Genomic DNA, 72,089 nt, shown 5'->3' with positions numbered 1-72,089 from the left:
TCATATCAAGGACAGATTATGGTCCAGCGAGGCCCCCAGGACACCAGCCTCTTTGTAGATTCTCTCTAACAAAAATAAGAAATAAATCAGTGTTTGCAAAATCTAAAGTTGCAATTACAAGAATAAACACACCATGTACATAATACATTACATCAAAAACAACAATAATATGACTAATATATAACATCAAAGCTTCAAAAAAGATGTGGTCACATTTACAATTGTTGGACAAATTTTCACAGGCAAAATCCAGTCATTTCAATAGCAATCCACACAATCAAGAATTTCGTGTGACATTTCGCAGGTTCAGGTTCAAGTTAGTCATCCAAATTCGTTGCACTGACCAACAGAAAGTTACTTGGTTTGAAAGTAACTTCTGTTAGAACAGCGCTTTATGAATCACCACTTTATTGACAATAGACTTTTTTTTGTCCACATAATTTGGATGAAATTTAGTTAACATCAACAAACCTTAAGGTCCATAATTTATCCTTGCATGTGTTGGCCAGTGTGGTTGTTTGCAAAGTCCAAAAAAAAATAAATGTACATGTGCTGGTTTATTTTGTGACTCAGAGGGTCTTTGGAAGTACAGCATGTTGTGCAACTCTTGTGGGCTCCATGCAAAAAGATAAAATAAACCAGACTTAAGGCCTGAAGCATAAATGCTGCAGACACAGATTTATGAAGTGCTAACTACATTGCAAGTTCGTAAAAGTAACTAACCACATTGAATTGTGTGTGTGTACAAACCAAGCTACCAAGCTAATATTGCTCATCTGCTAATGGAAAGACACTTTAGAATGGTTATGTGGGTGTTTAAAATTGCCTCTACTAATTTGCATTGCTATCTTTTTACAGCCCCCATGGCGTATTTAAAAAGACATATTGTAAACGTTTACCTCACTGTAGACTCAGTGTAGCAGCAGAACCTCCAACCTCAACACCCACGGCAGTACCAAACACATTATTATTCCAGAATAAATAAAGCCACAGTTACAGACATGGAACATTAGAAACCATTATGCATATGCTGAATGGTAAAACATTTTGTTTCTGTTTGGCCTTTGTTCCGGCCATCTCCAAGTAGAAAGCTGGGCCCTGGCATTAAAAATGTATTGGACAGGAAATGGGTGTTTTCTTTTCACTCTTTTTTTTTTTTTTTTTTGTCTGTCCAATGTAAAATAGAGTGCCTCCTCTGAGATTATTTAGACGGGCTATTATTCATAGATTTGTAAAGCACATGTATTGACAGCCAATCCAATATTTAAAAAAATATGTCAAAACAAATCTAAATGAATTCAAATACAATTCACACATACTGCAGAAGATGAGTTGACAGGATGTCTTTATTGTTTAAAAGCATTGTTTGCTTACTTTTAACACAATTTTTTTCAAGATTGGCATAACCCATGTGGCACGTAAACAACGTTTAGCCCAGTTCCTGTTAGTAGATTGTTACATGCTCAAGTACAAAATCCCAACTGCTTGAGCCAAGAAGATTGACATGATAGGACACATTTACAGCTTAGTGGAGTAAAACGTACTTAAGTACCTAAGATCCAAGCTCCCATGAGTTCCATAAATGAATTTAACAGTGAATAGAACAGTTGAGGTAAGCTAAGTTTCAGCAGGGCACACACCCTCATATGGCTCAAAGGGCAAAACTTAAAATACATAGTTTCTCAGTCAAAATCAGTTTCAAATACCAATTACATATCACAGTCGTGCATGCCTACTTACAAACTCCAACCTCACTCATTCACAATACTGAACAGCACAAAAAGGTGAAAAAAAAAAAAAAAAAAAAAAAAATGAAGATAATCATCAGCTCCAGCATTTAACACTTTCCTCAGCTTTATGTATGCTGTAAAGATGTGTTTTTCTGCCAATTAAGCAATGTTAAAAAAAATTACAGTAATGTACGTTGGTCCTTCTACAACCGCATGCTAAGATAATTTGAAACTTCCATCCAGGAATTTAATTTCACTGAACATAAATGATAAGTCTTTCTGCATTGTTACACATCAGCCTTGATTGAAAATTCCTAAAAACCCTATTTTGTGAGGTTAAGTTTGAGTTTGGGGGATAAATTAAATAATCCTTAGACTCAAAACTTGTCCTTGATAAAATTGTGTCCTTAGCCTTTTTTTTAATACTGATAAAGGCACTCATTGGCTTAAAGTGTGAAAATATGGTAATGGTAATTTTTTGATACTCAAATGAGGGCACACATTTCCTTTGCTATCAGGGCAAACCGGTCAAGAACACTCCAAGGTCACAGTTCACCCCAAAATGTAAAGAAAAAAGGCATTTATTATGACCATTAACACTTCTGGAATTAAGCATTGAAGTATTTATGCAGCATTATTTGTCATACAACCTTTCATTTGTATTCCCCCCCTCCCCAAACACATTAAGATAATAAGAATATAGGGGAAAATGTTTTTTTTTTCTTTTTCTTTTCATTGGGGTCAAACATGAGCTGGTTGTTTCTGTCAACCATTAAATAGCCTCCAGTAGGTCTTGCCACTGGAGTGTGGCATAAATGTGATACATTAATGCACAAAACAGTCTACGCAAGTATGTGTACACAACCACTTGTAGCTAAAAATCTGTCAACGCATTTCATAATCAGTCCCAAACACATATTATCAGTGTTGCAACAGAAGTCACCATAGCGCAAGTTATTTAATTCTACATTCAGAAAACTGACTGTAGAATTAGATAATGGAACAGTTTGAGTTAAACTATCGACATGTTTATAGCTAGCTATCTGAATACGAACACACCTGCTTTAGATGGCAGAAACATTTAAAGGCAACTCCACTTTCCCCTTAAAGAGAGAAAAATGTAAATTCTGTCATCATTTACATACCCTCATGTCATTCCAAACCCATAAGACAAGCCTGAGAGATTTCTGTCCCTTCATTAAAAGTTCAAAACTTGGACTACTAAGGTAAACCAAAACTTGTTTCAAAAAGTTCAAGCGCAAACCAATAAGGTTTGTTCTCGGCTGTCAAGAAAGTACCACTGAGCTTCAGTTTATTATATTTGCCGTGTTTGAAGCGTTAATGGTTGAATGGAATTTCAGTGGAGGGAATCTCCCAGGTTTTTTTTAGAAATCAAGAAATTTTCAAAAGATAAGTTTCAAAGATAAACAAAAGTAATCATAACTGATGAAAGAATTTTCATTTTTTGGGCAAATAATCCCTTTAAGTACTGAGGTTTCTGGCTTAAGTCAACATTATAGTGCATCTTTCCTACCACTCATACCTATTAAAACTGTCAGTGATGCTATATTAAAACTAAGCTGGAGTGCATGTGGTATAGCTAGCACCTACAAGATTTAAACCTAATTTCCTGTGTGCATTTTAACACACACACACACGCACACACGCACACACGCACGCACACGCACGCACACGCACGCACACACCTAATAATAAGTCAAGGAAACCAGTTACTGGGCAGACCACAAAATGGCTGCCACTACATTCAAAGAACCCAAGATTCTTGTGGAAACAGTAACGAAACTGGTGACTGAGTATTTACACGTTCCAAACCAGGTGTCCAGCACCTTAGCAGGCAAAAAAAAATGTTTATCGTATGATTGGTGCCCCATTCCACCACTGTGTACCATCAAATGACTGATTCTCAAACACATACAAAATAACACAAATGATAATTAAAGATGCTGCCACAGGAGTCACCCAGAACACTATCGCACTACTTTCGTTGGCACACAAACCATTCACTCCCTCTTCTACGGAATTTGGTCCTCAAGAGTCTATCATCCGTTTTTGTGGAAGTCTTCAAACTGGACATGGTCACTCAACGCAAGACTTCCCAATCCAAACATGACAAAACACTGCATGTGCGACATTTTGTTTCTCGGTAGAGGCCCCGTTTCATTGAACATTAATAATAAATAAAAGTAAAAACATACTCACAATAATACATGAACTGCAGCCTTCACTTTAAACCGGTCTCAAATTTATGAAACGAGTTTTTAAACGGTGGCTGTAAAAGCATTTACATTCAATGCCTTTTTCCCTTTTACAGGCTAAACCTGTTTGTACACTGATTTTTATATGTTCAAACACTGCAAGAACGATTTTCACATTATTCCTTTTTCTACTTCCTCAAAACTCCCCAAAAAAATCAGTATTCAAGACAAAATGAATAAAAATATGCCAAATGATCAAAACTTTGCTCTCGTTTTCTGATTTCCCATTTAAAAGTTCTTAAGACATTGATTGAAGCAGCCTCTTCCCCTATTTTTACATGAAGTGAACAAATAGCTCCTCTAGGTTCAAGGGTCCAACTGCTGGCAGATGCAGTTTATATAGGTCACATGACACCTGAGCCGCCCCATCACCCCCGGTACTTCTACAGAAAGTCAAAACAAGCTTCCAGTGAGTGCATACATGAGGATGGGTACACATGCAAGTCTTTTTCAACAGTCCCTTGGCAACAAAAGGGTAGGGTCTTGGTAGCAGTTGAGGGTCAAGCATATAGACACCAAAGAGAGGCCCAGCTTTGGGGGTGGGGCATCACCTCACAACCCACAGTATTATCATGCTAATCACAGGATTGCCGTCCTGTTCCTGTGGGGATAAGATGAGTTGCCCCTGGCAACACTTCCACTTAGTTTTCCCTCTTCGGCTCCTGCCCCTCTTTCGCACAATAGCCAACCCGCATGCGCAGCGTGCCGCTCTTGTGCAAGTGCCAGAGTTGCAGGAACTCCTCAGGCATGGCGTGAAATCTCGAGGATGGGAGAATGTTGTCATAATAGTGGTGGCTGACCGGTCGCTCATCCAGCCCCACCGCAAATGGCCAAAAACCGTAAGTGGTTACCTCTTCACACAAGCCAAGGGCAAGGCTCACCAGGAACAACCCCGTGGATAGCCGTTTACCATGGACGCCGTGGTTCTTCCAGAATCGACCGACATTTTTAAGAAAGTCTGGGTTAGCAAAGAGGACAGTCTGGTTGGAGGCAGAGTCTGCAAGGGCATGGTATGCCCGCAGGGAGGGGTCAGTGCCGGGCTTCATAGAGAATGCTGGTATGTAGATGTAGCTGGAACCATATGCCTTCATGCTCTCTACGAAGGATTTGCGGGACCAAAGGAGGTTCTGAAAGCTGAAGGGGAAAAAAGAGGAATGATAAGATAAGTCAAAATATTCATAGGATATTGGATAACAACAAGATAAAATGATCCTAAATAATAATTAATAATAAAATAAATAATAATAAATACAAACCCGATTCCAAAAAAGTTGGGACACCGTACAAATTGTGAATAAAAAAGGAATGCAATAGTTACAAATCTCATAAACTTATATTTTATTCACAATAGAATATAGATAACATATCAAATGTTAAAAGTGAGACATTTTGAAATGTCATGCCAAATATTGGCTCATTTTGGATTTCATGAGAGCTACACATTCCAAAAAAGTTGGGACAGGTAGCAATAAGAGGCCGGAAAAGTTAAATGTACATATAAGAAACAGCTGATGGACCAATTTGCAACTTATTAGGTCAATTGGCAACATGATTGGGTATAAAAAAGAGCCTCTCAGAGTGGCAGTGTCTCTCAGAAGTCAAGATGGGCAGAGGATCACCAATTCCCCCAATGCTGTGGCAAAAAATAGTGGAGCAATATCAGAAAGGAGTTTCTCAGAGAAAAATTGTCATCATCTACAGTGCATAATATCATCCAAAGATTCAGAGAATCTGGAAAAATCTCTGTGCGTAAGGGTCAAGGCCGGAAAACCATACTGGATGCCTGTGATCTTCGGGCCCTTAGACGGCACTGCATCACATACAGGAATGCTACTGTAATGGAAATCACAACATGGGCTCAGGAATACTTCCAGAAAACATTGTCGGTGAACACAATCCACCGTGCCATTCGCCGTTGCCGGCTAAAACTCTATAGGTCAAAAAAGAAGCCATATCTAAACATGATCCAGAAGCGCAGGCGTTTTCTCTGGGCCAAGGCTCATTTAAAATGGACTATGGCAAAGTGGAAAACTGTTCTGTGGTCAGACGAATCAAAATTTGAAGTTCTTTTTGGAAAACTGGGACGCCATGTCATCCGGACTAAAGTGGACAAGGACAACCCAAGTTGTTATCAGTGCTCAGTTCAGAAGCCTGCATCTCTGATGGTATGGTTTTGCATGAGTGCGTGTGGCATGGGCAGCTTACACATCTGGAAAGGCACCATCAATGCTGAAAGGTATATCCAAGTTCTAGAACAACATATGCTCTCATCCAGACGTCGTCTCTTTCAGGGAAGACCTTGCATTTTCCAACATGACAATGCCAGACCACATACTGCATCAATTACAACATCATGGCTGCGTAGAAGAAGGATCCGGGTACTGAAATGGCCAGCCTGCAGTCCAGATCTTTCACCCATAGAAAACATTTGGCACATCATAAAGAGGAAGATGCGACAAAGAAGACCTAAGACAGTTGAGCAACTAGAAGCCTGTATTAGACAAGAATGGGACAACATTCCTATTCCTAAACTTGAGCAACTTGTCTCCTCAGTCCCCAGACGTTTGCAGACTGTTATAAAAAGAAGAGGGGATGCCACACAGTGGTAAACATGGCCTTGTCCCAACTTTTTTGAGATGTGTTGATGCCATGAAATTTAAAATCAACTTATTTTTCCCTTAAAATGATACATTTTCTCAGTTTAAACATTTGATATGTCATCTATGTTGTATTCTGAATAAAATATTGAAATTTGAAACTTCCACATCATTGCATTCCTTTTTTATTCACAATCTGTACAGTGTCCCAACTTTTTTGGAATCGGGTTTGTAAATAATTTCACTACTTTGGTTCATGTGGATGCCATTTTTAATTTTTTTTGATGCCCCTGCCAGGGTTTCATGTTTGAAAACAATCCTTTCTGAAACAGAATAGTTTCATTTAAAGATTTTTTTTTTTTTTTTTTACTACTGTGGCCACAATGGATGTTATGAATTCTGTGATGTCATACAGAAAAAAAAAGTTGACCCCTTGATATAATCTAATGGCTCATTACCACAAAGTGGTACGCTTCAGCACTAGGGCTGCATAATTAATTGGACGATTAGAAAAAAACCATTGAAATCTAATGCTAATCCATCTGAAATCTAATACTAATCCATCTGAAAGCACTGCAAGTTTGAATCGCTTATAATGTGCATTTGAAAAAGCAACACGCGTCAAACATCTTTCCAGACATGAGAAGCATTTATTAACATCTTGTCCAACAAAAGACAACATGTTTTTACTCCAAACTCACTTCATAACGACAGTTGAGCATCCTTCTGTGAGATGTGGCTTCTTACACAGAATAAGGCAGTCGTCATGTTTAATCAATCAAAACGTTTCAATCTTCTGTTTATTTAGCTACAGCGATAGTATGGGATTTCCTGAAATGATGCGTGTTCTACTTCGGCAGCAGGGCATATTTGCAGTTTCTGCGTGAGAGCACCCTTTGGCTTTCAGATGGAGAAGCATTTACTACTGATCACAGAGCCGTACAGCTCTGACAAGCTGCGCATAAAATAATCGCAGCCTTTGCCAAATCGCGTGTGATAAAATTGCGATAAATCGTGCAGCCCTATTCAGTACAGTACAGTACAGTACAGTACAGTACGATTCAGGGTGGCAAACCCTGATCCGGCTTGCATTTCCACTGTCAACAGTACCCTAACTTGATAGGTGTGGTGTATGCCGGAAAGTAGCGATCAACGTCATGGTCATGTGAAGGAGAAAGTGAAAGTTAACAACAATGGAGGACATACAGCATCTTTGTTTGAGTAAAGGCTGAAGGCTGCAAAAGGAAAAACAGCCGAAAAATACACATTGTGTTGAAACTGTATTGTGTTGTCATTCCACTTGCATGTGCTACAAGGGATGATTTTCTGTCAGCCAGTCAACAACTCTTGAGGTCCACCCTTTTGGTACCGGTACTATTGGTACTATTATGCTAGGTACCCCAATGGAAGGGTCCCAAAAAAGTGGTACGGTACAGTTCGGAATTAGGGTACCATTCACAACTTCTGACAATGGAAGCGGCAAAAATTGCGTACTGTACTGAACCGTACCACTCAGTTGAAACGAGCCATAACTATCAGTCCATGAGCTCTTTATTTATACTGTAGCTTGTTAAACATCCGGTGATTTCCTTGGCATTGAGTGAATAATAAAGTTGTAATAAATAAAGTGCCTGAGCTTGAGCTTGTTTCTGAATGTCCAATATACCTTACGGATCCTTGCAATACAACTAGGGCCGCGCGATTATGGCAAAAATCATGATGATGATTATTTTTGGCCAATATTGAAATCACAATTATTGGTGGGCGATATGATCTTATTTCACGATATGAGTAATTTTAAATATCATCGAAGTTTCATAATTATCGATACTTCAGCAAAAACTAATACTAGGTTAGCTAATGTAAGAAAAAGGTCCTAAATTACATAGGACAAGTAAGCAATTGGCAGTAACAGTCAGCAATACAATAAAAACAAAGAAATTAATTACAAACAAAACAGACAAATAAATAGGTACCACAGAACGAAAATAGAAATTAAACAGTGTGTTAAATTTTTTCAGGAAGATGCACTAACAGTGGTATTCAGATATTTATTACCGTACAATATAAAAAACTGAATAATCAAATGTAAAATAACTGCAAACATTTACTGTAAACATTAAATGTAAATTAATCCTTATTAAAGCTACTTAAGTTATTCAGTCAAGATCAGTAATTGATTTTCCTTTGACATTTGTTGTTTGATTATCATTAATGACAGACTGCAGGAGGTTTATTAGGCTGCTATCACTTACTTAAGAGCTAATGCACAGATCCAATATACTGTTACACACGTTTTCTTTCTCAACTGTGTACGTTTACTTACGACATAACCCACTGTGTTTACATGAATACTCTCCAAAAAGGCATTTTGACATTTTTGTGTGTATGCGTTTAGGCATGTATCTGCTCATTTGCTTATCCGCGTTCAGCTCCGACTCAGAGCGCCCACACAGAAAACTGCCTAGGAAAGTGTCTCTTTTGCAGCTTAATGCACTTTTAATAACACTGATTAATATCAAAGATGTCTCGCAGTTTAGCAACAGTTGACTGCATTTCACAGCACTCACTTATTTGGCTGATTTGGATGTTAAGTTTGGGCTTTTAGGGAGGAACGAAAGCACACTGCTGTGAAGGAAAGGAAGGTGCGCTGGACAGAACTGTTTTACCTCGATTATCTTGTTTTCTGTTGGAAGCCAAAATTGAAATTGAAAATCAATTACGATTAATCGCACAGCCCTAATTTCAACAAGCATATTAATAAAAATATATAAATAATACATTTAAAATGTATGACCATGGTACTAACACCAATGCACTTGAGACTAGAGATCTCCTGCCCGCTAATGCAAGAAGTAAAAGGGATAATCCACTAAGAAAGGTCAATATCCATCCCTCAAGACGTAATCAGCTGTCTGGAGAACTGTGTCCTTTTTGGACCATTCTGTCATGGTTTCCATGCTGTTTCGCATGCTGCTAACTACACCAGAAATCAAAAACAGCTACAGGCTATTTCAAATCTAAGGATTATGAACTCTGTCAGACAACAGAATGAAGTTGACCAAGACATGGAAAAGTTAGAAAGGAAAAACATGGTATGGTAGAGTGAGAGATGCATTATTTTACTGAAAAAACTACAGAATTGCAGGTGGACAAAGACAAAAATAAAGTACAAAGTCAAAACAACAACGCAATTTATCCGACGTTTGACTTTAAAGATGAATAAATGGATTTCTGTGTGCCCATTAGTGATGTCAAAAGTATCAATACAATGGGATTTTGTGGTTAAAAACCTGGCAACCCCGTTTGTATCATTCTTTTGCGCTTGCAGGTCAGTTCAGAACCATGATCTGTTCACACTGGAAATCTGAAGTTGGCCACATTTAAAGCAACAATGTGAACAGCTACACACAAAAAAAAAAAAAAATCAGATCTGAGCAAAAATCGGAATTGAGCATTAAGCCTCGCAGTGTGAACAAAGCCAAAAAGATTGGTGTGTACCTATTACAAAAACTATGGTCATCTCCAGGAAGCGCAGAAAGTTGCTGCTTTGGAATCTAAATCAGTGTTACCATTTACTATTGTTATTGGTATCCAGTATTGAATTGGTGGTATTGTGATTTAAAAAAGTATGATCAGTGAATTCATATCAACCCCAAAAAAGACACATAAATAAAGCGAGGAGAAGACTACATACCTCTTTTCAATAATGCTGGGATTTGCGCTCACAAGGTGTGTTCTAGTACCAACATCAGCGGTGTACTCTTTGGACAGAGGAGGAAGATTACATCTAGAGGTAAAGGAGACGGAGAGAGATTGAAGAAAAAGTGCTGCTGGCAGTGATATTACTCAGTCTATGTCATGAGCAAGCATCGTTGTTAAAAACAACAAAGTCTTAAATTTCTTAATTAAATACATTAATAAAAGTCCCTGGTCTTACTGTATGTCACTTGTCAATGTATGTTATTTGTTAGATTCTTACATTCCTGCTGTTGTGTTCCACAAAAGAAAATATGGGTCTGGAAGGACATGAGCATCTAAATAATGAAAGAATTTACATTTTTTTGGATAAATTTAATTTCAAAATAACTAAATAAACAGCCAGACCTTGCTTTCACAATGTCTGTTTTATCACAGGTAAATGTCCAATCCTGCACCTGGAGGGCCACCTTCCAGCAGAATTTAGCTTTAGTCCTAGGCCACATCCACATGAAGCCAGAGCTTTCCCTATCTGATCTTTTTTTCCCCTCATCCTAAAAAATACCTGCATACATACGAAACCACTGAAACCGACTCAAAACGATATAGTATGCATGCCAGACCAGTATGTGGCACTGTAATTCTGCCACAGAGATACACTAAAAATGGAGAAGAAGACTTGGAGAATGCGAGTCGAGGGGTCAAGACGTGGGGTGATGACAAGGGTGTCGTTTTCAGATTTATCCACTCTGGGACACGGTTTCAAAAAATAGCCAGTTTCAGGCTCTCAAAATGCCAGATCTGTCTGGGCGAAACACCGATACGATACAAAATGTTTACGTATACAGCTAAACGCGCCTCTGTGTGGACGGGCTCCTAATTAACCACACCTGAACCAGCTAATCAAGGTCTTCAGAATCTAGACACTGCAAGAAAAGTGGCTCTCCAGGAGCAGTATTGGACACTCCTGACAGCATTTTTGGAAGATTAATGTCAGATTTTGTTGCGGATTTGAAATATGTAATTTAATTGGGAGTTCGCCAAGCAGTCTTTGAGATTTCAGGATTCCCCCATTCAAATAGATAGAACTTGGTCTTGGATGCCAAAAAAGACTGCCCAGAGGCGTTGCAAACATGGCCGCCGAGTGAACAGACTTTCCTTGAAAGGGACTTTGATCAGCTCAGAGCTGCTGAGAAAAAAAAAGAAAAAAAAAAAAAAGCCCAAATCAAAAGAAACAGATGACCTAAGCAAATATCAATCTTTCTTGTGCCCTTCCTCTGTGTTTCTTCCAGCAACAATCAGTGACCACTTTTCTATGCCACACACCCACAACCAACCACTGCCTACATGCACTCCTCTATTCTTTTCTTTCCTTCTTCCATCCCTTAGACCAGATTTTCTTCAATCTCCTGCATAAGACTCCAATGCTGTTACTAGATCCCGCTCATGCAGGGAAAGTTGCAGGTCATGAGAGATGTGATTATGACATAATTAAGCAGACTTAGGTAACCAACTGCTCAAAAAAAAAAAAAAAAAGGTCAACACTTAACATTACAGCAGTCAATAATTACAGACTAGTCTCTCTCCTTCTTCTGTCAAAACTCCTAGGTGTTTAATCAGTTATTTCTCCCTCTCTCTCTCTCTCTCTCTCTCTCTCTCACACACACAGAACAAGCTATTTGATAACCAATCTGGCTTCAAAAGCAGACATTTCAGCAAGACCACCTGCTGGCTTTCAATAAATCTCTACGGCTTGCAAGAGCAGACTCCCGATCATCTGCCCTCATTGCTTTGCTGAGTTGTATACTGTAAATCACCAGATCCTCCTGTCCAGCCACTCTGACCTATGAGCATCACAGGTATGGCAGTTGAGTGGTTTCAGTCTTACCTCACAGGCAGATCCTTCAAGGTTTTCTGGAAAGGAGGGGTGTCTGAGTTAATCACCGGGGTGCCTCAAGGTTCAGTGCTTGAACCTCTCCTTTTCTTGATATACACAACCTCACCACGCTTGATCAAAAAGGCACACAGCTTTTCTTGTGGAAATGATATGTCTGTTGTTCCAACCCGACAACCCCAGTGTTCAGCTTCCATCTCTGTTTGCCCTTCGGACATCTCAGCCCAGATATAGAAAATTCACCTCCAGCTCGACCTTTCAATCCCAACCAACCCGTTAGTCAACCACCACATTATTGTTCAATTGGATTCGCCAACACTAATGTCAACCAGGACAGCAAGGAACCTGGTGGTAGGTGGTATATGATGACCAGTTTACTTTCCACATTTACAAAATGCCTGATCATGCAGGGTTAATGCTTTAAAACATTTTAAGACTGGACTACTACAATGCTCTATTGGCCAGCCTCTCAAAGAGCACATGCAAGCCTCTGCAAGTGATCCAGAACATGGCAGTGCATCTAATCTTTTGGTCTCAAACCACTGTCTAACTGTAGCTGCCTAATTCAAATTCAAGGATTTGATTCTGGCCTTGAGGACTGCCACTGCAATCCTACAATTGTATGTTCCCACCTGCAATTTGAATGAGTGGCGCAAAACAGTCCTTCACATCAAAGCACTTTCACTCCTCTTAGATGGAACAAACTGCCTACGTTCACCTAATTTGCTGAGACCATCACTACTTTCAAGAATCAGTTAAGAAGTCATACCTTTTCTGCAACCACATCCATAAACAAAGACACTTACTATTTTAAAAGAGTTCTCCCTTTCTGCATTTCACCTTTGCTCTAGCTTGTGTACTAATAACACATGTACATGCAAATATAAATTTATATTAATAAATGTAAATTTATATTATATTCAAACTTGATATTCTGTGCTGCAAATATTGTTGGATAAATATAATAAATAGAAATGTAAATCTAATTCTGTTAAGATTTTTTGTATGATTTGACACACTCAGCCAGTCCAGAACAAGCAAAAATTACCATCTTCTCACCTCATGATAAAGTCAGCTTGGTCAATTTCGTTTCCACAGCCACTGTGTTTCAGGACCCCTCCATTGCCCACAACCGAACACTTCTTTAGAGGAAGCTGCAATGGTGTATCCTAGCAACACAAAAACAGTGGGAGTTACACAAGTGGGTCGAAGAATAAAGAGTCACACACAAATTACATTTCCATTGGTTTCTTTTGATGAATACATATTCAAATCAAGGATACTTCAATATTCATATGCTTCAAAGAGTGGTGAACCTCTGAGTAAAACTGAATCGATGAAAAGGCCTTTTGTAAGATCCCCTGCTGATTCATTTGCACCACAGGCCAGCATTTTCATCTCACAGAGTCAGACACAATCAGACATTTTTCTCCTAAATGAGTTGTAGGATTTTTCTTGGTTAGAATCTACAAAACAAAACTAGATTCCTACATTTTCTGAAGAAAATTGGTTGTGCTTGCCAAGTTTTAGAGTGTTGTGGGTAGTTGGCGAGGTGTTGATACACTTGCTAAGGTGCCCTGAGTAGTTATTTGTGTATTGCTAGGGTTTTTTGGGTAGTTTCCAGGGTATTGCTAGGATAAATAAATAAATCAATTATTATTATGAATAAATCAAGTACAAAGCTGGACACTTCAGTATATATATACATAATATACATGACATTACCATTAAGCATATGGTATTTTGACTTGAGTGAGTCCATGTGATGAATTACACTTGTAAATCCAAAACCAATCAATAAACCAACCAACCAACCAACCAACCAACCAACCAGCCAACCGCATTCACTTTGAAACCAGTAAGTGAAAATTCATGCAGGAATCCCTCAAAAAAATTAAGCTCCTGTATGATTATTTTAGCGCTCTCGTATCTGGCATGAATGATACACAATGCTCTGATAAACATATTACATGCTTTTTTGTTTTTTTTCTGCAGATGGATCAATTTAATTACTGTAAGTCTGCTGTATGCTGACACTGTTGTCCTTCTGAAACCTAATGCTAGGATTGACAGTAAGCATCCTTTAAGACTATGTGTGTAAACGTAAATCTTTTTAATGCCTTTTCTGGACACAAAAGACCCATTTAGAACTAACTCTACTCTAAATATATTAAAAGAAAAAAAGAAAGAAAAAAAAAGACACTGTGTCCATATGGTCTCATTGAGATCCCACTGAATAAACTTATAAATCACAGTGTAACTAGATTAGATTGACGCATGGGTGTTTGTGAGTGTGTGCAGGATATTGTGCTGCACGCTTGTGTGTCCATCAATAATGAGCGTGGGCTCCGAGACAGTGTAGGAGGAACATTGCAACTGAAAGGCGGCATGGTGCCCAGTACAGGACAATCAGGACCCATGCGGGTGTCTCTCCCATGCCTGTTTATTTTTAGAAGGCAGAGTGCTGCGCTGATCCTCATGGAGAAAAAAAAATCTGGACCAACTGCTACTCTTCCAAACACTTCTACATTCATAACTACATTTTATAGCAAAAACTTAATTCAGGTTACTGTTAGAAGCTATGTGGGACTTTAATCTAAAACATCATGAGTAGAAGTGCCATTACTTTTTAAGAAATCAATTTTCACTTGGCGGACTACTAAATGGACAACAAAAAAATCTGATTTGCTCTTAAATGGAGGATATCTAGATTAGAGACCAGAATAGAGAGCACAGACGTGGGTTAGCACAGAACTTCTTAGCAACCACCCAAAACACCAGAGCAACACTTTAAAGTTAAAATTGTAAGGTAGTGACATTATTGAAATAGCTAGATTTTAGTCCATTAAACATTTTATGACCGGTTGTTTTAAGATAGTTGTGTTGAAATCTTTTGTTTAGACAGATTTAAATTTTAGCTACAGACTAAAATATGAAATGTTTGGAAAGATTTTCAGAAATTACATTTTCTTCAACTCTCAAATTCAGGTTTCACACTTTAACTAGAAATGATATTAAGGAGGAAACCAACAATTATTTGCTTTCTAATGATTCAACCTAAGGGTTGAGCATATCAAAATGAGCATATATATTTCGAAACCATCTGCATTAACATGAAGTTGGTCCTTCAGCTTCAACCATTTCAATTCTTCTGTCATGCATTAAAGACTGTAGCAGGCATAAAATAGAACTGATGGAAAGTAAGGGTGGGCAGAATGATGGTTTATAATGAATGACAGTAGAAATGCATGAAGGCAAACATGGATTAAGGTGAAAATACAGAGATATGCATCAAAGAATTTCACAAAAGGAAGAATTATCTGTTTAATATTAGTTTACTGTTTTGAGTTTTGTATTACAAAATGTAAAGCTGATGCAAGACTTATTAGTTATTCATTATGATCTTTTAGGGCCCATTTACACAACACCGTTTTCAACTAAAAAGTGGGAAACTTTTCATGCATTTTGGCCATTCATTTACACAAAAGCGTTTTGGGGGCCTGAAAATGCTAATTTTTGAAAACGTCTTTCAAAGTGAAAACGTCTTTAAGGCGCATAATGTTTCTTTACAAAGGCCAACTACTGGCCTGGCAGCATAATACAGCGTTTTTTCTTTGTTTTCGTGGATTCGTGTAAACTTTTTGACAACATTGTTGTCTGTACGTGAAACACACAAAGGAAAAACTTTCCCGTTATTAGTACATCACTGCTGTGTAAATGTACTCTTAGGGCTCGTTCACGCAGAACGTGTTTTTGCTTTGAAAAACACGAGACGCGGGCAGTAGAATGGGGAAAAAAAACACAAGGTCTTGAGACGCATTTTTTAAAAGTTGAACTGATTTTAACTTGAACGCCATGTTTTTAGAACGTTGTGTCATGCGCGAGACGCTGCAAAAGATGCAAGACGCGAGTGCAACGGTTTTGCACGTCTGTCTAGCGCGTTTACATAGAAAAACAATGGAAAAGAAGCACTTTGGAATGAAAAAACGCGTTCTGTGTGAACGGCCCCTTAGTTTGCACCCATCAAGTTCCAAGAAAAAAGGTAAAGTAATCATATGACATGAAGTATGTTTCATTTGTAAATTTGTAAGTGTTAAATACTAGTCTATTTTCATTTCATTGAAATCCCCCTTTCACTGGAATTCCAGCAAAAAAATAACTATATTTTGAGAAATAAAATGAAGTGAATGAGGCATCTCTTCAGTCCTCATTTAACAGAATTGTAGGATTTAATGTTTTAAAGTTGTGCCATTTTACACCTCAAAAATTGAGTAGATGCTCAGGAAATTCAAAAAGCCGTTTGAAAACTGCTGCACTACCATGAGTCAAGGAAAATATGTTAACAGATATTTCCCCTCCAAATCACCATCTGTTTGTTTCCAAGGTTTTATGTAAATTGTGTAGGTTTTTGTAATCTATTTTCATGAAATTTAATGGAGACAGATTAGTTATATTGGAATCAGATAAATAATTACATTTCACAAGAATCCTGGAATTCTCCAGCCACTCATTTTCAAGCTGTGAAAACATTTATTACATATTAAAAATCCATATAAGCACACATTTTTGTGGTATATTTTGCTGCCACTTAAGACCTATATCTCAGTATAAACATGTAAAAGCAAAATCTAATATCCAGTATTTTGGGCTCATTGACTTCTATGAAAGATAGTACCTGAACAAAGAAAGGGTAGGTTTCATTGTTGACCGTGTGGTAATGGTAGATCTCCCCATCATACCACAAGACTTTGCCTATTGGTGAGTTCTCCTTAGTAACAGCGAACATCCTCTTTGGATCACAGCATTCTGTCAGCAGCTTCCTGCCAAACAAGAAAAAAAAAAAAAAAAAAAGGGATTGTGAAAATGTCCTTTCTAATTGACGCATTGTTGAAGCACACATTGTTGAAGTCTTTTATTTAGCAGAAATTTTCCTGTGCAATTACACAAACTAATTTTACGACAAAAATTAAAGCAGGCATAAATGGAAAGCATGTAAGCAAAAGAATATTCAAATAAAACATCTCGGCGTCCACTGTCCAAACGGGTTCCTTCAAGTAATGTTTCATGACACACCCTCTCTCTCTCTCTCTATATATATGCATTCTATATATATGCTACATACAGGCCTCAATTTGATTGGGTGTGGGGAGTGAGGGATGGAATCCCCCTTGTTAAAAAAAATTACAAAAAAACATCCCCTCTCTAAAACCATCATCCCCCTTGCCATCCCCATTATATTAACAGTGCTTTGTATTATGTGTATTCCGTAAAACTTATCTAAATAAAATTCAAATAATTTCGCGATGTTAAAAATGGCCAAGAGAACGGTTCAAGCGCATCTTTTGACATTCTTTAAAAAGAAGAGAATGGGAGGCATGATATTTCTTTGATTAGTTTTTAAGGATATTCCCCTGACATAACATTAGAAAGAATATCTAACATAGCTCAAGTGCATTGATTCAGTAAGCGATCACTGTCAAAGTTACTTTGAATTATTGAAAGTGAATGCAATCACTTTGCACACATGCATATGTTAGCTAAATGTAGGTGTTTATTAATTTATGCATTTAATAAAAGCTTTCTTCCCAAGACATTTATTTAAATATGCACAGAAACCATTCAAGCCACAAGCTACATAACACAGCTCAACATAAGCACACAAGCCACATGCCGCTAATAGCTCGAAAGCGGCATTTTTGAGTTTCCGACTGTTTCTATCTAGTTATTTAGAATAGAAAGGATGGGTGCGGTATGTGTGACTGTGAGGGACTAAGAGACAATTCCATCCATTGTTAGAGCTTTGGAGCATGAAAAAGTGTGGGGCTCAAAATAATTATTAGATCATAAACACTTCAGTGCCCTCTGAAGGCATTATTTTAGGTAGACTGGCACGAATGGATGTGTGTGTGTGTGTGTGTGTGTGTGTGTGTGTGTGTGTGTGTGTGTGTGAGAGAGAGAGAGAGAGAGAGAGAAATAAATAAGAGATAATAAGAATCTGATAAATAATTTATAGAATATATATACATATATTTATTAGGGCTGCACAATTTAACCGCATGCGATTTGGCAAAGGCTGTGATTATTTTATGCGCAGCTTATCAGAGCTGTACGACTCTGTGATGAGTAGTAAATGCTTCTCTATTTGAAAGCCAGAGGGCGCTCTTGCACAGAAACTCCAAATATTCCCTGCTGCAGAAGAAGATAACACACATCATATCCAAGTGGCAACCTCCCCCAGTTTCTCTTGAAGCCAATACGGAAGTGACTTAAACTGCAATTCATCAACTGGCCGCTAGGAACAGGTTCCAAAAGAAAGCAGAATCTCATTGAGCCCCATGGTAAAATGCCCAACTTTACAGCAGAAAGAAACATGTTTACAGGCTGGTACAAATTGTGGTTTTGGTCTATATAGCTAATTTTGCCCTTCATGACAACTCTGAGGGGGGTGAATTTTATTATAACTCATCCGTTTAAATTTTATTAAGCCTTAAAGTTCTGCATAATTAAGGGCGTAATCACTTGAGTGACAGTTGGATTGCCGCTGCTGTTTGTGAGCCGTCACGTTATCTCAGCTAATTCCAGCCGCTGAATTTGGCATCTCTGCCATGTTTGTGCTTTTTTTCGGGATTATTTCATACAGTTATCAAATAATATGGCTTGCTGCGCGGTTTATGGTTGTGACAGATGTGCGTCTGTGTACATGTGCACACATGCGGAAGATAAACAGAACACACGTTGTTGGATCGTCTTGGCATTGGCTAAAAGTTTTGTTCGTCAGATTTACTACAATGACAATGGTTGGAGAATATGCCTCTCAAGACACCACTGCTTGGATATTATAACTAAAACTGCTGCACTATTTTGAAAAATTATACTTTGGATGCGGGCTCATTTGTTTGTGAGAGTCTTTGGTACTTCATGGCATTTAAATATGCCATGAAGTACCAAACACGCTAGAAACACGTTAAATCATGCAACACTTGGCTAAGCGCTAATGTGTTGCGATTAACGCCACGAAACAAGAAGTTGTTGTAACTCAGGCATACAATGTCCAATCTGCCCCAAACTTCAAACGTTTGAGAAGAATCCTGCCCTGAACACATCTACATGATAATATTCAGTTATAGTAACAGCTAGTAGCAGGAAGTGTGGCAAATACAACTGACATTGTCCTCCTATATTTATATACTTAAATGCATGTTGCCCACCATGCTCTGTTTTCCTAAAGCCACTGGGTGGTGGTTACATGGGTGCGAGGGCCCTTTCATCACTGTTTGCAGCTTTAATTAAGTGTTGTCTTTTGTTGGACAAGATGTTAATAAATGTTTCTCATGTCTGGAAAGATGTTTGCCGCGTGTTGCTTTTTCAAATGTACATTATAAGCGACTGAAACTCGCAGTGCTTTCAGATGGATTAGCATTTGGAGCCATACTTCAATGACAAGCCGCACATATATATATATATATATATATTAAAAAAAAAAAAAAAAAAAAAAAAAACGCACTAAGAATCGCGTTTAAGCAATAATTGCGTTTAAGTTCAATGTTATTTTTCGTATTGTGCGATAAATTGTGCAGCCCTAATACACTTTTGATTCGAATGGTGTTTCTATTTATTTATTGTAAATAACAATCAATAAATAAACTGAATAAAATAATCAAACTAGGAAGCACTATTTTCATATAAAAATTTACATTTAAAAATGTTACAGTTAAAATCTAAACATTTTAACGTGTTTTGCATTCTGTTATTTTTTATTTTATTTTGTGCATTACGGTATTAAGAATTTGGGGGGGAAATGTGGTTAATTGTGGTAAATTGGAAATAAATGCCACACTGCAAAACAACCCTAACATTCAAGGCTTCGCTTTCTTTGTAAATTTAATACACCAAACATGAGATTCCCCGAACAAAATCAAACTCTTTATGACGTCACAATGGCCAGCCTTTCTGGGAGTTCAGAGCGGGGACAGATAGCGTTTCAAACGAATCTGCTCATCTGCGCATGCGCGTTCTCCTAATCGGGTTTTCGGGGAGATGTCTGTACTCTGCAATATTCTTATATCAGCATGAGAGCCAGATTGCATGGACGAGATATCGATAGAAACCAACCTTCTGACTACTGAGACTAAAATGTCTTTTAAAATTGCATCACAGAACTAATTTATTTTGCATACGTGGCCTTGCACATCATCTCCCAATGACTGAATAAATGAATGTGATACTAAACGAATGGAAATACCTGTACAGTTCTACTCCCGTTTGGTTTCTGCTCCATGTTTGTCCCTGCCGCAGAACCTCATCCACCATTTCCTTGTCACTGGGTATCCTGTACACGGGGAAGATATAGAGCCACAACAACGCCAGCACACCCAGAGTGGCCCATATATACTTGCTCCTGTGACATCTCAAAGACACCATTCCGCCGGTCTTATCAGACAAACACCTAGCTCAAAAACACGTGCTCACGACCGACAAGTTTATTTTGGTGCCGCTGCCATTAGGAGCAAAAAGCCGCTTGAATACCGTTATCCTGCTATTTCCATAACGCGGCGTTAAAGAGGCCAACAGTGGTGCATCAGTGTCAGATTTTCATGCATGCATGCATCAAATTCCTCCTCATTCCCTGCTGGTTTGCTGATGGATGAGCTCACAATCACGGGCGGGATGTGGTGGATGCGGTCGAATCTCCTTCACTGGTTCCGTCTGCCCAAACAGTCGGAATCTCACGGCGTTTTACACAGGATCCAGATATCTTCTCCCCCCATCACTTCTAATGCAACCCGTCTTGAACTCTACAACAAATCTGATCCCTGCGTTATCCGGCTTCATATCGCCTTTATCACCGCATCACGGCATTTTTCTTTGTCCCGCTATACAAATTAATTTTTTAAGGCCTTCCCTCCCAATCTGGCCGTCTCGGAGGTAATCTTCCGAATAAATGACAGACAAAGCTCAGTTTGTTGCGAGTGCTTTAGCACGCATCATTGCCCTCATTATTTGTTATCGTGCTGCCCCCTTCTGGTTAATCTAGTCACATGACAACGGATGTGCCTACTAGCGAAATGGTTCTTCTCTGTCATCATGGTGTAAACACGTTTTCCGTTAAGTTTAATATGCTGATTTGCTGCTCAAGAAACATTTATTATTGTTATCATCAATGTTGAAAACAGTTGTACAATTTTTTTCAGGATTCTTTGATGAATAGAACGTTCAAAAGTATTACATTTCACAATATAGGCTACTAGCTATGTAAAGAACATAGGTAGGAGTAAGTGTGGATCACTTTAAGTGTTTTTATTTGAAGAGAAAGAAAACAACATAAACAAACAAACATCCCCTTCCATTTTCAATTTCCTTTAAACAATCGAACCCCTACAGATCACCTAAGGGAAAAGGTGAAAAATATAGCTGGGAGAGATGTTTGAATGCTTTTGCGTTCTCTTGCAAAAGTTTTGCGTTCCCCAAGAAATTTCGTGTTCATTCGCAAAGAACTCAAAAGTTTTCTCAAAAGTTTCTTAGGGAACACAGTACATTTGCAAGAGAATGCAAAAGCATTAAAATTCAGTTTTCCTCTCATTCCGTAGCCCCTCATGTGAACCACAAAAAATTATTAAATTAATTAATTTAAAAAAATGTAATAAGGGATGCAACTGTTAGAAATTATGTTTGAGTTTTTGTGCAAATAGTTTATATAAGATCACTGAGTTTATAGTAAGACAGTTAGTTTTGAAACCGGGTTCCCATGCAGGCACGCCCTTCCAGCTTTCATTGGTCAGCCAAACCAATGAAACCCAAAACCAGTGCAGCATTAGTTAAGCCATTGTTTCTGCGTTGGTTTGTTAAAACACATGATTTAATATAAATGTTTTATTTATAGTAGTTCAGTTGTTGCATATTAAGCTGGTAGAAAGTACACTAAAAATCCTACCCATCTCAAACTTTTAAACAGTAATGTTTTTCAAACGTATGCTTACAAAACTACAGGTAAAACAGTAAAATTGTGAAATATTATTATTATTTCATATTTGCATGCAATGCAGGGATTCCCCAACTTTTTTTGTCAGCTAAACCTCTTCGACTTAATATATTTACTTGAAGTAAACCCCATGAGATTTTAAGATAATAAGTTCAATAATAAAATTAAATCAATAATAATAATAATAATAATAAAATTATGTTCACGGTTCTCTGATGTTGTTTAATGGTCACATGACATGCAGGTAAACAAATAATATATATATTATATATAAAATAGTAATATGTATATATATATATATATATATATAGTAAAAACATGTTATTTGATGTTATTAAAAACAAACATGCAAGCCCAGCCCAGGTGAGAAAAAGTAATGCAAAGGTAACGTAATGCATTAAAAGTAATGTAACACATTACTTTTCATAAAAAGTAACTAAGTAACGCAATTAGTTACTTTTTTAGGGAGTAACGCAATATTGTAATGCATTACTTTTAAAAGTAGCTTTCCCCAACACTGTAAACTAAAATTTTTGTCATGTATTTGTAAGTAATCTACTCAGCAAAGCTCTAAAACTAGCGCAATTTTATGTGCATTTTCAGTAGACTAGCCTACATACTATGCATATTCAAGACACACAAGAAGATACACAAGTTTTACATTTATTATGTTTATTTATTTATTTATTTATACATGTATATATATATTTATATTTGTATTTCAAATATGGCACATCAGGACGTATTACTCCTGGATTTATGTATCTTGATATGACGTATTTGAAATATAGCCTAAATTTTGATGTTATATATTTTGATGTTATATATGTTGATATATATATCAACCCCTGCAGTTCCATCACGAACCCCAGCCTGGGAAACCCTGACGTAATGTAATATTTAATGCACTTCATGTTGTTGATAACAAAGAATGGAAAATATTTTCTTTCTCTTTGTATTTTTATATGATTTTTATGTTTATATTCTTAATTAGCCTATTTTATTTCTATATCAGTATGGTACAAGATTATCCTATTCAAAGCAACTTGATAAATTATAAATTATATTAATTTAAGTGTGTAAAGTAATGGATTATGTTACTAACTACCAGTGTTGGGGTAACTTGAGTTGCGTAATCAGATTACTTTTTCAAGTACTAGTAAAATAACGCATTACTTTTTCAATTTACAACAAAATAACTAAGTTACTTTTTCAAATAAGTAACGCAAGTTACTTTTTTTTTCACATTTATTGACTGACAGCTCTTCTGTACCCATGTTGAGAGAAATAAAGTGCAGAGGTGTTGTGTGTGCTGTGTGAACATGATGGTTATTGTAGTTCTAGACTAAATGTGAACACTTGCATGAAAACATTCAGTAATCCTCAAAATTAATAAAAACAGTGAAATGCAAATATGTAATAATCAACTATATTAAATTACACAAATATACATTATATGTATTTAATCTCACTTTATTAACCAATGTTTTTGCTGCTGACCTTCAATGATCTAATTCAACCATACTAATCAGCAAAAATTACTTTAGATTAAATTTAGAAATAAGAGTGTTGAACTTCCTTTTCCTATATCCTATTCTTCTTTAATCCAGAAAGGCAGAAAGGTTTGTTTGAACTGTGCCCTCTACTGTACAAGTGTAAATATGCATTTCCTTCAGACTGAGGTTTATTCATTTAACTCGCTGCTCTCAAACTCAATTCCTGGAGGGCCACACCTCTGCACAGTTTTGCTCCAGCCCTAATCAAACACACCTGATCCAGCTAATCAAGATATTCAGGTTTACTAAACTTTCAAGCAAGTATGAGTTGGAGCTTGTTGGAACTAAACTCTGCAGGGCTGTGGCCCTCCAGGAACTGAGTTTGAGACCACTGAATTTTACTTTTGGTGTGAAAGGACTGAAAAACATTTGCCAAAAATAGAATTTTTTTTTATGTTATTAAAAACAAACATGCAAGCCCAGCCCAGGTGGGTAACGCAAAAGTAATGTAACACATTACTTTTCATAAAATGTAACTAAGTAACACAATATTAGTTACTTTTTTAGGTAGTAACGCAATATTGTAATGCATTACTTTTAAAAGTAGCTTTCCCCAACACTGTCAACTAAAATTTTTGTCATGTATTTGTAAGTAATCTACCCAGCAAAGCTCTAAAACTAGCACAATTTTATGTGCATTTTCAGTAGACTAGCCTACATACTATATGCATATTAAAGATACACGAGAAGATACACAAGTTTTACATTTATGTTTTATTTTATATTTGTATTTCAAATATGGCACATCAGGACGTATTACTCCAGGATTTATGTATCTTGATGTGACGTATTTGAAATATAGCCTAAATAGGCTAAATAAATATGGAGTGTCTATTTACATCATGCTCACTTTGTTGGCAGAGTCTATTTGCTATAACTTTACTCAATATTATCTGATTGAGTCAGGCAAAAGTATAACAGAAATGGTGAAGAAGGCAAGGCAGGTGGTGTTAACTTTTGACCCAAGTTTGAATCCTCCTTATTCTGAAATCATTCTTCTCCCTTTTCCCTGCATATCAGCTCAAAGATGTGTTTATTTTAAATAAAAGTTAAGAAAAATATTTGAAAGTGGAAATAAAGTGCCTATAATGTCATTGCTGTGGCGTTAAATGCAGCTGGAGGGCAGGAAGTGATTTTTCTATATAGGAATCGCTATAAATTCCTAAGTTTTGCATTGTTTATGGTTGCTCAAATCAATCAAACTGAGAAAACACAAGGAGCTTTAACTTTTACTTTAACTTTAAAAGTTGTCGTCTATAATGTTTTGTGTCTGCTGACACTGAAATTAATATGGATATCTGCTTACCAGGGGCGTTTGCTCCGAGGAGGCAAGGAAGGCAGTGCCTCCTCAAAAAAACTGGATGAGAAAATAATTGATATTACAAAAATAAAACAACACAAATTTTACAAAATTTGACATTAAAAAGTGTGAAAGTCACTCGTTTTTCTAAAGAAACACTGTCAAACAGTGACACCCGCAGGTGAAGTTAGAACAGGGAGTCCCCGCAAAAAGCAGAGCCCCCAAAGCGTGCGGTGGGTTTAGTGGGGGGTAACCGATAATGAATGGGGGAAAGTCACGTGAGAGGAGGCAGTGCCTCCATCGCGCTATGATTGGATATGATCGGTTACGATTTGACATCATTGGTTTGTGCGATAAATCCCGCCTCTTGTTTTCGTGCACGTTCTCGTCGAATCGGCCTGAATGAAGACAGTGATGGCGTTAATGGGAAGACTAATTAAAAAGTAAGTAAACAACTGTCACTTAGATATCACCGTTTTATTTCATGTCAAAATCAAACTTGAAATGGCCTATAGGCCTATCTATATCTATGCCTCGGTGGCAGGCAAGTCTTTCAATTCAGTAGAAAAATTGCTCCTCTTTATAACATAAGGATCACATCCATAATATATTGTGATTTTCTGTTTATACCTTTCTAAACCAGCACAGAACAGACATTTCTCCATCTCGTCCATTCTAATTTTCACTTCCTGCCCTCCATCTGAATTTCATGCATCATCAGAATTACGTGATTGCAAACAAGCTATTAAAATAGTAGGAATATGTTTAACGGTAGGGTTGGGGTATAGGTGTAAGGGAGGGCTTTTGTCCCAATAAAAGCCCTCCCCTATAGGTAAAATCTAATTTTCTTGAATCTTGAACAAAGTGCTGCACGCAGTTTGGACCGTCTCTGCTTGCTGTTTGAATAAGAACGCCGTTTTCTTTTCTTGAGAAAAGCCAATACTGTCCTAAATAGCCTGCGTGTATCTTTATCATTTTATAACACAAAATTTTGGCCAAATGACAGAAAAAAGGAGCACACATAGCTACTAGCCTACAGCTATGATAAACTTCATAACCTGTAAATTGATGAAATCGCAATACGATGCACTGACTTACTGCCTCAGATGTGTCCATTCTAATGACGAACAAAAACAGACATTCGCTGATCAAAAACTTTGTAACTTCATATGAGTTTGATTTTGTTAATAATATAATGACACATGCAGTATGATCATATATAAAGCCACAATATCAACTTTGACAACACAGTATTTAATTAGCCTAAAAAAAATGTGTTTTTACATTTCCTGAAATGTAGCAGTTTTGGTCGATGTTTCCCACTAGTAGGCTAATGACTCAAGTGTTACCAATTCCATTGGTAATAAATTACTATCCAAAACCTTACAAAAACTAAAAAGCTTACAATGGCTTAGAACACTGATCCAAAAAATTAGTAATTCCTTCTGAAGGATTTGGTAATACTTAGGTCATTTCCTTCACTTTAAAATTAATTAGCCTATAGCATTACATTATGCAATAGTTAACCGCAAATACTATCCTGGTGGAGCTCTAAAGAGCAGAGGCCTCAAGAAAGATAACTCTCTAAAATGAGTGGAGGCCTGACAACGCTCATATTAGCAAAGGAGGCTCACAGAGAGCCTGACGACTTAACAAATAATAGCTGAGCTCTAGGAGCGGAGGCCTTAGCATAATGACTCTCCTATTGAGAGGAGGCCTAACAACGATCCACACTCAGGATATCTTTCGAGGAGGCTCACAAAGATCCGACAACCCGCAAGTGTTATCCTGGGGGAGCTCTAGAGAGTGGAGGCCTCAAGAAAGACAACTCTCTAATAAGAGAGGAGGCCTGATGACGCTCACATTAGCCAAGAAGACTCACAGAGAGCCTGATGACTTAGCAAATAATAGTCGAGCTCTAGGAGCGGAGGCCTCAACATAACGACTCCCTTATCGAGAGGAGGCCTAACAACGTTCCACACACAGGACATCTTGCAAGGAGGCTCGCAGAGAGCCTTCAACTCAAAGCTGCTACCCTAGTGAAGCTCTTAGAGAGCGGAGGCCTCAAGAAAACTCTCAAACAAGAGGAGGCCTGACGACGCTCAAATTTAAGCAAATAAAAGCCAAGCTCCAGGAGCGGAGGTCTCAGCATAACGACTCTCTTATCGAGAGGAGGCCTAACAATGTTCCACACTAAGAACATTTTGCAAGGAGGCTCACAGAGAGTCTACAACTGAGATCGAGGACCTGCGCCTTGACACGACCACAACGCAGCCCTGAAGTGTCAGCAGAGATTGAGTCAACTACATCATCCACTGTGAGGGCCTCATCGACACGACAGCCAGTGGCACAGTTCCTCAACAAACCGTCTGTACCGCCGTGATGAATACGATCCTCAACTGGATGGAACTGGAATAAATACTTTGACTGTTGCGATCCCATCGGACTTATAGCTGCCTGAATCATAACAAAGCACTGTTCGCCAGAGGAGAACTGGCCCCCCGACTAAGCCTGGTTTCTCCCAAGGTTTTTTTCCTCCAATTTTAACACCTGTTTGCCACCTGTTGGAGTTTGGGTTCCTTGCCGCTGTCGCCTTTGGCTTGCTTAGTTGGGGACACTTGACATTTGATATTCAACAGTGTTTTGATCTGCCTGCATTGACACCATTGTATGCGAACTGAACTGAGCTGGATGATGACATCACTGTTTACTCCAGTACTGAATTTACTTAAAATGGATACTGACACCATTTTCTTTAAGAGCTGCTGTGCAGCCAAAATTATATACCAGTTATCACTGTAAAGCTGCTTTGACACAATCTGCATTGTAAAAAGCACTATATAAATAAAGGTGACTTGACTTGACAACTCACAGCTGCTATCATGGTGGAGCTCAAGAGAGTGGAGGCCTAAATAAAGATAACTCTCTCAGAAAAAGGAGGCCTGACAAAGCTCAAATTTAACCAAGGGGGCTCACAGAGAGTCTGACAACTTAGCAAATAAAAGCCAAGCTCCAGGAGCGTAGGCCTCTGTATAATGACTCTCTTATCGAGAGGAGGCCTAACAACGCTCCACACACATGATATCTTGCAAGGAGGCTCACAGAGAGCCTACGACTGGTAACTGTTATTCTGGTGGAGCTCTAGAGAGCAGAGGCCTTAATAAAGACAACATTGTCAAAAGAGAGGAGGCCTAACAATGCTCATATTATAAAAATCAAAGCTAAATCAAGCTAAAAAGCACTGCTATCAATACAGCCAGATGTTGATAGCAGATTCTATAAAAGCAGTAACCAAGGAGGCTCAAAAAAGAGCCTAACAACTTGACAACACTGCTTGAAAAAGCATTTTTTTTATAACAGGCAAAAAGTGTTTCCTAAAAAAGGGTTAAAAAAGCTCAACAACTCAGCATCACCAGCAGGTGGAGCTCTGCAGACGGAGGCCTTAAAACATTGGCCTAACAATGTCAAAAAAACACAAGTAAAGATACAAACAAAGATAACGCTTTCTGAATAAAGCTCAAGGAACCGGAAAAAAACCCTGCTAAAACAAAATAGTAAACTATAAAATCAGTAAACTATCTGGCGTCAGACAGCACATTCACAACTAGCCACTAATGCCAAACCATCAGAAAGGCAGATGTAAAAGTAAACAAACTGCCAAAAACATCATAGGTTCAGCTTCAGGACTGGATGTAAAAAACGTGTCAGAGCCCCTCCTGGCTCCTGCATCCCCTCAACATCATTATGATAGGGTTTTCCCTAGAATAGGGCTTTCCCCATGGCGTGGGACATAACATCCAATAATTCGTCATATGCAAATCAGCCATGTCTTGCTCATCATGGCTTGAAGCAAAAAGCGTGCTCACTGCCGGATCAGATGATGTGAGAGATAATGCATCATCATCCGGCAGCTTGTCCTCATCAGCCGCAGATGAATGTGAATCATACCTCTCTCGAATTCATCCGTGAGCTCCACCTGCAAGCCCCATGGCTTCAGTCTCCCACTTGCCTCAGCAGGTCCTGAACCGTGAGGCACAGAATGCTGGCCCGATTCCCTTGAAAAAAGGGCCAGACGAGAGCAAAGTTTCCTCATGGGAAAGCGCTCGCAGTGCACACAAACAGCCCCCTCAAGGACTGAGCGTGCATGCTTCTCACCCATGCAAAGTAACGCACATATCGATGGTGTTCGAAAGTTGCGTTTGCTAGTCAGTTTGTGTGTTAATGTACGTTTTTGACCAACATTTTCCACTTTTGTCATTTCTAGCGAGAAATTACTACTGTAGTAATTAAATATTTGTTTAGTTCTCAACTAAGCTCGTGCTATTTTGCTGTTGACCATTAAACTGTTACGCTGCCTCAGAAGTCTGTCTGAAATCAGTTTCGTTAGATGCCTTCATGCACAAACGCTGCCTTAAAAGTCATTGCATGATAAGGCAGCGAGGCAACAAGTCAGCTGCCTAGGTTTTCGAATGCAGCCAATGGCTGCGTCCGAAACCTGGAAAATGCTGCCTTCTGAGGACACATTTCAAGGTAGGAAGGCATCAAGGCATGTCCGAATCCAATGTTAGCTTCAATTCCTGTTTCCTGAGATACCTTCATCTGATCGATTTTTGAAGGCAGCATAGATGTATCCTTCGCTGCCTTTGATATCCCACAATCCTGTGTGTTCCATTCTGTGACAGTTGAGTTAGAAAAATAAAGATGGTGTCCGTAAGTTGCGTTTGCTGGTCAGTTTGTGTAAATGTATGTTTTTGACCAACTTTTTCCACTTTTGATGTCATTTCTAGCGAGAAGTTATTATTGTAATAATTAAATATTTGTTTAGTTCTCACCAAAGCGTGCACTATTTTGCTGTAGATCATTAAACTGTTACACTGCATCAGAAGTCTGTCTGAAATCCATTTCATGAGGTGCCTTCATGCACAAACACTGCATTACAAGTTATTTCCTAATAAGGCAGCGAGGCAGCAAGTCAGCTACCTAGGTTTTCGGATGCAGTCAATGTCAAGTTCATTGTCATGTTCAGACTCACGCTTCGGACACCTGGCATGCCAGAGGCATTCCCCATAACGACCCCTAGGGGACGCAGTGCGAGTTCCCTTTCAAAAGGGAACATGCTTATGATGGTACTTTGTATTATGTGCCTGAGTACTGTACACTTTAATAGAATAACATGCACCATGAATGTATATATATATATATGTATGTATATAATAGATAAATAAAAATTAATATATTCTGAACTCTTAGGTTTAAATGTGAACCTGCTTATTTTTAAACAAGGTTTAAAGTTTGGTGTAACAGAATTATTAGATAAACCTTGATTTAAAAATTTAAACAAACAAACAAACAAACAAACAAACAAAAACAAGCAAGCAAATAAACAAACAAAAAAATAGTGACAGAAATGCAGTTACATTGAAATGTAAATATGCATCTGTCAATGTGTTTTCTTAGGCATAAAAACTAATAACTTATGGGATGGATTTCGCACCTGTGATTTTACATTATATACTGTCATTATAAACATTTCATACATCATATGATTTTTTATGTTTCTTTTAAACTCATTTCTGTCCACGTGAAATCCAAATATTTGAATGAGTGATCCTCCTCAGGTAAACATACCTTTGTAATTAGTACATCACGGTGCAATGGAATCACTTTCGTCCAGGCAAGAAAGAAAATAGATAAATTAAAATAAATGAATGCACAGTTAATTCAGATGAATCAAATGAAATAAATGATTTTAAATACACTATTTGAAAAAAAAATCATTATAATTGATAAATATGAATAGTTATTGGATATTGCTTTTATACAACAGTTCTATGAAAAAGTAATATACCTGGATTCATTTAGCATATGAGAAGATGAATAAACAATTTCATTTTGCATAGAAGATTTTTTAAATAACCATATCCAAAACTGGTTGAATAGCCATAAATCCTTCAAATCTTTGCGTGAAAGGTGTTGAAAGGCAGTGATGCATTGAGCCATCAGTGGCCGCTTAGACAGATACTATAATAACTGTGGTGAGCAAGCTCTCCATAACTGTTGGGATCATGTTTCAGAATAAATAGCTAATGCACCTGCTCTGGAACAATTGCTGCATGTCAGCAAGGTCATTTGTCTGCTTCCTCCCATTGTTTTCTATTGCCATTACAAACTTGTTTGTTTGAAATGTCAAAATAAAGCTTACCAAGAACAGTGTCATAAATCTTGTTTCTACTAACAGTTACTCACATTGACCATGAAGTACAGTCATGTGTTTGTTGGTAGAGTAAATGAAATTCATGCTTATTATAAATGTAGGCATCTGACCCCTAAGTTGATCACTTCCTGCACAGGCAACTTTAGAAATGTGTAGAACAGGCATGTAGAGTGTCTCTGGGGCTGATAATTTAGCAGGTGAAAACAGGCAAAAGTTCACTTTTTCTTTAATTGTGAATACAGTTTTTTACTGCTTTTTGAGACAAGGACAAAATATGTGCCATTGTTTTGGATTTAGTGAAACATCAACAATTCACTACACGTAAATACCATTATACCAATTTAAATACCAAATACCAATTATTACAATACTCACCTCAGCACCACCTGTTCAATAACTCAGTATGTCATAATAGTCCACTTTAGACTTTGTACTAACTGTAACTTTGCAACTACATGTCAACAACCTGTCATTGAAGTATTAGTATGAGTTCCAGGTGTGCGTAGTTAGGTGCCAGGGAAGATGATGGAAAATGCAGTCCATGACAACGATTCGTAGATGAAACATCAATATAAAGAGGTGTTAGCCGATCATACAAAAACGTACAAATGAGATTATATGAATTCATAGGTAAGCAATAAGGTACGAGAGGCTGTGCTGTATCGTGAATAAGTCACGGCTGTAGGGTGTTGTGCCTGCAACCCCATCAGCTGTGACTTATTCACGATACAGCACTAGCTTCGAGTACCTTATTGCTTTTATAATACGGTTAACACACAATACAAATATTAAAGCCGGAAATATGTATCAATGCAACTTTCATGAAGTAAACTTTTTCTAAAAGCCTTCCTTCCACCGGAAAAAATAGTCCCTGACCGTGAACAGCAACAGAAGTTACATTTTCACAATACAAAGACTGTCTTTATGAGTGTGTCAGTCAGTAGCGAAGACTTTTATATTGAAAAGACTGAATTGTTTTGAAAACGGAACAAGACTCAACTGACAAATGCTTTGACTAGCGCTATTAGTCACGTGAAAACCCCTTAAATGTTAAAAGGACAAGACGATACATCGGACATTTAAACTGATTTTTTATTATGAACTGACCTGAAGGAAAATGCTAAATCTGAATGCAGGTAAGAAACTCGCTCACTCAATCTTTTTCTCACAACACTCTTGTACATCATACAGTAAGCTTCAATGAACAATATCAATTGAGAACATACAGTTTATGTTGCTAAGAGTGGTTGCTAAGGGTGTTGTGTAGTGATACACAGAACCGTTAGGTGAAGCGGTCATAGCCGTGTTTTATCGTGAATATAACACTGCTATTGACCAATCAGAACCAAAGACAGGAACTAACCATTTTAGAAAAATTCATAACCATCTCACCAAACTGTAAAATACTTACGAATTGCCATGAGACTGTTTAAATTTAACATATTCTTTTTATATATGATCCAAATAAGGTAAAAAAAAAAGCACATATTTCATGGAAGAAGCAGAAGCACCCAAACACAGGTCCAGAATATTTTTTTTGAGACATAAAGTTCCTTTTTGCAATTGGTACTCAAGAATCAGTGATTTGACCCTAATTATATTAAACATGCCAAAATTATCATACCATGACTGATCAATGGACAGTGAATCTTGATATGAGGTTATTTATTCTCAATAACCTTGCTCCACTCAAAACCAGGACTGTCTCATTTAATCTCTCTACACCTTGGTTCACTCCCACTCTTAGACAATTAAAAACAAAAGGATGACAACTCGAAAGACAGGAAAACCGGTCTCGCATGTGCACAAGGATATGTATTTTTCTTTACAAAGACTGTATTTTCAAATGAAGTTCAAATGAAGGAAATTCAAAGGCCCTTTTCTTCCTCATTACAAACTTCACAACACCCCTGGATTCACTTCCTCCTCACCTGTACTCCTCTGATTTCTGTAACACTATATTATCATATTTCTCTTTAAAAAAGGAACACATCCACCAGCAACTTATGTCCACTTCTGCTCCGAACTCACCTGTCCTAGTTTCATTTGCCCCCACTCATTCACTCTCAGCATTTACTTTACCCTCATTAAATGAAATTTCCAAACTCATTCAATAATCCAAATCTTCAACCTGCAGATTAGACCCCCTTCCTACTGTTCTTGTAAAGGCCACTGTCCTCTCTCTGTCCCTTCTCTTTACAGACATCATTCACTCTTCTCTTACCACTTCTCTTACTATTTCAAATCTTCCATTCATCTCCAAAATTCTTGAAAAAATAGTTGCTGCTCAACTCCATACCCATCTCTCCTATAATAATTTATATGAACAATTCCAGTCTGGTTTCCCCTTCATTGCATATAAACAGCACTCCTTAAAATCACTAATGATCTCCTCCTAGCTGCTGACTCTGGTTCACTATCCATTTTCTTCCTGCATGATTTGAGTGTGGCCTTTGACACAATTTCACACACCATCCTTCTGTTGGTATCACTAACACACCTCTTAACGGATTCCATTCATATTTCTCAGGCCACACCCAGTTAATTCAGTTAAAATCATTCACCTTCCATCCAGTCCCTGTCACCACAGGTGTGCCCAGGGCTCTGTCCTACATCAGATTCACTTCCATCGCTACACAGATGACACCCAGCTCTTTCTTTCAACCAAACCCAACTCAAAACTCATACCATCTTCCGTTACCTATTGCCTCCTTGACATAAAATCCTGGTTCACTTTAAACTTCCTCAAATTAAATACTAATAAAACAGAACTTTTTATTATAGGTACAAGATCAACATTAAACAAACTCCATAATTTTACTATTCCCATTGATAACTCCTTCATCTCCCCCTCCCCTCAGGTTAAAAGTCTGGGTGTCATCTTTGATAGCACCCTCTCTTTCACCTCCCACATTAATAATGTTACCCGGCCTGCTTATTACCACCTTCAAAACATCAACCGCCTACGTCCCTTCCTCACGCCTCACTCCACTGCCATTCTTGTTCACAGCCTAGTCACTAGGGCTGGGTAAAAAAATATTGATTTCTCGATTTTAAACAATTCTCATTTTTACGAACCAATATCGATTCTTAAATCACAAGAATCAGTTAGTCTAGTCTGTTTTCAGTTGATGAATGAACAGAACATGTAGCGCGCCTCTTACCAATAAATCGCAATAATCTTTGTGCTTTGTTATTTTTGATATGAAGCAGAGTCTCAGATTTTAAATGACGTCCATCTTATTATGAGATTCAAAAAATAAATACCGTTTTGGCGCTGTTTAATGTGATGTGACAGATCGCTTTAGCGCCTCAGTTAAAGAGAAGCAGTAGCACGGAGCGCATGTGAACATCCTCTCCTCCGCTTTAATACCAGTTACAGCACGAAATAAACATGAATAAACATCTGAAGGTATGTTAAAAGATACAGTACAACTTACCAAAATCCGTATCATGTCTCGTGTAATCGCTCAATCAGTGTTTCAACCTCGGAAAGACTTCAATAAAACAGCTTGTAAACAATGTCACGTAACGTCACATTTAACGTTACCTCAGAAAAACTATATTCAGAGACTGTAAACTCATTAGTCAAGAGAGCAGCATTCTGAAAATATACAGTATATGCACCGTTACATATTCATTATAATTTGTAATGTTCTTCAATATTTAATGCATGTTTGAATAAATCAGTTATGACAGCCACGATTTAAATGTTTATATTAAAAAACAAAAAACAAAAACCTGAATTGGAGTAGAAATATGATTATGTAATTCTAAACTTTATTTATTATAAAAAACATCATTGAGTGTAATTTAAGTGTTTGTATATAAATAGGTTAATTTTAACCTTCAATATTATAGTAATGTAGTACCAACTGACTCCCATGTGTAGTTTACAGCATTAGTTGAGAGATTTTTTTCCTCTAGAAAATTTGCCATGTACTGTATCTGATATACTACATCCAAAATAATCGATATCAAATGGAATCAAATCAAAATCGGAATCAGATCGAATCGCAAGCATGTAAATAGAAATCGAATCGAATCGTGAAAATTGTGTCAATACCCAGCCCTACTAGTCACCTCTCGTTTAGATTACTGCATTTCCCTTCTGTTTGGCCTCCCGCATAAAACCCTCCATAAACTACAACTGGTCTAAAACTCAACCGCCCGTATTATCACTTGCACCCCCTCTATCCATCACAACACACCCATCTTACAACAGCTCCATTGGCTCCCCATCACTTACCGTATCAACTTTAAAATACTTCTCCTCACTTTTAAAGCCATTCATAATCTCGCCCCTTCATATCTTTTTGACCTTCTCCATATTGCCACACCCACTCGCACCCTCAGATCCTCTTCCTCCATCCATTTCACTATTCCCCCTTTCCACCTTGTTACTATGGGGAGCAGAGCTTTCAGCCGCTCTGCTTGCTCTGGAACTCACTTCCACCTGACCTCCGTAATACTGATTCTCTCCCACATTTTAAGTTCAAACTCAAAACCCATCTGTTTAGAATAGCTTACTCCCTCTAATCACATCTGCATTGTCTTTTTTAAATTGTATTTAAAGAAATTGTATCTCATTGTCTTTATTGTTTTTACTTAATTATTGCGATTGCCTTGTTAATGATGTACGGTGACCTTGAGTGTCAAGAAAGGAGCCTATAAATAAAATGCATAATAATAATAATAATAATAATAATAATAATTTAAGAAATCAAATTATTTTGAGTACTGCCATCAAAAATTACCAAATGCCAAAATGCCAAAATGATTTGCTACAGGTCCCAGACTTTACATTTTGTGGTGAGCCAACACAGTATCAAAACTGTACTATTATTTTACAAAAGGAAGATATTACCATAAACTGCATAGGAAATAACAATTTCACACACACAAGACAGTGAATAAGACAATGGGCATTTAACACATAAAAACATAAAAAGTAGCACGTACTACCAAAAACACTGGGCTACATATTGATTTACTATATTACCAAATGGCAGATGGATTTGCATTACTAAGTTTTGCAATAGCAGTCTTTTAATAGCAGCAAGTTTATATGGTAAGGCAACAAAATTAACAATATTAAGAGTCTGGGTGTCATCTTTGATAGCACCCTCTTTTTCACCTCCCATGTTAATAATGTTACCCGGTCTGCTTACTACCACCTTCGAAACATCAACCGCCTACGTCCCTTCCTCACACCTCACTCCACTGCTAAATTTAAATTAATATTAATATAGTGTTACAATTTATTATTTGCATTTAGCATTGTCTTTCCTTGCTGCCCACAACCCAAGAGAACAGACCTGCGATACATTTTTGGGTCACGAACCATCAGGGTATATTTTAAGAGGGTATATCAGCATGTGGATGATAAATATTAATGGAGTTTGGTGTTTGTTTATGTGTGTGTTTATGAACTCAACTCTAGTCCAAAGAAAAGTCATTGTGTATTCTTACATATTGCTGTATTGTCACAGCTTTATGGTTGGTGATATTTCATTTCTAGAGCACTGCCAAGGCATTCCTGGCGACAGACACTATATCTGCCAGCCAGTGGCGGCTGGGCTATAAAATCCCTTTGTCTCAACACCCTGTTGTTCTGCCTCTTGTCCATGACCATCAACCAGACAGAAACCAGGTACAGCATCCATGCTTACTTTAAAGAATTGAATATGTCTTAAAAATATTTTCAGTTTATTTTTTTTCCTTATAGTGTAAGTTACATCTGAAATCTCTGGTTGAATTTCTTTTTTAGTTGTTCAGCAAAACATCACAATGGGCGAGTAAGTAAAAAAAATTTTTTTAAAGGTTATTTATTATTTATGATACACATTAGCATGTTAACATAAAGAATTTCATTATGTGATAGTGTGTGATAATGGCATGTGTAAGTATGTGATATTGGTGCTAGTTGTCACTTTTTTTTTTTTTTTAATTTTAGTGAATGTTTAAGAGTGGCTATCAAACTTTTCTTCTAATATTGACCAGAAAAAAAGATACACATTGATACTTTGTGACAACAAGCCTAGCAAATTTTACACAAAATTATTATAAAAAAAAAAGAAATAAAGTCATGATCAGCTTAATTTGTCAGCACACATGTGGGGTGCTTGAGATTCCACAGCAAAGACATTCTAAGTTTAGTATGTGACTGCAGATGACATATTGAAAATGGAAGTGAACTTAAAATGCATTATTTAGTGATCAATAAATGCTTTGAATTTCTTCAAACAGTTTGATTACTCAAAATGCTTTAATAAATGCCTTACTGATGATTGTTTCCCTTTTTTGTTTCTTAAAAATTATACTGACAGTCAGGTAAGCATTTGATTTCCATACTGTTTTCTATATTTACATACAAGTTCTAGATAGTGTTTTTAGTATTTACATAAATATCAAATTAATATGCTTGCTTTCAACTTTCAACAATGTTGCCTTAATTTATATTGTCATTTGGCAGATACGAAGACCCGGAAATCCAAAAGTGGACATCAAAGTATGTCTTGATCAAGAAATAAATAATGCCATGCCAATCAATATTTTACCAATATTCTACCAATAACTAATTGCCTTTACCTTTTTTAACAGCCTAAGTCAAAGATTTCAGCATCACGGAAACTTTCTCTAAAGGTTAGATTTATTTTCACAACTTTTTTCCTACTTTGTTGTGAAATTGTTATTAAAGCTCCTCTTCCATCTTCAATCAGATAATGCTTCTTAACAGAGCAATGGAGGATTTGGAGAACGAGAAACAGGACAGGGATGAAGAGAAAAATCGCTACCTCAAAGACAAACACCCTCCTTTGCAGCTTTCTGGACTCTCTCTGGGGGAGTTACAGGTGATTCATTCAGTCAGACAGAGTCAGCTGAAGACAGCTGAAGACAAAACATGCTGTTTAGCTTCAATATTTCTCAAATCTTACACCAGTTGTATTTACTAATGTTGTATATTCATCTTCAGAATCTGTGTAAGCAACTCCACGCAAAAATCGATGTAGTAGATGAGGAGAGGTACGACTATGAGGATAAGGTCATCAAGCACAACAAAGATGTAAGTCTAAACCAACAGATAAGATACATTCGGTATAGACTATAACAGGGGTGAGCAACTCCCAGCGAAAATTTCATGGTGAGGCCAATGTAGGCACAATATTTGTTTGAGGTATGGGCCCCAAATGGGTTTGTCCATGGATTCCATGCCATCCCTCTCTGAAATAGTCCATATGAATCTCATATAGAAGCTAACTGGGGCAAATTCAGATAGGACCAACATGGAATCCGTAGACATACCCATTTGAGGCCAATAACTCAAGCCCATATCGTGCCTACATTGGCTCCACCATGAGATTTGCCTGGACTCTGGCCTTCAAGGTCTGCTGTATTGCATAGTTTAACTCCAACCCAGATCAGACAAACCAGAACCAGTGTATCAAGGTCTTGAGGATTACTAGAATCAGGGGGCCTTTTGAATATAGTGGACCCTGAGGCCAGAGTTACCCACCCCAGACTATTTTCTATAGACCAGAGGTCTCCAAGGAGGTACGCAGACCTGCATAATTGATCTCTAATTAAAAAAACTTGAACACCTGAAGCAGCTAATCAAAGTCTAATCAAAGAGCAATAATCTTCCAGTCTTGTGTAGCCAGGCTTCCAGGCTAATAGGAACTTTCAGGCAGGTGTATTAGAAGGATGGAGCTAAACTTTGCAGAATGTCAACCCCTTCAGGAGCAGGATTAACTACCCCTGAATCTAGACCAGGGATGGGCAACTTCAGTCCTGGAGGGCCACTGTCCTGCAGAGTTTAGCTCCAACCCTAATCAAGCACACCTGAACAAGCTAATCTAGGTCTTCAGGATTAGTAGAAAGGTATTGGTATGTGAGTTTTTTTTTATTATTTTTTTTTTATCAGGGTTGGAGCTAAACTCTGCAGGACAGTGGCCTTCCAGGACCAAAGTTGTCCATCCCTGGTCTAGAAGCTTTATTAGGATTCTTGGATATTCATTAGAGCAGGGGTCTCCAACCCTGCTCCCGGAGAGCTACCATCCAGCAGAGTTCAGCTCCAACCCAAATCAAACACACCTGAACCAAATCAATGTGTTCAGAGTTACTTGAAAATTACAGACAGGTGTGTTGAAGCAGGGTTGAAACCGAAGTCTGCAGGAAGGTAGCTCTTCAGAAGCAGGGTTGGAAACCACTGAATTAGAGACGCAGATTCTTTTTGTCTGTAGGTTCTTAATTAGTGATTTCAACTTTTGCAGATATTGATCTAGAATGCTTTCATGTGATTAGGTAATCCCTAAGGCAGGGGTGTCCAATCCTGCTCCTGGAGGGCCAGTGTCCTGCATAATTTAACTCCAAAACACTTACGTGGAAGTTTCTAGAGAGATGAAGACCTTGATTAGCTGGTTCAAGTGTTTAATTAGGGTTGGACCTAAACTCTCCTGAGGGTGAATCAGGATCAAAGTCAATGACAGGCAGGGGTCAATAAACAGGAAGCAGTCCACTCGAGCAACCAGATCTGATAATGAGCCAGAATTAGTAACTAAGGGTGCTGTAATGATGGGTCGAATGCGTGAGGATCCATTTGCAGCTTTATTACGATAAACACCAAAGCAGACAGGGGCAAAGGCAGAGACACAAACAGGGACAGGCAATGGTCGAGGCAGGCGGCAGACAAGCAGAGTAAAGTCACAGGCAATGGTCAGGGCAGGCGGCAAACAAACACAGTCCAAATAACAGGCAAGGATCAGGGCAGGCGGCAAACAAACACAGTCCAATAAACAGTCCAATGGCAACAGAAATACAATCCACAAGAAAGCGCTCAGTAGTGATCACCGGGGCAAATCAAGACTTCGCGGTGAGGTGGTGTGTGTGTAAGTCCTTTATAGTCCAGGTAATGATCTGCAGGTGTGTGTGGCACTTGGTGATTGGTGTGGAGTGTGCATGTGATTGGAAGGGAGGATTATGGGAAATGGAGTCCAGGAACTGACAGGAACAGACAGTGATCGTGACATAACGCCCCCTTCCGGAAGGCGCGTCCTCGTGGCGTAAATGGCACAGATAGGGAGGGGGGGTGGGTGCATTGGAGACCTGTTGGCAGACGGGAACGGGGTCTCCAATGCAGGTCCAGGAACTCGGGCAGCCACGGCGGGTCAGGTGCCACGGGCGGCCACGGCGGGTCAGGTGCCACGGGCGGCCACGGCGGGTCAGGTGCCACGGGCGGCCACGGCGGGTCAGGTGCCACGGGCGGCCACGGCGGGTCAGGTGCCACGGGCGGCCACGGCGGGTCAGGAGTGTCGGGAGGCCACGGCGGGTCAGGTGGCTTGGGCGCCCACGGCAGGTCAGGTGGCTTGGGCAACCACGGCAGGTCAGGTGGCTTGGGCAACCACGGCAGGTCAGGGTCCGTAGCTGGCCACAGCAGTTCACAGGCGGTTGAAGGCCGTGTAAGGTCCCCACCCGCAAGTTCAAGCAATTCGGAGGCCGCTGATGATCGCGGCCGTGCAGGGTCCCCACCCACAAGCTCCCCACCCTCAGGTATATGGCCCCCCCCAAAAAAGTTCTTGGGGAATTCAACGGAGGCCGTGGCGGTTTCGTGGGTAAGGAGCTCGGGTGGTGCCGGCAGGGCGAGGAGCTCGGGTGGCGCCGGCAGGGCGAGGAGCTCGGGTGGCGCCGGCAGGGCGAGGAGCTCGGGTGGCGCCGGCAGGGCGAGGAGCTCGGCGCCGGCCTCCGTGGCCGTATCTGGAAGAGCGAGCTGCTCTGGGACTGACTCACGGACTGGAGCGGCCTCTGGGACGGCCTCCGGGCCTACAGCAGGCTCTGGGAAGGCCTCCGGGCCTTGAGGGATGGAGGAAGCCTTCCTCTTCCTCCTCCTCCGTTTACGTGGTTGAGGCGGTGGCTTTGTGCCTACCTCCTCTGTGGGTGCTGCAGCGGGCTCACGGGTTGAAGCAGACTCACGGGCTGGAGCTGGTTCTGGAGTGGACTCACTGGCTGCAACGACCCCTATGTTGCCAGACACTGGCGGGGCGGCCATCTTGCCCGTGGGCACTGGCAAAGCGGCCATCTTGTCCATAGCATCCAGAGAGTTTGAGTGCGTAGCAACCGGCGAGCTTGAGTGCGTAGCAGCCGGCGAGCTTGAGTGCGTAGCAGCCGGCGAGCTTGAGGGCGTAGCAGCCGGCGAGCTTGAGGGCGTAGCAGCCGGCGAGCTTGAGGGCGTAGCAGCCGGCGAGCTTGAGGGCGTAGCAGCCGGCGGGCTTGAGTGTGAAGCGGCCGGCGGAGGCTTAGGAATGCCAGCCGCTCGTACTGAAGTCAGCGCTGGATCAGCCACACTGGAACGCAACCCACTCCGCTCCCAAACAGATCCAGAGACGTGATGCAATTCTAGAAGATCAACGGAGACTTGACTTGGCTCTGGAAGATCAGCGGAGACATGATGTGATGATGTTGTGGCCGCCATTTTGTGAATGCTTTCTATAGAGGCAGCCATTACATGGGGGGACGAGGTGTCGCGTTCCTCCGCGACACCCACAGTAAAAAGTGAACCAACAGTAAGCAGGGCAAAGTCCAGAAATTCCACGAACGACCCTCGGGGACCATTAATAAGTAAGTAGTCCTTCAATGGTTCGTTTAATCCATAGCCAAAGAAGTCAATGAGGGCACAGTCAGGCAGGTCAGAGAAATAGGCAATGTCTAGAAACTTCTGAATGTGGTCCTCGAGTGTACAATTACCTTGCCGAAGGCGGACGAGACGTATTGCTGGGTCCATGCTAAGGCTGGAAGCGCTCGTAGAAGCTGCTGGATCGTTTGATGGCGAAGTCTTCTGTAATGATGGGTCGAATGCGTGAGGATCCATTTGCAGCTTTATTACGATAAACACCAAAGCAGACAGGGGCAAAGGCAGAGACACAAACAGGGACAGGCAATGGTCGAGGCAGGCGGCAAACAAACACAGTCCAAATAACAGGCAAGGATCAGGGCAGGCGGCAAACAAACACAGTCCAATAAACAGTCCAATGGCAACAGAAATACAATCCACAAGAAAGCGCTCAGTAGTGATCACCGGGGCAAATCAAGACTTCGCGGTGAGGTGGTGTGTGTGTAAGTCCTTTATAGTCCAGGTAATGATCTGCAGGTGTGTGTGGCACTTGGTGATTGGTGTGGAGTGTGCATGTGATTGGAAGGGAGGATTATGGGAAATGGAGTCCAGGAACTGACAGGAACAGACAGTGATCGTGACAGGTGCATTTCTCATACTACACTGTGACTTACTGCTTAACGTCCATCAGAGGTGTAAAGAGTACCTGAAAACCATACTTGAGTAAAAGTACTGATACCTTACATTGATACTTTCTGTGCACAGCTCAAGTGCACAGAAAGGCCATAAGTAAACCAATATATTTGAAAACGGTCTTGTCAATATAGCGGATAAATAAAACAATGTTAAGTAAAATTAAATCATCACCAGCTGCAGTCATTTCCTCATCCAATAAATAAAACATCTGCCATCAGCAACTACCTGCTAATGCACTCACATTCACGTAAAGTATCCTTGTTGACAAGTTTTGGGTGAGTAAAGGCAAAATGCACAAGATATAGCACCTTCAATGCCCTTAGATGGCGATATCACTTCTTTATATCAGAAACAAACTGCTGCAGAAAAAGTTAGCTGCCATGAAAAATGTAATTTGTAATTGCATAACTCATCACAAATGTAGTGGAGGAAAAAGTACATTTACTTGCTCAAAAATGTAGTCAAGTAGAGAGTAAAAGTTGCCAATATCTTTGATACTCAGTACAACTACAAAGCAGCCAAAAAGATACTTAAGTACAGTAACTAGTTACATTTACTCAAGTGCTTTACACCTCTGACGTCCATTGTACGATGCATCGTTGGAGAAATTAGCTAAATTGACATGACTGTTTCCCAAAACAGTAGAATCTTTGTTGCACATCAATTGTACAAACCACATTGGTTCATCTGTTCTGATTGAATTAATGGCAGATTATTGCTATAAATAATGAACATGGCATCTGAGGAATACTTTTTTTGTTTCTGTTGTTTACTTTATTTACAGATTTTTGATTCTTTTGGGGATTCCCTCTTATGTCGTACTCCAGGTTTTCCCTGGAGTACTAGAGCGTATTTGCACATGCATAGTCTTCAAAAATGCTGCTTTTATTCTCTTGACAAGATGTACAGTATGAAATTTGTATATATATGGAATGAAAGATATAGATTGTACTGCATTCTAGCTTTCTTATTTTGATTAGGAGTATGACTTTGTTCATGTCATATTAAAAAGAAACTACTCTTCTTACCACAGATCGAGAGCTATAATTCCGACCACACCTTTGCAATTCTGTTTGCAAATGTTTGTTGGAATTATGGTTTTGGGAAATATCAAATGGTTGAAATATGTTGCTAACAATGAAACTTAGAACAGTAATTGGCTGACAATGCTTTTGGGAAACGCACACTTGAACAAAGCAGAGGATCAAACCAGGCAGAGCAGACAGGAGACCAGAAATTCACTGATGAGACTGACCGGAAACACTGCGTGAAAGAGAACAGAACAGAATTGACAGGACTGTCAAGACCAACATGACAGAAGCAAGAATGACAGTGAAGGTCACGAAACACTTCGGATCTGAAGACTCAACGTAAGACTACTGATTGCCAATGCCATACAATCACCATGTGGAGCAAGAAAACAAAAACAAACAGGAGAGAACCCAAGTCCTGACAATGGGTTGCATGTACCAACTAACAAACAGCCATTAAGATGAATTAGAGTTCTAACGGATTGATATTATTCTAGGTATTAGATATTACTGTAGGTATTATGCACCTCCTTGGTAATGGAAATTTTGTTTTCCCTTTATTTTAGATCAATGAGCTTAAGTTGAAAGTTCAGGATCTAGGGGGGAAGTTCAAGAAACCCGCCCTGAGGAAAGTGCGTGTGTCTGCTGATGAGATGATGAGGGCTTTGCTGGGCTCCAAACACAAAGGCTCCATGGACCTCCGTGCAAATCTGAAGTCGGTCAAGAAGGAGGATATAAAGCAAGAAAAGGTCACAATAGATGCTTAAAATTCATCTCCACATTATAGAAATGAACTGAATGCCATGAATTTAACCATTTCAAATTTTACCTCTACAATCCAATGTTTCTTTCTGTCAAATAGGTCTTGACAAGTGAAGTAGGTGACTGGCGTAAGAATGTGGAAGCCATGTCTGGCATGGAGGGAAGAAAGAAGATGTTTGACGCTGCCGGGGGAGGCCAGTGAGCCCCTTCATGAAACCAAACTGACCTTCTGGATGGCCTTGGTCTTGACAGAGAAGATATAAAATGGATAGGACAAAACTGAAATGTTCTCTGGCTTTGTTGACCTTTCTGAGCTGCTTTCTTTTTAGCAAATAGTAACTGCTAATCTTTTAAAGATATTAATTGACCCAAAATCTACATTCTGTGACTATTTACTCACCTTTATGTTGATCCAAACCTGAATTATGGTCTTATTTCTGTATAAGACAAAAGGATAATTTAGAAGAATGCTAATGTGGCTCTTTTTCCATTTAATGACAGGGGCAAGCTATTCCTTTAAAATATGATTGACATCCCTTCTCCAAAGAGTTGATATAGACATAAAATATGCCTTTGTAGTTTCAGGTGTTTTTGAGACCTGTATAGTCTGCATCCTATATACCAGTGGTCGGGAACCTATGGCTCACGAGCCACACCTCGCTCTTTGACAAAAATCATGTGGCTCGCCAGGTCTCTCACCCTTTCCCAACAAATGATCGATAACAAATTCGACATCACTAGAGATCAGCAATTCCTGTGTTGTAGAGCCTACCGAAGTTTGTTAAAAGTTTATTATAAAAATATATTTAAAGTTGTACAGGCCAAAGTGCGTGTTCAGTGATGTTCGTGACATCGCGAGTGCCACGACAGCAATTAAAGGGTTAGTTCACCCAAAAATGAAAATAATGTCATTTATTACTCACCCTCATGCCGTTCCACACCTGTAAGACCGTTAATCTTCGGAACACAAATTAAGATATTTTTGTTGAAATCCGATGGCTCAGTGAGGCCTGCATAGCCAACAATGACATTTCCTCTCTCAAGATCCATTAATGTACTAAAAACATATTTAAATCAGTTCATGTGAGTACAGCGGTTCAATATTAATATTATAAAGCGACAAAAATATTTTTGGTGTGCCAAAAAAACAAAATAACGACTTATATAGTGATGGCCGATTTCAAAACACTGCTTCATAAAGCTTCAGAGCATTATGAATCTTTTAGGTCGAATCATGATTCGGATCGCGTGTCAAACCGCCAAACTGCTGAAATCACTTGACTTTGTGATCACTATATAAGTCGTTATTTTGTTTTTTTGGCGCACCAAAAATATTCTCGTCGCTTTATAATATTAATATTGAACCACTGTACTCACATGAACTGATTTAAATATGTTTTTAGTACATTAATGGATCTTGAGAGAGGAAATGTCATTGCTGGCTATGCAGGCCTTACTGTGTCATCGGATTTCAAAAATATCTTAATTTGCGTTCCGAAGATTAACAAATGTTTTACGGGTGTGGAACGGCATGAAGGTGAGTAATAAATGACATTATTTTCATTTTTGAACTAACCCTTTAACAACAAACAACTTAGATTTCTATGGTAACCTAGAGCTCCTGGGGCCAGTTGCATAAACATAACCATCATATTAAGACAGTGTCTTAAGATCTAGTATGACCCAGCAGTTAGTCAAGGGGCAGTCAATCTTACTTTTCGGTATCAAATTAGGATAATCTATGTTTTTATGTAACTGACTTAAAAAAGTTATGAACAGTCTCAAAGAAAAAAAAATGCTGACCAACTTGTAAGACTAGTCTTAGTGGTTTATAAAACCCGCCCCTGCTCTCAGATTCAAGTGGCTGTGCAGCTTAGTCGTGGTAACGGTGAAAAGAAAACATTTTTGAACAGCAGCGAAAATCAAAAAGTATGTAAAATAGTGACTGGACTGAAAAATATAATTTTATTGAAACTGGTGCTCTGCTGTGCCAAGAGACATTTCGAAACATTTCACCGGTTACTTTCGCTTTTGCCGCATTGACCTTTATGTCCTATAAATGTGTCGTATTTATATCTATGATAATCCGCGCAGCTTTCAGTGGGCGCAACTTTTGGCGTTATTAATAAAGAAACATGAATGAATGAGAGAGAGAGAGAGAGAGAGAGAGAAAGAGAGGAGAAACAAGTGAAGAACGCCCACGCACAGTGACTACATCGACTGCATTTATTAAATACTCAGCACTGCGGGCATTTTGACAGTGTGTGTATTTGACCGTTTAGACACGTTTAGAGAACTCTGAAGAGAATTTATGCTCCTCAGGTGGTAAATAAACCTAATATGAAAGCCCAGCACAATTAATTGTATATTGCAACTTATTTATTGTTTGTTGCATATTTATTATTATCATTATCATTATTATTATTATTTTCAAATAATATTACATTACATTATTTTCCTACTTTGGCTGTTTTAGAAAAATTCATTAACAAAAAATGAAAAATTGGCTCTTTGGTCAAAAAAGGTTCCCGACCCCTGCTATAGTCGCCGTCATTTCGTTCATGTATGTATGTATGCATGCATGATGAATATAAATGTGTTGAATAAAAAAACCCCCAAAAAGTCAGATAGTATAAGTTATACAGGGATAGCCTATATGTATGTTTTTGTGTGCTACATTGAAGTCTTAAGTTGGCATTAAAAAGTTGCAGAATTAAGCAGAAATGGACTTTTTCTATTCTTTCATTAATATAACTAATTTTGCTGAAGAACAAGGAATGATGACATATTTGGTTTGATTGGTCAATAGCTGTGTTTTATTAACGCGGCTATGACCGCTTCACCCAAAGGTTTTGCGTATCACTACACAACACCCTTAGCAACCGCTCTTAGCAATGTAAACTGTATGTTTTCAATTGATATTGTTCATTGAAGCTTACTGTATTATGTAGAAGAGTGTTGTGAGAAAGAGATCGAGTGAGCGAGTTTATTACCTGCATTCAGATTTAGCATTTTCCTTCAGGTCAGTCCTATGTTCATAATGAAAAATCTGTTTAAATGTCCAATGTATTATCTTGTCCTTTTAACAGTTAAGGGGTTTTCCCGTCAGTGACAGTGATAATCAAAGCATTTGTCAGTTGCGTCTTGTTCCGTGTTCACAACAATGCAGTCTTTTCAATGTAAAAGTCTTCGCTACTGACCGACACACTTATAAAGACAGTCTTTGCCGCCATCTAATGACGTAATAATGTAACTTCTGTTGCGGTTCACGGTCAGGGACTATTTTTTTCGGCGGAAGGAAGGCTTTTAGTAATTTTACTTCATGAAAGTTGCATTGTTACATATTTTTGGCTTTAATATTTGTATTGTGTGGTAAGCATTTTATAAAAGCAATAAGGTACTCGAGGCTAGTGCTGTATCGTGAATAAGTCACTGCTGAAGGGGTGACTTATTCACGATACAGCACAGCCTCGAGTACCTTATTGCTTATATATATATATATATATATATATATATATATATATAATTTAATGTCTTTTTAAGGAAGAGAACAATAAAAACATATGTGTAAATGTTAGGTTCTACATTTTTAATAGCATTAAAATGCACGGAAATGCAAACACAATAGAACAATATGTAATGTAACTAATATTTAAACAGTAAAACATCTTCCTTTTTACTTAGAAATGATTATTTGTTTTGTTCAGTCAGTTACAATATGATGATATGATTCATCATTATCCATTCTTACTTTCTGCCTTAAATATTATATTTCCTGGTGAATATGATAAGATCAGATAAGCTAGCAGGTTAGGCGACGGGCCATCTTCTATGGTGACAGCAATAAATAAAGAAGTTAAACTGACCATTGTTTCAGCACAGTTCACGCTGTATTTTTAGTCCAGTTGTACCCTGTATCTAATCTGACTCAACCTTGAAGAGATGAACATTAGAAAGTGCACGCGTCATTGGGAACCTAAAGCATGCAGGACAAGAGAGCTTTCCTGTTGTCACCTACATGGGTCGTTCACATGACAGCAACACATACATGGTTTTAAACAGTGAGGTTTATGCTAAAAACAAACAATGACAAAATCTGTACTGATGTAGACTCCAATATAGACATTTGCTGAAATTAATCCACATTCTTGCAAATATCAACTGAAAAGATACTTTTTTCAGAATGAGGGGATAAAATTGTATTGTCACTTAATCCTTTATTTTCATAGTCATAGTTTTCACATAATTATTTTTTTTTTTTGTAACTTCAGTCAATATTTCATGTCCATATATTTATTTCTGTCAAGCAGCCTTGTGATAAGCAGGATAATGTACAGTCAGACGGTCATATTTGCATTTGTTCCACTTTATTCCTACCTAGTTTAAAAGTTGACAACACAAAAGATAACTCATAAGATTGTATCAAACAGTGGTGAAAGACGCACATTTCCAAGTATGCTGACAAACTGGAACAATGGAAGTTTCAGTTAAAAATTCTTTACATTTTTTTTTTCAAGTTTTTTTTTTTTTTTTTTTTTTTTTTGTGCTGTCTGTTTGCATTGATCATTATTTTCCTGTTCATCACTGTAAAGCTGCTTTTAAAGAATCTGTATTGTATAAAGAGCTATATAAATAAAGGTGACTTGACTTAAACTGCATTCTCTGCTTTGCTTTACAGGTGTGGTTTGTCACATTCTCATTGAGATGTGAACACATAAGCGTGTCTTTTGTAAAACACTTGGAAATAAAATACTTGTTATTAATTGATTGACTAATGCTAGTGGCTAAAAGAACTAAATTGTGATTGGATACTAAAAGTCTTTGGTAGAAAGTTGAGAGGGTAGTGACTAAAGTTGGCATCATCTAAAGTGGTTCACACTATATTTTTAGACTATTTGTTCATTGCAACTAATCTCACTTAACCTTAAAGAACATTTGACACTGTGAACTCAAAGGCAAAAGAGACAAAGCATGGCTATAAAAGACTGTGGGCCTTCATACATTAAGTATGCATACTACTCAACAATTTGGGGCCAGTAAAAAGTGACATTAACCACATTTATCATTTTACAAAAGATTTCTACAGTCTTCTGACACCGAAGACTGAAAATGCAGCTTTGCCATCACAGGAATAAATTACATTTTGAAAAATATTAAAATAGAAAGCAGTTATTTTGTTGTAATAATATTTTACAGTATAACTTTTATTATTGTATTTTTAGTCAGAGACTTCCTTAAAGGAAAACTTCCTTAAAAGGCTAGGCCAGTAGCTAAGCATACAACAAAACGACTTTTGAGTGTACAGCTCAAGCTGAGTAAATAATGCTAACAAAAGAAAATGAATAGCCTTCAGATGTTTGTACATTGAGTATGAGTAGGACTTTTATTTGACATTGTGTGTGATAAAGACCAAGAATTTGTTGTACTGAGTTAGAGGCGGTTTACACAGAACTCGTTTTTGTTGTTAAAAAAACACGATACACAGGTTAGTGGAACAAAAAAAAAAAAAAAAAAATGGAGATATTTTTTTAGAATAACTTGTCATGCATGAGAAGTCAGCAGTTAAAGATGTCCATCAACACGTGTTTACATTGAAAAACAATGGAAAAGCAGCTCAGCGGAATGGAAAAACGTGTTCTGTGTGAACCGCCCCTTACAATATTTCAGTGTCATTAAACTGTATTCATGTCATCATATGCTAAACAATTGATCAAATGCAAAATAGCCTACTTAAAGTCCATGTAAAGTCAATTCTGAGAATTGCTTCTAAACACTTTATAAATGTTACAAATGTATTGCTGAAACACATTACAAAGACTGTGAACTATGTAGTTCTGAATTGTGGAGTTAGAGCGTTAAACAGTTTTTCACCAATTCTGTGTTCAGGATTTTTTTTTCCGCCCCAACACTATAATAACTACAGCGTATTAGCATCAGTGGCTCACCCGCTCAATTGACCGTTCGCAAAGACCCGCCCCCTTTAGTTACTGTTGCTACGTCCGACAAGCCGTGCCGATCTCTCGCCACACATTATCAGAAATACATCGCGGAGCAAAGAGGACACTGATAACGCGTTGACAGACAAGACAGAGCAGGTTACTTTTTGCAGACAAATTTGGCTGGGTGGTTTATACATTTTTCTGTGGTGTGACAAACTCAAAACACATATTTTAATATTGCTTTACATGGACTTTAAACTTACAGATGCAAATATATACACAAACCAACACATTTTATCCAAAAATATCCAAAAAAATGGTATTATGTACTAAATTTACATTGTATAAATATAAAACATTCAACCTTGTTCAAAGTTCATCCAGTTCACCAACTTCATTCGAAAGGCTGATTCTGCTTGCAAAAGATGCCATCAGTACTACTGTAGGTAGGTGTGTTTTAAAAAAAAAAAACTACCATGTTTGCACTTGACTGAATCATTTGCATTTAGGCTGGATTGTTGGCTACCCACATTCCACGTTTGGAGTGAAAATGGTGGAAAAAATTTTTCAGGTGGAGTCGTTCCACCTCTAACCCATTGCCTAAGATTCTAAAAGAGAAAAATAACAGGTTTAAAGAGATATTTTAAGAAAACAGTAAAAAAATAAAGGTGCACTTTTTGTTGCTGTAACACCTAATAGCATGGATGGATGTTTATTGCCTGTTTAGTTATTTTTTTTAATTCTGCCACTTCACAGTGAAGCTGTTTTGTTAGTTTTTGTTGTGTTTCTTGTCATCTTTTTTTCAGTACACACATCAGTCTTACAGTCTTACAATCCATTAAAATATTATATTCAATGAGTTTTTGCATGTTATTTGCATCTGTTGTGTATTTAGTATGTGTATTGTTTATTGTTATACTGTTTTGTTTTCTTATTTTTCAGTACATCTGTTTGTGCTTTGTAAAGTGTGTTGAGACACGTTCAGTGAGAGGAATGCACCAGAAGTCATCAAAGATGTGGTGGAAATATTAGATAAGTTGTTAGATAAATGTTATTAGATAAGTTGTTAGATAAATGTAAGATAAATGTTAGAGTGAATTCCTCACTCAAACTGAATTCCTCACAGAGGAAAATTTGCTTTCTTTCTGGGAGAAACAAGATCGCTTATTCCCACTACTAGTAGTAGTAATAAGAAGAAGGAGATGAAGAAGATGTTTACTTTACTACTAGTAGTAACAAGGTACTAGGTACTAGTACTAGTAACAAGCAATTGTATGACATGGTTAGTCATATGATTTCAAAATGGCGGTGCCTATGAGGGGGCAACCCACTCCTTGAGGAATAAAATAGCTTTTGCTGGAAGACTGATTATTCATCTCATGTTGTTGTACATCATTGTAATGACATATCTCATAAGTACTATAATTTCTTTAACTGAAAAACTCTTTCAATTAGTGAAAAATTAGTGAGGGCACAGGTGTAAAAAACAAAACACTATGACTTTTTTTGATAATGCCAAAGACAATAGGCTTTCATTACCTGTCTAATAACTCCCAGTCTTCACCCCCCCATTTATCTTTGAATTCTCTGGTGTTCATGCCTCCAATACGATCCATGTCTGACTTGTAGATTCCCATCAAACCATAACCAGCTATCTCCCAAAATCCTATGGAAGAGCAAAGATATTTGAGCTTACTCAACCAATGCCACATTGAAAAACAAATACAGAGTACATTAGCATTATTAGCATGAACTAGATTTTCATTTCCTGTGGGAGGTACCAGTGCCTGCAGAACAGCAGGAAATGTATAGTGTTAATGTATTAGGTAATACTAGGTTTTGGTTTGGCATAAGAGCCACTTTAAACTTCACTGTTCATGACACACTGCCTTGTAAAGGCAAGTAAAGTTTGACAAAAACAAAGTCTATGATATTGTAGTCCCTAAACCTATGAGTTTTTTTCCACCTGTTTTATCGTCAACCTGGCAAAACTGTAAGTCTGATCACTTTAAAAAATAATGAGGTTTGATAAGATTTGTTGAACCCTGGAAACTCTAATTAAAAGTGGAGACCAGTACCATTTGGGGTTCTTGGGGAAGCTCCACAATCTAGCCTCATCACAACTGGAGCATAGACCATTTTCCCCTCAATACAGTATTTTCGTATACTGTTTATAATATTCACAGGATAGTAGAGGTGCAGGTCACAAAGGAACAAAATACTGTGCTCATCCTGAGGAGGAAGGACCAAAGTGAAAACATTCCATTCATTCATTCATTTGTTCAAAAAAGTAGCTTCACAGGAGGAAGAAATCAGAAACATGAAGAACTTTGATCATTAAAATGAGGTTACCTACTTCAACAAGATCTATTCCAGCTTGAAGGCCACCTGTTCTTTGAAAATTACCCTCCATCTTCTTAAACTTGTAACTGTATATATGCAATGTGAAGGGTGACACCATTAGCCATTGATATTGTGCACTGACAAACACACTCATGTACAATACGTTTAAAACAAAGTGTTTTACCTTGGTAATTTTGCCTTTTTGAGTCTTTTCTCAATATCTATGTCAGAGCTGCTGTAGTCTACAATTATTACATTGAAGTTTTTGTCCCCAGTTACCCTGTACACTTTTTCCATTTCCCTGATAAACTGTATGATCCATCTGGCCTGATTTTTCACTGTTTAGAGACAAATAAAGATTACATTCAGAATTTGAAGACATGCATGGACAATATCTGATAATTCAAATCAAAGTATTGTTGCATTCAGTTTAGAAATGGTGCATTCATGTTGTATTGTTGGCATAATTTTAGAATTTTGGTAATACTTTATTTCGATAGTCCACTTTAGACATTCTACTAACTATAAGTAACTTTGCAATCATTAGAGTATTAGTAGACTGTCTGCTTAATATCTGCTAACACTTAATTTTGATGGGCCCCCAACAGACATTCTATAAGAAACTTTGTGACTACATGTCAACTTATTCTACTAATCTAAATCCTAACATCTAACCCTAACCTAACAATCTACTAATAGTCTAATGAGAGTAGTTGCAAAATTATGGTTGACATGTAATTGCAAAGTTATGGTTAGTATGGTTGCATATAACTTATGGTTAGTAGAACGTCTAAAGTAAACCATCAAAATAAAGTGTAATTTGAATTTTTGACTAGAAAAAAACTTTCACTTTGTTGTCATTCTTGTAAATACAAGGTAATTACACAGTAATTATAAGCTAATTACAAGACTTTTGATCATTAAGGCATCATACAAAAACAACCAGAATGGCAGAATTTTTTTTTTTTTTTTTTTTTTGTCAAAAATGTTCAAAATGCTGCAAATCCACTGAGATGGTGATACATAGAGGATGTACATAGAGTTCATGAAAGTGTTGTTCCATCATGTGAACTTTTAGTGCATTACACTTCTGCTGATGAATGAGAATTTCAGAGAGGTGTTTTTGGAAACAAAATTTCACATAGCCTATTGCACTTTATTTCAAGCCTGAAAAGGATCTTTTCGCATTCACCCTCTCAACAAATCAAATGCAAACACTCAGCTTTCTTAACACTCTTAGTGTTGAAAGTTAAAAAATTAAGTTTTTATCATTTTCATTCAGTTATTGGATCTCTACTTATTTTACTGCTAGATATAGCTTAATCTTGATGAATCTTGATTACTTTAACCATGTATTTGGTTTTTAAGTGGATCCATTTTGGTGAGTTGAGCATTTGGAGTCTAAAGACATGAATAGCCCTGAATATCAAATTTGTCATTTTGTAATTATTGTAAGTCCAACAAGACTTGAATGCAGTACAGTTAAAAGACAGATATTGATAAATCTGATTAGTTTCACCTGCCACAATTACATGAACAGTAGCAGATGGGTTCCAGTTGAATGCTTTTGGACTGCAGAGAAACACTTCATTTGATGACTCAAGTGTATAAACATAACGTGAAACAAGAACTTTCTGACCCTGAGGGCCCACAAGTTCCAGTTCCACCAGATAACGACTGCCCACATCCTTGTCTTCACGCCTTACAACATTCACCACATGCAACAAGGAGTAGCCACTGTGGATATGAAAAAAAAAAACAACAACATACTTTTTAAAAAATCATTTATAAAACACAAATATTGTAATACCAAAGGTATGTGGGCACACCACACCTGCTTGTGTAATGTCAACAAAAAAAGGGTCTCATTCTATGAAAAATATTTTATCCACCTATTAGTAACGGGTGCAGCTGAAAAGGCGAAACTTGCTAATTAGGAAGAGGTGTACATACTTTTGCCTATGTAGCATAGGGTAAACTCGCTTAAGTTATGCTTAAGTTGTCTAGAACATATAACTATACAAAGATAATTTAAAAAAGTGACAACTTGCCTCACATTTTGGGGGTAAGATGTGTCTTGTAAATTTAAGGCATTGAGAAAAATGACTTGCATTTCATGTTGATATTCAAAACATCAACATAAATGAATGTTGTAAATTCATAAGATATACGCCAGTTAATAAAAGGTTTAATATTTTGAATATGCAATGAAACAATCTTTTTTTTTTAATCATCTAAACAAAGAAAAGTTAAATTCTTGATAGAAAATTTAAATCCTCCCCCTCCCCCTTGTTTTTTTTTAGACTTTTCTTGAGTGAGAAAGGTTGACAAAGACACAAACCCTAGACAAACTTACCGTGTCTCTTCTCTTGAATGCAATGCTTTCAAAAAGGCTCTAACGATGGACATGGCATGACTTTGGGACATCATAATGTTTCCAGCTGTTCTGCAGGAATTTGCCACAACAGCAGTTTGCTTTAAAGCAGCATTGAGGGGTTTCACGTCATAGACACGCTGCCAAAAAGGACCTTCACATAGATTTTGTAAAATGTTTTAGAGTATTGAATTCAATAATGATTGCATTTGCACTATATTTAGTATATAACTGGAGCCTACAATTGTAAAAAATAATGGTTCTTCAAATGTTCTTTGAATCACTCTAGGTCCAGAAAAAGAACTGTCAAGTCCACAAATAACTTCATAATAAGAACCATTTTATTGCTGTACTGTAGTGTAGCATTAATGATATGGAAATCAAATGTCTCAAACGTCAGGTGAGATTATAATGTGCTTTGTGAAGATAAAACTGTTTACATGTATTTCCTCTTTTTCTAAATTTTGTGTAATTGTACTCTGGGATACAGCTTGTGGGCAGAAAAATTCTTCCTGCTGTCAGCATGTATAGAACAAACAGAACATGTGATTGACTAGTCGGTTATTTCGATTCTAAAAATGTTTTTAAGGTTATATCATAGGTTCTTCTCATTACCATATATATATATATATATATATATATAGGGCTTCGATTTTAATTTATTATTTAGGAATTGATTGTATGATGGAAAATAGATTTTATAAATTTTATATTTCATTTTATATTTTATATTTCATAGATTTTTATAAAGATGCAAAACAGTAGCCTAAAATAATGGCTAAACAGCAATTTAGCTATTAACATTAACCAATCGTCTGCGTGGCCTAGGTGACATCAACCAAAAAGAAAATTTCATGAGCAGAATCCTTCACAATAAGACAGGGATTTCATTTTTCCTATTACTTCAAGGTGTAAAACTCATTCTGGAACCTTTATATTATTAATATCAGGATAAGAGTTTTACCTGTATTAATCTTTTGTACATCAGGGTCTTCAACCTCGATCAGGTAAGTAGCAAGTCCTTTACTAAAAAAGTAAAGCATGTACAATACATGCACAAGTACCATACAGTTAGTTATAAACAAGAAATGCAGGTGAAACTTGTCAACTAATGTGAAGACTACAGAACAAGACAATATCAAGGTGTATTCTGATTAATGCAATACTGTATGCTTCATACCCTTTCTGAAATGATGGATCTTGTTTGTAAAAACACATCTCATCATTCTGATCATTAGTTTGCCTTGTGAAGTCATTTGGGTACACTGAAGAAAACCTAATCTACAAGAAAAAGAAACAAGGCCAAAGATATTCATTAGCTTGACTGTTTACAAGATCTGTCTCTTTAGTGTGGCAAGTTGTCACAATGTATACAATTTATCAATTTAATTACAATATTTAGCAGAAAAAAAAAGTCTAATTTGGTCTTTTGGTAACACTTTACAGTTCAATTATTTTATTTCTTATTAATCTAGGTCAAAGTTTAAATATATTGTTCTTTATTAAATCATGTTATCATGTTTATACTTGAATAGTTATACAGTACTTGTATTGTCATGGGCAGGTTGTGTGTAATCCAAATAGAACATATTTAATAAACAAAGAGAGCTCGGATACAGGCAATAATCCACAGAAATTTAACACGAGACAATGAACAGAAGGAACAGTGGGCTAAAATACACAGGGCAAGATGATTAACCAGACAAAGAACAGGTGGGTAACTAATTAACATCCATGGAAACTAACAATGATGGGAACACAGAAACAGAACAAAACCAAGCTAACATATCCGGTATACATACTGTATACATAACAACCCCTTCTCGCGCTGTAACTGACTAACCAAGTTCAAACTGAGGAGGGAGGCTGTTTATAAAAGCTGTTTGTCTCGTTGGGACTGAAATTTGGTTCCCACAATGTAGGGAATACCTGGACCACACACACACACACACACACACACACACACACACACACACACACACACACACACACACACAGTTCAAACTTAGGCTGCATAAATTAGGTCAGCTGGAACCGGGAACACTTCCTATAACACCAGATGTACTCGTTACATCAGAAGAAGAATGGCATCTACGCTAATATTAGTCCCGAGGTTTACCGTAGTCAGCCGGATCCGGGCCGTATCCAGGTGAGATCGAGGACCTGCACCTTGACACGACCACAATGCAGCCCTGAAGTGTCAACAGAGATTGAGTCAACTACATCATCCACTGTGAAGGCCTCATCGACACGACAGCCAGTGGCACAGTTCCTCAACAAACCGTCCATACCGGCGTAATGAATATGATTATCAACTGGATGGAACTGGAATAAATACTTTGACTGTTGCGATCCCATCGGACTTATGATAGCTGCCTGAATCATAATAAAGCACTGTTCGCCAGAGGAGAACTGGCTCCCCGACTAAGCCTGGTTTCTCCCAAGGTTTTTTTCTCCAGTTTAACACCTGTTTGCCACCTGATGTCACCTGTTGGAGTTTGGGTTCCTTGCCTCTGTCGCCTTTGGCTTGCTTAGTTGGGGACACTTGACATTTGATATTCAACAGTGTTTTGATCTGCCTGCATTGACACCATTGTATGCGAACTGAACTGAGCTGGATGATGACATCACTGTTTACACCAGTGCTGATATAGATAAATTAACTAAATTAATAACTATTGATTCTTACATCGGAATGAATCAATACTGAATTTACTTAAGATGTATAATGACACCATTTTCTTTAAGAGCAAAATTATATACCAGTTATCACTGTAAAGCTGCTTTGACACAATCTGCATTGTAAAAAGCGCTATATAAATAAAGGTGACTTGACTTGACTTGACACACACACACACACACACACAATTTACTTACAGTAGCTATCTTAATGGGGACATTCCATAGACTTCTATAGTCTTTAAAAAAAGCTAGTTATAAATACAATAAATTAACCCTAACAGAGAACTTTTTATACCATTTTTACAAATGAGGACGTCCAATTTATATGTGGTTCTTCATTTTTTGAATACATACATTGAATTCAGACTGTAAATCTCATAAAATATTATTTATTTTGCCAAGTAGTAATTACTAACATTAGCTCTAATGTTAGCATGTTAAGGTTAGCAAATGTTAGCAGAGATTAAAAAATGTTTAACTCACCAAATATACACCTTGATATCGTCCAATCTGTTTATTGAGTATGTAAGTTGGTTTGTAATGGCATTCAGGAAACAAGTCTTTCAGGTAGGATTCATCTAGCATTTTGTCTGGTTAACAGAAAGACAACAATTAAAATGTCATTCAGGCAATTGTAATCATCAAATTTCCATGTAAACTGGAGATTATGCTGACATTTATAGATGTGATCCCGAGGGTCTTCTCTGATCTTGTCTTCTACTGGATGGGGTGACAAGGAAACTTGATCAAAGAGTCTATCGTAACTTGCTTTTGTTTGAGGTATGTGCTCAATATCTCCCAATTGTAGAGAAGATTCATCTGACAAAGAAATGAGTGCATATGTTATTATCATTTTCAATAGAAAATATATTAATATGGCCGGAGAGAGTGCACAGACAAAAAACGGTCCTTGTTAAGCCTGAATATCATTTTTGTTGCCAAAGTACACATAACAGTTATATTTATCCTTGATAAATAAATGCCTTCATAACATCACATTAACAAAATTTTGCAAAACTTTGACCATTTCTATCATCAGGCTCATAATTTTGTCATTTTGAGGCAAACATACCTTCATATAATGATAAAAACTCAGAGGTTATCACAGAAAATATGCCATCGTCATGGTTTAAACGCCACTGCAGAAGAAAAACAGAATCTAAGATCAACAAAATGTACCATGTTAAGTTCATTGTACAAGCTAAACAGTCTTTGTAACACACACATACAGTACATACCGCTACTTCCAGATGATCAACTCCGGTATTCTGTTTTAAAAGGACTTCAAAAAAATATTTCATGCCTTTCACTAACCTAGGGAAGAAAACAGCATCAGTTGGGTTCTACAGTCTTTTTTGAATATGTTTTTGAAATAAAGAATCCAAATGTAAATATCCCATACAAGACAGGTTCGGATGTCTGGGATGCAAATTTCCAATACTCGCCTGGAGCAGTCCATTCATATCCTGTCTGATTTGTAAAAAGAAATATGGCACAATCATAATCTAAGAGATTAAATGTTTCCTTTTTCAAACCATTGAGGAGGATTTAGGCAGTCAAGTCACATTTCATGTCTATATATAGATGCATATACCAAAATTTTAAAACCAAACACTGCATAATCTGCAAACACATTATGCAATAGCTTGTTTCTATATATTTTCCCCCGGTTTCACAGACAAGCCTTAAACTAGTCGTAGACTAAAATGCATGTTTGAGCTGTTTAAACTGAAAGTAATTTGCACTGACATGTCTTAAAATAAGTCAGAGCCATTGTTTTGTCTCATGATGCACACCAGAAATGTTTTTTTCTAGGGTATGTTTATAAAAGCTACTTAAATACCCTAATTGAAATAAAGCCTAATCCCGGCTTAGCCTAAGCCCTGTTTGTGAAACCAGGCCTTTATGATATATAGCATATTTGACTATGTTTATATTTAATAATAAGAGTATCACTAACAGAAATGGTGCTTGGATTTATATACGGTACAAATAGTTATTAAAAAAAAAAAATTAACAGATATAGTTCACCCAAAACTAAAAATTCTGTCATCATTTACTCACCCTCATGTTATTTTAAACCTTTATGACTTTCTTTTTTTTTTTTTTGGAACATAAAAGAAGATATTTTCAAAAAAAATGTTGTCCAAACAATGTAAGTCAAAGGACATCAATCCTGCTTGCCAACATTCTTCAAAATATCTTCTTTTGTGTTCTGCAGAAGAAAAAAATAAATGGAGGTATTCGAAAACAAAACATGATTCATGTTTAGTCATGCACAGACAATTTACATGTTTTTCTGTGTGGCATCCCCTCTTCTTTTTATAACAGTCTGCAAACGTCTGGGGACTGAGGAGACAAGTTGCTCAAGTTTAGGAACAGGAATGTTGTCCCATTCTTGTCTAATACAGGCTTCTAGTTGCTCAACTGTCTTAGGTCTTCTTTGTCGCATCTTCCTTTTTATGATGCGCCAAATGTTTTCTATGGGTGAAAGATCTGGACTGCAGGCTGGCCATTTCAGTACCCGGATCCTTCTTCAACGCAGCCATGATGTTGTAATTGATGCAGTATGTGGTCTGGCATTGTCATGTTGGAAAATGCATATGATGGAAGCATATGTTGTTCTAGAACTTGGATATACCTTTCAGCATTGATGGTGCCTTTCCAGATGTGTAAGCTGCCCATGCCACACGCACTCATGCAACCCCATACCATCAGAGATGCAGGCTTCTGAACTGAGCGCTGATAACAACTTGGGTTGTCCTTGTCCTCTTTAGTCCGGATGACATGGCGTCCCAGTTTTCCAAAAAGAACTTCAAATTTTGATTCGTCTGACCACAGAACAGTTTTCCACTTTGCCACAGTCCATTTTAAATGAGCCTTGGCCCAGAGAAAACACCTGCGCTTCTGGATCATGTTTAGATATGGCTTCTTTTTTGACCTATAGAGTTTTAGCCGGCAACGGCGAATGGCACGGTGGATTGTGTTCACCGACAATGTTTTCTGGAAGTATTCCTGAGCCCATGTTGTGATTTCCATTACAGTAGCATTCCTGTATGTGATGCAGTGCCGTCTAAGGGCCCAAAGATCACAGACATCCAGTATGGTTTTCCGGCCTTGACCCTTACGCACAGAGATTGTTCCAGATTCTCTGAATCTTTGGATGATATTATGCACTCTTTGCAATTTTTCTCTTTTTTCTCTCCTTTCTGATATTGCTCCACTATTTTTCGCCACAGCATTGGGGGAATTGGTGATCCTCTGCCCATCTTGACTTCTGAGAGACACTGCCACTCTGAGAAGCTCTTTTTATACCCAATCATGTTGCCAATTGACCTAGTAAGTTGCAAATTGGTCCTCCAGCTGTTCCTTATATGTACATTTAACTTTTCCGGCCTCTTATTGCTACCTGTCCCAACTTTTTTGGAATGTGTAGCTCTCATGAAATCCAAAATAAGCCAATATTTGGCATGACATTTCAAAATGTCTCACTTTCAACATTTGATATGTTATCTATATTCTATTGTGAATAAAATATAAGTTTATGAGATTTGTAAATTATTGCATTCCTTTTTTATTCACAATTTGTACAGTGTCCCAACTTTTTTCGAATCGGGTTTGTACTTTCACTGTTCATTTTATTGCTCTAACATATTTTATCTTTCAGTTAATAGCACACGGCTTATTTAGAGCTGCTTCAGCAGGGCTCAGTGCTAAGGATTTTTTTTCTACTGGCCTGGTTGGGTCAGTGGTTTAAAAGTTTGAAATATCACAATTCTCTATCACAATTTTAATACTACAGCAAAAACTATTAGACTAATTAATGTAAATTGAAGACAAGTAAACTGTCACACGTATTCAGTTTTGCTTGTTCATAGATCCGTTTTCATGGACTTTTTGTTTGTTTTACTTAGTTTGTTTAATTACATTTACTTCATGGACATCCTTCTCTGATATATCCATTCTGCTTTCTGTTTGCTCTGTTGTCGGTGTTTCTTCGTCACAAGCACTGCACTGTACGCACTGTAGGGTATTGGTAGTTGGTATCTGAGCTTTTTAATGAGTACAAATACATGAGCACAGTGTCGGTGCATCCCTAGTTATTTTTTAAAGAGCCTGAAATATGATGGTTTGCCTTTTAAATGGAACTCAACTGTGCGTGAGCCAGTGTCTGAAGCACATGTGGAAATGTTGATTGGCCAACAGCGTGGTCAAGTGACGTAACATCAGCACGTCACTGAGATCATAAATAAAAATGCACAACACCAGCTACTTTGTCTTCAGGAAGCTGTTTCTTTGTGTGTGTGGAAATTCTTGTGTGTTTGTGGGGAGCAGACATCCTATCTAGCAGGGGCTGAGGCCAGGGGATTGGAGACTCCACCTGGAGGTGGAGTCGATTTGGCAGAGGTTCAGCAGAGCGGAAGTGGACTTGTTCACCTCAGCAGACTTGACCCACTATTCACTCTGGTTTGCCCTCACATCTCCATCTCCAATTGGGCTGGATGCCATGGTACAGACGCGGCCAAGGCTGCATCTGTACGCCTTTTCCCCTGATCGCTCTGCTTCATGTTGTCCTAGTGAAGCTTCGTCTCAAGGAAGGCTGTCCTTTGGAGATTTCTGACCAGGAGGGACCTTCTGTCCCAGGCACAGGGGTCGATTCTCCACCCCTGGCCAGAGATTTGGGAACTGTGGGTCTGGCCCCTGAGAGGTGCCAGCTCATAGATTCTGGTCTCCCAACTAAGGTTGTTGAGACCAACCTAAATGCTAGCACTCCCTTCTGCACTCAGCACTACATTGACCCAGTCCACTACTTAGTGCTGGTATTCTTGCAGGATTGTCTTCTGGCAGGACTATCACATGCTACTCTTAAAGTTTACTTGGCCACCATTCTGCTAGCTAAGTTCACTTTTGATGGAGCCTTTTTGGGCGGTATACCCCTTTGTCTCATTTTATGCATGGTGCCAGATGGCTAAGACCTATTTGCACACTGCAATTTCCTGGAATCATTTTATAGTCCTGGAAGGCTTATCAGATGCTCTGTTTGATTTCCACATGCATTTATGGATGTTTATTGTTGAACTGGACTGACACCAGACTTTGACTCCTTTGGGTTAATCCGTTCCTTAGACCAAAGGTTATGTGTTTGTACACACTTCACAACCTTTAATCATTTTTTCAGTATGGCGACACGGGTATTAACGTTCCTATAGCATCAACGTCATGACACAGCATTGAGTTCCATTCGAAAGGGAATTAGCTGTGTCTTCTGTCAAACAATTAAAATATGGTTACATGCATTTCAGGAGTATATTTATGGTCTTGGTGTGTGACTCTACATCATGATTAATGTTTTCCACATGTTGGCTTACATCGGAATGACATCAGGGTGAGTAAAGACAGAATCTTCTTCCACCAGTGTGATAAACTGCATAATTTTATATTTACTTCCATAGTAAATCTCAACCACTTGAATCTCTAACAAACACACCCACATTTACAGCAGATATTACCTCACCAACACGGGCGAGAAGTTGAAGGTTTTCTGGACTTTCATTTAAACTTAGCCAGAACTCTGAGTTATCATCAGAGGCAACAGCAAAAATATATTCTTCTATAAACAGAACAATATCAGTGCATTTGTTAATTGCCTCTATACGTGTATAATTACATTAAATATACAATAAAAAAACCTTTTATTCTCATGCTGGACCTACCAGTTTCTGAAGGATGAAGGTAGCCAAAGATTCTCAGACCATAATTTTCCCATTGAGGGGACACAGCAAGTCTGCTCACCGTAGTACGCACCTTTATAAAACACAATGATTATATTATACATTGAGACTATCATTGTTAATAGTAGACAACTAAATGTGTAGAACTTACATTTGGAAATAATGGATAGAGCAGGTTATTCTTAAGTTGATCAAGGGATCCGCCACAACAGTCTTCAAAAATGTGCATGTTCACTCGACCCTGAGGGGAAGATAAAAAATAAAGGATCAAAGTGGTTCTCAATCTTTTTGACTCAGTGACACCCATAGTCCAAAACAATGTATTTCTACTGTAATTATTACAAAGATGCTTATTTTCCAAATTTTTATTTAACAGAAAGTGTTGACATATTAACATATTAAAAAAAATATTAGGGGTGGGAGAAGAAAAAAAATGAAAAATTGAGTTTACATTTTGATTGTTTTTAGCATTTCAATGCAGCTATATTATTTTAATATTATAATATTAATATAAATTATATTAACAATAATAAATTAATCTTATTTTAATTTTGGGAGATCTTTTTCTTGGAAAAAAGTTGTATGGTAGAATGCTTAAACACTTCCTCAGGAGTCTCTTAGTAGATTTAATATGTTTAATATGTATATATAAGGTTATTAGAAATGTTTTGGTTTTGAATTATTTATTGTTTTATGAATCGGTTGAGTAAATTATTGAAAGTCTCAATTCCCCAGATGTGGCGCAAAAATAACATCATAAGTGGTTGTCGCCACCTAGTACTGTCAGGAAATACCAGGTTTGAAGACAGCAATATGGTGAGAATAACAGGTTTTATTTGCAGAGCTGCAGATACTGGACAAGCAGGTAAGTAAACTTAATAAATCAGATGAAAATTAAAACACAGAATGGATAACCAGAGTCTTTTACTTTGTTACTGGTTATTTTCCAATTATCACTGTGAAGCTGCTTTGAAACAATCTGTATTGTAAAAAGCGCTATGTAAATGAAGATGACTGGTGGTGTTGGATCTTGTGGATTTGTGACAGATGATGGCAGAGAGTACACACTTAGAATCACCAAGGAGGTGAGAAGACAGATCGGTGGAGAAAAATGAAGACTCAATGAGCAGGTAGGAAATCATAGTAGAATCACTAGAGGTAAGCATTCAGGTAAGTGAGAAGTGGAGTGAGAAGTGTGTGCTCTTATAGTGCTCTTGATGAGTGCACTGATTAAAGACTGGTGCTGGTGCTCAGTACATAAGTAATAGTGGTCGTTGTGAGGGAGTGACGATGGAGACTGGTGTATCCGTGACAGTGTATAAGGAGCGGTGCATAGGTAAATGCCTTTTTGAGTAAATACATGGCCTGTGTGGCAGTGGAATTCCAGGACAGAGACTTGGACCTTTTCTAGAGGACATCCTTCTTGAGGATCAAGGACCCCGACGTTGTGGAGGCCACACTCTGCTCCGAGGTGCTGGACGATCTGGATGTGTAACATGGAAAGCGTCTCTTGGGACCCAAGATCTTTCTTCTGGTCTATACCCTTCCCAATCCACTAGATATTCTAGATGGCCGCCACGGCGCCGGGAGTCCAAGATCTATTGTACCGCATACACAGGTCCATTATCCAGGATCATCAGTAGGAGGGCCTTGTCTATGGGACAAGGCTCTGTGGGGTAATCAGACACAGGAGAGTGGTAAGGTTTTAGCAGAGACACATGGAGCGTGGAGTGAATACAGTAGTGAACAAGTAACTGGAGCTAGTAGGATACTGGGTTGACTTGGCGGATGATGGTGAAGGGGCCAGTGAATCTGGGATTTAATTTCTTGCAGAGCAGGCACAGCTTGATGTCCCTTGTGGAGAGCCATACCTTCTGCCTGGGCTGAAATGAAGGAGTGTTATCGGCATAGCTCTTCTGGCGGTGCTCTGCCCTCTGAAGGTCGTGATGTGCAGCGTCCCAGATCCTCTTACTTTCCTGGAACCAGTATTCTACTGATGGAACATCCAACGGTTCCCCGGATGGTTTCTCAGGAATCATCTGATCTCTTTCACCTTCCTCTCAGCTTGCCTGTTCGATTGGGGATGGTAGCCTGAAGAGAGGCTCACAGTCACACTCAGGAGAGTGAAAAAGGCCTTCCAGACTCTGGAGATGAATTTTGGACTCCGATTTGGTCTGGAGCATGGAGTCGAGAAAGTGCTTCAGCCTTCACATTCTTTGTGCCTTGGGAAATATAGGGAAACTTGAAATCGAGACGAGTGATGAAAAGTGCCCAACAGGTTTGACAAGGGTTCAGATGTTTGGCATCTCTCAAATATTCAAAGTTCTTGTGATCAGTAAGAACAATAAATAGAGGCCTGGCGCCCTCCAGCCAATGCCTCCACTCCTCAAGAGCCAGTCTGATTCACAGTTGCCGATGTCATAGTTCCTCTCTGCCGGGGTGAGTTTCTTGGAGAAGAGGGGACATGGATGGAGTTTGGCTGGAGTCCCCTGCTGCTGAGAAAGCACTTCTCCAACTCATGTAGAAGCATCTACCTCAACGATGAAGGGTTTGACAGGATCGGAGTGTACAACGAACGGTGTTTGATAACCACCTTCTTGAGTTAATTCATAGCCTGTGTGGCGGTGGAATTCCAGGACAGAGACTTGGGCCTTTTCTTGAGGAGATTGGTGAGAGGACTGGTTAGTGTACTGAAGTACTTGATGAAGTGACAGTAAAAAATGGCAAATGCTAGGATTTTTTTGCAGTTTTTTTACTGAAGTTGGAATGGGACCAGTACTGCTTCTTCCTTCCCTTCGTCCATTTGAATTCCATTCTTGCTGATGTTGTATTCTAGGAACTATCCAAACCTTTGTCCTTCTTGGCCACAAAGAAGAAACACGAAGCAGCAGGGGACACTGAAGATCAAATGTACCCTTGGCTTCCTCGATGAACTCCTCCATGGCCTTCTGTTTAGGGATGGATGGTGGATAGATCTTTCCATGGGGCACTGGCTCACACAGAAGTTCCATGCCTGATGTGGAGGCAGTTTTGGGACAGAAGACGTTACTGAAGTGGGCATAACAGGGAGGAATTTCCACTGGTTGCTGATCAATGTGGCTTTTGAGGAGGTAGAATTGACAGACAGCACCTTTTCTCAATGTGGAAGGATACATGGAAGGTCAGGGAAACATTTGAGAAAACAGACTTCTCCACACTTCAGGACTTCTCCTGTCAACCAAGACATAGATTATGTCTGATGATCCAGGGATGCCCTAGAATAATGCCAGTGATGGATCACTGCAGAACCAGGAAGTTGATGGATTCATGATGTAAATGGCAGACTTGGAGATGTACTGGACCCACATGAGGACTGCTGGCCCTTTTGGTCTTTCATACAGCTCCTCACATGATGGGCGACCCGGATGGAGAGTTGGATAAATTGCTCGAGGCCGATGGTGTCATCGTATGCGGAGAGATGCAGCCATAGGTTTGGCTCCAGTCCTTGCTGGTAGGTGGTGAGGAGAGAGCATTCATTCCATTTGCTGGCTGCCGCTAAGGTGTGAAATTTAAGGGCATAATCATTGATTGACATTCTTCCTTGTTTCAAATGATACAATTGCTCACCAACTGATGAATCACTAGGTGGTTAACCAAACACTTCCCAGAAATGGACAACAAAACTGTCCAGAGATTGTGTAACAGGACTGGCTTGCTGCCAAATTGTCTCTGCCCACTGGAGCACTCGCCCTGTCAGCAAAGAAATTACAAAGGATATCTTGGTTCGCTTGGTGAGAAAAAACGGTGCGGCTGCATCAGGGCCAGTGACCACTGAAGCAGTAATCCACTGCAGTCCTCCGTCAACCCAGGGCGCTGGGTTGGTCATGGGACTGGCAGCATACTTGGCAGGAGAAGAAGTGTTGGGTCTGGTGACGGAAGTGGTGGTGGTGAGAACACGGCGAAAAGTATCTACAGTTTCTGCGCTGAGGGCATCATGTTTTGCTTCAGAATGTCACAGTACATGTTGGAATCCATGTTTCCCTCAATGAAGCAGAGCTCCCCAGTACCAGCAGCAATCATGCAGCCCCAGACCATGATGCTACCACCACCATGCTTGACTGTAGACAAGACACAATTTTCTTGGTACTCCTCACCAGGGCGTCGCCACACATGCTGGACACCATCTGAGCCAAACAAGTTTATCTTAGTCTCATCAGACCACAGGACATGGTTCCAGTAATTCATGCTCTTGGACAGGTTGTCTTCAGCAAACTGTTTGCGGGCTTTCTTGAGAACCAGCTTCAGAAGAAGCTTCCTTCTGGGACAACGGTCATGCAAACCGACTTGTTGCAGTGTGTGGCGTATGGTCTGAGCACTGACAAGCTGACCTTCCGCTTCTGCAACCTCTAAAGCAATGCTGGCAGCACTCATGCATCTGTTTTTTGAAGCCAGCTTCTGCACCTGACGCACAGCACAAGGTCTCAACTTCTTTGATTCAACTTCTTTGGCCTATTCCGAGTGGAACCCATCTTGGAAAACCTCTCTCTATGACCCTGGCCACTGTGCTGTAACTCAGTTTCATGGTGTTATCGATCTTCTTATAGCCTAGGCCATCTTTGTGGAGAGCAACAATTCTAATTCTCAAATCCTCAGAGAGTTCTTTGCCATGAGGTACCATGTTGAACATCCAGTGATCAGTATGAGAGAATTGTACTCAAAGCACCAAACTGCTCTAATACAAGATACACACATTTGTATGGTCAAGCAGACAAAAACATGAACATGATGAATAGGACATGTGGCTTTGCATGGTTAAATGACATACAACTGTTATCACTTAGGGTCTACTCACTTTTGTTGCCAGCTATTTTGACAATAATGGCTGTATGTTAAGTTATTTTCAGAGGACAGTAAATCTATACTGCTATACAAGCAGCACATTGACTACACTAAAATATATGCAAGATTCATTTCTATAGTATTGTCCCTTGAGAAGATATACTAAAATGGCGAGGGGTGTACTCACTTTTGTGAGATACTGTATGTCACCATCTTATGGTTGCTTTGACAAGAAAACATTTTTCAAAATTTAACAGATTATTTGAAAAATAATTCAGAAAACGTCTTTCAAATTTAAATCACAATTCACTTAATAAAAGTAATCTTATTCACACCTGAAGCATTTTGATTGGCTGTTGGTCATCAGCAAACTTTTCCTAGAAAAGTCCCAGGAAAAAGAAAATATTTATTTTAAATCAGGGAAATGGGATAAAAATTGTCTTGACTCTGGTTCAAGGTATTGTACATAAATCATGATGATGACAAACCTACAAGTCAAAAATCTTACCTCAATCTCCTCTGCCTCAGGAGGTTCCTTCATCTTGGTGATATCTTCATTTACATTTGTTACTGCAGGCCGTTGAGGAAGCAAAAATATACAAAGCAAAAGTATGTAAATGCATTCAAAATTTGAATGGTTCACATACTGGATTCACAGAGCCAAGATTGACCCCTTTCATGATTTTCAAATGTATGAAATAGCAACTAAATTTACAAATGTTTCCATTTATTTTCTTTAATAATATATTGGATGGTGATTTATCATCCAGTACATGCTAAAGCCATCTTCAACCACTATAAAACTAAAGCCATCTATAAACCACTACAGTTTGAAGGTGAAATGTCCCCTGGGCGGTGCCATAACGAGTTTTATTTTCTTCAATACAGAAGATGCTTAAATAATGACAAAAAGATCAATACCTCTAAAATAATTTATATTTTAATATGAATTATAATTTATATATTAAAGATATGGTAACACTTTACAATAAGTTTAATTTGTTATGTTGTATTAAGATGTATTAACTAAAATGAACTAACCATGAGCAATACATTTGCTACTGTATTTGTTAATCTTTGTTAACCTTAGTTAATAAAAATACTGCTGTTCATTGTTTATGTTAGTTCATAGTGCATTAACTAATGTTAACAAATACAACTCCTGATTTTAATAATGTATTAGTAAATGTTGAAATTAACATTAACAAAGATTAATAAATGCTGTAGAAGTACAGTTTATTATTAGTTCATGTTAACTAATGAACCTTATTGTAAAGTGTTACCAAATATTTTAATTAATAAAATAATTAAATATTTTAATATATTATTAAATGATGATGATAATAATAATTTATTTACTTTTAACTCAACCAAAACCCTAACCATAATCTTTTAATCTTTTAATGAGCAAATGCTCATTTTACATCCCTTAATTTGTCTTTCTCTAAGACTTAGGCCAGGGGTGTCCAATCCTGCTCCTGGAGGGCCACCATCCTGCAGAGTTCAGCAACCTAACAAATAAACAAACCTGAACCAGCTAATCAAGGTCTACTAGGCATACCAGAAACTCCCAGTCAGGTTTGTTGAGGCATGTTGTAAATTGGAAGTGTTACAACTAACCCATGTTACAACCATCCCCAGTCTCCTCTACTAAAAACGGAAAACATGATACAGACGATAACATTGTCAAAACGATCCCTGTTCACTTGGATCCATGAAAACGACTAAAAACGCTGCATTATACTGCCAGGCTAGTAGTCAGTGGCTTTCATATGGTTTTCAGGCCCCCAAAACGCAGTAGTCATGTAAATGAACACTCAAAACGCATAAAAAAGTTTTCAGTTTTTAGCTGAAAATGGTGTCGTGTAAAGGGCCCCTCAGAGGAGACCATGCAAAGCATTTTCTGATGCACTGAAAGTACAGTCCATCAGTTTGTGCAATCCTTCAGATTTCATACATGCGAGATCTGGGAGTGCTACAGGAAACATCAACAAAACATTTGAATTAGGATAATTGACACCAAAGTAAAAAGGCTGTTCTTTTCCATACTTGTACACTATATTCCACATATTCTGAAACTGATTAACTGATAACCTGCAACCTTCCCTCTAATCTTTGTTTCAAAAGTGCTAAGTGCTTTTAGTCACACTTAGTGGATATTTTAATCTCTGAAAGTGGAAACACAACTAAATAAAGTATACTGTTAAATGAAGGGTGGAGTAGCAGAAAATGGCAAACCAAATGAAACATTACACCTTAGTCTTGCACATTTAATTCATGTATGGATCTGACATTTTATGAATGGCTGTTTGACCAAGTCAGTTATATTCCTCTTAGTTTCTTGCTTTCAAACTGTTTCTAAATTATCTGGCGTTCTGATATAGATCTTAGGACATGAACTCCATTGCATAAATCATTGACTTAGAGTATGAGAAAATTAACATTTAAGAAAGACTAAAAGCATAAAGCATTAAATAAACTAATCCAGCTTAAAAAATTAAAGTTGACTCACCAGCAGGCAATTTTTTTTCTCTTGCGTACACATGATTTACTCCAAAGGATAAAAAAACATAAAATACAATACACATAATGAGTAGATAAAATGAATACCACATCACCTTGCGCTTGTTAATAGCTCTCACAACAAACATTTCGCTAGACACTGAGCCTGGTATGATGCACAGGATGCATTATGCTATGTTCTAGACACCACTGTCACACAAAGAAAACCGGCTAAACAAGTTAGGAGGAACTTTGTGTGACAAGGAGTAGTTAAATGCTCTGTTGGCTCTAGTTCACAATCTCTGGACAAGTTTTGCATTTGATACATATCTACCTGCATTACTTTTATCATATAGACAAAAGGGGTGGAAAAATGGGTAAAACAAAAAACAAAAAAACATATAAAATGTCCTATCTGAATGACTTACTGTGAAGATCACATGATATCTTGATCTCTTGTGTCCTTCGAAAATTCTAATTTCTTGTTGATCTATGATCTGTGCAATTTTCATGAAGTTATGAGCAAAAACACCACGTGAAATCTACATATTTGTTTTCAGTTATTGCCTGTGCGCTGTTTTTGTTGTAAACTCAATTTCATAATTACCGAGGTCACAAAACAGCCTCTAGTTTGCTAGGGGGGTATTTTGATTTCCCTGGTGTAAATATGTGCATAGGCGGAGGGTGTGTAAGGCTGAGGAAGGCTTAGCCTTCCCCTGGCCATGGGTCAAAAATTAACTAGGGCTTGGCCAAAAATGCAGCTGCACATTTAAACTAAATCTAGTAATAAAGTGAAACTGAAAATTAAACGAAAAGTGTCGATTGCGGCATTGAATATTGATCATCTGCTCATGTTGCGTTATACTTTTTACGCATTTTACAGGTCTGTGCACTGCTCAGTCTCATCATAAACAGATAAACATAAACAGATTTGGTGATTGTGCTCTTGAGAGCGTCGAAACTAATATAAACAGGTTTATCTATTTACAACGTGTTTTTGCAGGGTTGAACAATGTAGCCAATCACAAACATATCTGATGATTTCTTGTCCAGTGCTGAGATCTGCACACTCAAATCCTCTCATTATAATTTAACTTTTAACAAAGAAGTATAGTTATTATGTAGGCCAAATAAGATATTCATTGTACAGTCAACTTAATCGATTAGTAGAACTTTGTGAGATCGCGATGAACTATGAGCGACAGTTTAGTGATTATAAAGGAAGCGGTTTTATGCACGTTTTCTAGGCCTAATTCATTCAGAATTTGAAGAATTTTTTTTTTTTTACGTTTATGCTGGGATGTGTAGGTTGCTGATAGGCGATTCATGTTTATTTCATGACATAGACTTATGTGTTTT

At 38.2% G+C, this 72,089-nt stretch overlaps 3 protein-coding genes across 5 annotated transcripts; 1 reads left to right on the top strand and 2 right to left on the bottom strand.

Annotated features, from left to right (window-relative positions):
* Nucleotides 1-1,328: 1,328 nt before the first annotated feature.
* Nucleotides 1,329-21,195, bottom strand: st8sia1 (ST8 alpha-N-acetyl-neuraminide alpha-2,8-sialyltransferase 1). The gene is made up of 5 exons (XM_051892097.1): nucleotides 20,439-21,195; nucleotides 16,872-17,016; nucleotides 13,256-13,365; nucleotides 10,301-10,393; nucleotides 1,329-5,140 (listed from the first exon to the last, which is right to left on the bottom strand). The coding sequence occupies exons 1-5, from the start codon at nucleotides 20,615-20,617 to the stop codon at nucleotides 4,648-4,650; spliced, it is 1,020 nt and encodes a 339-aa protein (XP_051748057.1). The 5' UTR covers nucleotides 20,618-21,195; the 3' UTR covers nucleotides 1,329-4,647.
* A 7,823-nt stretch (nucleotides 21,196-29,018) lies between these two features.
* Nucleotides 29,019-45,281, top strand: tnni1d (troponin I, skeletal, slow d). The gene is made up of 7 exons (XM_051892220.1): nucleotides 29,019-29,058; nucleotides 37,623-37,756; nucleotides 37,849-37,890; nucleotides 37,968-38,099; nucleotides 38,222-38,311; nucleotides 44,145-44,327; nucleotides 44,441-45,281. Exons 1-7 carry the CDS (start codon nucleotides 29,019-29,021, stop codon nucleotides 44,540-44,542), a joined length of 723 nt encoding a protein of 240 aa, XP_051748180.1. The 3' UTR covers nucleotides 44,543-45,281.
* Nucleotides 45,282-49,704: 4,423 nt separating this feature from the next.
* Nucleotides 49,705-71,305, bottom strand: b4galnt3a (beta-1,4-N-acetyl-galactosaminyl transferase 3a). 3 transcript variants are annotated; one of them, XM_051892127.1, is made up of 20 exons: nucleotides 70,741-71,305; nucleotides 68,737-68,798; nucleotides 68,564-68,605; nucleotides 63,562-63,651; nucleotides 63,393-63,483; nucleotides 63,189-63,289; nucleotides 59,081-59,148; nucleotides 58,917-58,992; nucleotides 58,751-58,817; nucleotides 58,354-58,497; nucleotides 58,162-58,268; nucleotides 56,177-56,277; nucleotides 55,961-56,022; nucleotides 54,979-55,150; nucleotides 54,142-54,359; nucleotides 52,807-52,960; nucleotides 52,636-52,708; nucleotides 52,358-52,511; nucleotides 51,819-51,945; nucleotides 49,705-50,887 (listed from the first exon to the last, which is right to left on the bottom strand). In XM_051892127.1, the coding sequence occupies exons 1-20, from the start codon at nucleotides 70,877-70,879 to the stop codon at nucleotides 50,785-50,787; spliced, it is 2,151 nt and encodes a 716-aa protein (XP_051748087.1). In that variant the 5' UTR covers nucleotides 70,880-71,305; the 3' UTR covers nucleotides 49,705-50,784. The 3 variants fall into 3 exon arrangements, with proteins under 3 accessions (XP_051748087.1, XP_051748088.1, XP_051748089.1); XM_051892128.1 differs by having other exon boundaries at nucleotides 70,847-70,891; XM_051892129.1 differs by lacking the exons at nucleotides 63,393-63,483; nucleotides 63,562-63,651; nucleotides 68,564-68,605; nucleotides 68,737-68,798; nucleotides 70,741-71,305 and having other exon boundaries at nucleotides 63,194-63,265.
* Nucleotides 71,306-72,089: the final 784 nt, after the last annotated feature.

Source organism: Ctenopharyngodon idella, chromosome 4 (genome assembly GCF_019924925.1).
Source record: "Ctenopharyngodon idella isolate HZGC_01 chromosome 4, HZGC01, whole genome shotgun sequence".
Classification (NCBI taxonomy): domain Eukaryota; kingdom Metazoa; phylum Chordata; class Actinopteri; order Cypriniformes; family Xenocyprididae; genus Ctenopharyngodon; species Ctenopharyngodon idella.
Note: the sequence above shows the minus strand (reverse complement) of the source record. Positions and strands in the feature narration are given on the sequence as shown.

What these genes read in the sequence shown, in the direction of transcription:
- st8sia1 (XM_051892097.1), bottom strand. Translation starts at nt 20,617, where the DNA reads ATGGTGTCTTTGAGATGTCACAGGAGCAAGTATATATGGGCCACTCTG. An exon ending in ACGGGAGTAGAACTGTACAG is followed by an intron (nt 17,017 to 20,438) that starts GTATTTCCATTC and finishes CTTGTTTGGCAG; the next exon opens with GAAGCTGCTGACAGAATGCT. An exon ending in CAAGCTGACTTTATCATGAG is followed by an intron (nt 10,394 to 13,255) that starts GTGAGAAGATGG and finishes CTTTACCTCTAG; the next exon opens with ATGTAATCTTCCTCCTCTGT.
- tnni1d (XM_051892220.1), top strand. Translation starts at nt 29,019, where the DNA reads ATGGCTTCAGTCTCCCACTTGCCTCAGCAGGTCCTGAACC. An exon ending in TCTCTCTGGGGGAGTTACAG is followed by an intron (nt 38,100 to 38,221) that starts GTGATTCATTCA and finishes ATTCATCTTCAG; the next exon opens with AATCTGTGTAAGCAACTCCA. An exon ending in TCATCAAGCACAACAAAGAT is followed by an intron (nt 38,312 to 44,144) that starts GTAAGTCTAAAC and finishes CCTTTATTTTAG; the next exon opens with ATCAATGAGCTTAAGTTGAA.
- b4galnt3a (XM_051892127.1), bottom strand. Translation starts at nt 70,879, where the DNA reads ATGTTTGTTGTGAGAGCTATTAACAAGCGCAAGGTGATGTGGTATTCA. An exon ending in AGCCAATCAAAATGCTTCAG is followed by an intron (nt 63,652 to 68,563) that starts GTGTGAATAAGA and finishes TCTTCCCCTCAG; the next exon opens with GGTCGAGTGAACATGCACAT. An exon ending in GTTTTTATCATTATATGAAG is followed by an intron (nt 58,498 to 58,750) that starts GTATGTTTGCCT and finishes TTTCTTTGTCAG; the next exon opens with ATGAATCTTCTCTACAATTG.